General features: G+C 49.7%; 3 protein-coding genes across 5 annotated transcripts in view; 2 read left to right on the forward strand and 1 right to left on the reverse strand.

Annotated features, from left to right (window-relative positions):
- FBXO36 (F-box protein 36) overlaps window positions 1-4,669 on the forward strand; it is a 93,701-nt gene extending 89,032 nt beyond the window's left edge. Inside the window, exon 4 of one of the 2 annotated variants that reach the window (XM_055120426.1) lies at window positions 3,757-4,669. In XM_055120426.1, the coding sequence (XP_054976401.1) occupies window positions 3,757-3,945 (189 nt within the window). In that variant the 3' untranslated portion in view covers window positions 3,946-4,669. The remainder of the gene's footprint in view (window positions 1-3,756) is intronic. The other variant, XM_055120425.1, reaches the window with a different exon arrangement.
- Window positions 4,670-8,853: 4,184 nt separating this feature from the next.
- SLC16A14 (solute carrier family 16 member 14) lies at window positions 8,854-36,557 on the reverse strand. Of its 2 annotated transcripts, XM_055120423.1 has the most exons (6): window positions 36,541-36,557; window positions 29,164-29,438; window positions 24,385-24,528; window positions 16,678-17,634; window positions 13,095-13,259; window positions 8,861-10,256 (listed from the first exon to the last, which is right to left on the reverse strand). In XM_055120423.1, the coding sequence occupies exons 2-5, from the start codon at window positions 29,423-29,425 to the stop codon at window positions 13,108-13,110; spliced, it is 1,515 nt and encodes a 504-aa protein (XP_054976398.1). In that variant the 5' UTR covers window positions 29,426-29,438; window positions 36,541-36,557; the 3' UTR covers window positions 8,861-10,256; window positions 13,095-13,107. The 2 variants fall into 2 exon arrangements, with proteins under 2 accessions (XP_054976397.1, XP_054976398.1); XM_055120422.1 differs by having other exon boundaries at window positions 8,854-13,259.
- A 31,441-nt stretch (window positions 36,558-67,998) lies between these two features.
- On the forward strand, window positions 67,999-68,940 carry LOC101546026 (uncharacterized). The gene has a single exon (XM_004610859.2). It carries the CDS (start codon window positions 67,999-68,001, stop codon window positions 68,938-68,940), a length of 942 nt encoding a protein of 313 aa, XP_004610916.2.
- The last annotated feature ends 1,382 nt before the right edge of the window (window positions 68,941-70,322 follow it).

The raw sequence follows: 70,322 nt of genomic DNA on the forward strand, positions 1-70,322 counted from the left end.
TCTTGTTGCTAGGGTTTTGTTTTTGTTTTTTATTCTTTTTTGTTGGGGGAGCAACAAACCACACTTGGTACATAGGGGCTCCTCCTGGCTCTGTGCTCAGCCCCCTGGAAGTGCTCAGGACCATGTGGTTTGGGGCCACCCAAGGTGATCCCGGAGCACAGAGCCAGGAGTAAGCCCTGAGCACTGTCAGGTGTGATCCCCCCCCACATACACCAAAGGATAATTTGGGCCAGAGGGAGAGTCCAGGGGTTAAGCCTCTTGCTTCTCCTCCTCCTCTTCTTCCTCCTCCTCTTCCTCCTCCTCCTTTTCTTCTTCTTCCTCCTCCTCTTCCTCCTCCTCCTTTTCTTCTTCTTCCTCCTCCTCCTCCTCCTTCTCCTTCAGTTTTGGGGTCACACCTGGCGATGCTCAGGGGTCACTCCTGACTCTGCTCTCAGGGATCACTCCTGATGGGGCTTGGAGGAGCCTGTGGGATGCCGGGAATTGAACCCGTGTCTGCCTCATGGGAAGGCAAATGCCCTCCCCACAGTGCTAGGGCTCCGGCCCCCTCCCCTGGCTGCTGTCTGTGCACAGAGCAAGCAGGAGGTGTGGGGGATAGCGTGTGTCGAGAACGCTCCCACAGGCGTCCTTCCCTAGGGAAAGTCAGGGAGCAGGGGGCAGCGCCGGGTGAGGGGGGCTCACAGAGCTGCACTGTCGGCGGAGGGGTAAGACGGAGGGCAGGGGACGGGGGGCGGGGCCAGGGTGAAGGCCACAGCAGCGGCAGCTTGCGGGGACAAGGAGACCCGGGGCAGAGCAGAGGCGTGCTGGGGGCCAGGCAGGGAGCCCCCGTGCCCTGGTCTCACCCACAGGTGGTGGAAAACCAGGAGGCCGACTGAGCTCGCCAGGGGCGCCCTGTGCGGGGTCTAATCCTCACCCCTGCCTGGTCTCTGGAGCACAGAGCCAGGAGTAGCCCCCGAGCAAAGCGAAAACCAACCAACCAAAGTGCTCAGGAGTTCCCGAAGGCTGGACCTGGGAAGGGTGTCTGTCGGGCCGTCTCGGAGCCCGCGGGGAACTGGGCTGTTTGGCCAGCTGCCCCGCTGGACAGTAGCCTCTCCCGCCAACACAGGTTTTGTTTGTTGTGTTTTCTTTTTTTTTTCAAACTGAATCGCTGTGAGACGCAGTTACAAAGCTGTTCATGACTGGGCTTCAGTCACACAATGTTCCAACACTCGTCCCTCCACCAGTGCACGTTTCCCAGCACCAGTCTCCAGTTTCCCTCCCGTCCCCAGACCCCATCCCCCACCCCAGCCTGCCTCTATGGCAAACACTCCCCCCCTCCTTTTTGCATTACGGTTTGCACAATAGGCGCGAGAGGTCGTCATGCATATCCCTTCACCTGCTCCAGCTTCGTTCTTGTCCAGAGTGATCATTTCCAACTATCCTTGCTGCAGTGGTCACTTCTCTATCCTCACTACCCTCCCCCGTCGCTTCTGGCAAGTTTCCAACCATGGGCCAGTCCTCCTGGCCCTTGTTTTTACTGACCTTGGCTATTAAAAACAAAACAAAACAAACAAAACAAAAAAAACCCATAATAAGAGACTAAAGCTGAGAGATCTTCCTTGGAACGTTTGCGCGTGTCTGTTAAGTTCGTGCACCACCACCAGGGGGCGCTACGGCCACACTCAGCTGAGCTTTGGGTGTGGCTAACGGCCTCTGTGACCGGGCACCTGCCCAGTTGAAGGGCTCCCGGGCCGGCCCGGGAGTCTCTGATGAGGATTTTTTTTTTCTTTCTTATAGACCAACTTGCAATATAAAATAAAACTCAAACTGCAATTCTAGGATTGAATATGCTTAACAGGAGCCCCCTGGCCAACGTCTTAGCTCCCTTTTGCGAGGGTTCCCCATCACCCCTCGAACCCCTGCCCGCAACTTCAGGGCTTTCTCCCGTAATCTCTGCTGTGGAAGAAAGGAAAAAACCCCACTGTTGCCCAGTAACTGGGGTGGTGGCCCAGCGGGGCAGGCGTTTGCCTTGGACACGGCGGGGCGGGACTCAATCCAGCATGCCGGGAGGGATTCCCGAGTGCAGAGCCAGGAGTCGGCCCTGAGCACTGCTAAGCGTGGCCCCCAACCAAGCCAAGGGACACAAGAATGCGTCGGCCTGAGCCGCTTTGTGTGGGCAGTGGGACGGTCCCCACGCGGTCGTGTGGGTGCTGCAGAGCCAGGCAGATGTGTCTCCTGGTTGCATGTGGCCCCCTGCTAAGGTGGGCCTATATTTGGTGCCTACTTTTGGGGTCTGCGTCCGTGCAACCGGAGACGGGACCCGGGGCACCGCTGACAGTGGGATGAGAGGACACGAGCCTTTGGAGACGGCAGTGGCAGGCGACACTGGCTAGTGGACGGAGCACTGGCTGCCTTTCCTGTTTGGTTTTGGGGCCACACCTGGCGATGCTCGGGGGTTACTCCTGGCGCTGTGCTCAGCGCTCACTCCTGGTGGGGCCCAGAGGCCCGGATGGGGTGCCAGGACCCCACTGGGGTGAGCCGTACGCTTGGCGAGGACCTCAACACCCCCCACCCGGTGTCATCTCTGGGCCCACCATCTTTGACATATTTGTCCAGTGAGTCATTTCTGACGGCCAAGTTCAGGACACCGGTCGTCCATTTCTGTGGTGCTGAGGAATCAAATTCAAGTCTCGAGCCGCCTCCCTACTCCCCCCGCCCCCCACACTGCCAGGAGACGGTCCAGCCGATGCCAGCTTCTGTGTTAGCTGATGGCATTACCTGCTGGCGAGCCCGCTGGAAGCAAGGGTCCTTCCCAGAAGCCGCCCTTCTCCCTCTCTCCTGCAGCCTTGAGGCTTGTAATCACTTCTAAATTGCAAGTACGGGGCGAATGCGTCAGAAACGCTCTCAAGGCTGGAGAGATAGCACGGGGCTGAAGGTTCTTGCCCCGGCTGCGGGTGGGGGAGAGACTCTTGTCTCGTCCGTGACCAACCTCATTTTTCATTCCTAGCACCCCGAAAGTCCCCTGAGCACAGAGCCAGGAGCAAGCCCTGGGCACTGCTGGGTGTGATCTCAGAACTCTCGCCCCCAAATAAAAGAAATTCTCTCTTCCATTCTTGGGGTTTTTTTTTTGCTTTTTGGGTCACACCCAGCTATGCACAGGGGTTTCCTGGCTCTGCACTCAGGAATTACCCCTAGTCGTGCTCAGGGGACCCTATGGGATGCTGGGATTCGAACCCGGGTCGGCCGCGTGCAAGGCAAACGCCCTACCCGCTGTGCTATCGCTCCAGCCCCTCTCTGACTCTTTCAAAGAAAACTCCACCAGGGGCTGGAGCGGTAGCACAGTGGGGACAGCATTTGCCTTGCACGCAGCCGACCTGGGTTCGATTCCCAGCATCCCATAGGGTCCCCCGAGCACCGCCAGGAGTAATTCTTGAGTGCAAAGCCAGGAGGAACCCCTGTGCATCGCGGGGTGTGACCCCCAAAGGAAAAAAAAATAGAAAACCCCACCAGCCGTGTGCCTTGCATGCAGCCGACCCAGGTTCGATCCTCAGCGTTCCCTGTGGTTCCCTGAGCACCGTCAGGAGCGATTCCTGAGCGGAGAGCCAGGAGGGAGCTGACTCCGGGGCCCAGTGTGATGCCAGGGGCCACAGAGGCCCTGTCCCTGACGCCCCCAGCTGGACGGCGTTCCTGCAGGCTGCTGCCTCCCCTGCCCTGGCAGGAGGGGCGAGGCCTGACCCTCACCGGGCCCCCCCCTTTCCCCCTCTCCTCCCCTCCCTGTAGCTGTGCAAGAGTGAGGCGCTCTGGGAGCGGATCGTGCGGGCAGCCTGCGACCACGTGAGCCCGGACCTGCGGGCGCTGGCCGCCCAGGTGGGCTGGAGACAGACGTTCTTCACCAACAAGCTGCAGCTCCAGCGGCAGCTGCGCCGGCGGAGGCAGAGGCAGGGCGGCCACCGCAAGGGGGCGCCCTAGGGCCGGGCCCCCCAGCTCACGCACGCACACACGCACGTACCCAGCTCTGCGCACCTTCGGGGCTGAAAATCCCATTTAGAAGCCAAATAAACCTATTTCACTCAAGCGGCCGATTCCGTGGCGTCCCTGCTCGGTTGCCCTGGGTGTTCATGCGGCTCGGCCCTGGGTCTCCCCCAAGACGGTCTGTACTGGTCTCCGCCCTGGTTGCCCCCCACAGGACTCCCCGCAGCTGGGGAAGGGTCTGGGACAACCTGCATCACAGTGGAGACGTCGGTGGCGCAGAGGTTCCTGCGCCGAGCCTTCTGGCCACCTGTGGCTTGCTTATTATTTAATTTTGCATTTGCTATGAAACGGTCTACGGAGGGGCCTGGGGATAGAACAGAATGAAGGCGCGAGGCTGACCTCAGTCCCACCCCCAGCACTAAGAATGATGCTCCCGGCCCTAGGGAGCACCACCAGGGGTGATCCCGGAGTAGAGAGTCAGGAGTCAGCCCCGGGTACCGCTAGGGGGAGCCAATTCCTCCTCCCCACCACCCCCAGTGATGATATACTGAGGGCCGAGGTGGTGGGTCCGAGGTAGCAAATTTGCCTTGCATTGAGGGGCCCTGGGTCTGGGCTTGGTTCTTCAACAACGCAATTTTTTTTTTAATTTAAAAGAAGAAAATGAAAAGAAGTTAAAATTTTTATTTTAGTTTTTAATTAATTTATTTTTTTCCTTTTTGGGTCACACCCGGCGATGCACAGGGGTTACTCCTGGCTCTGCACTCAGGAATTACTCCTGGCAGTGCTCAGGGGACCATATGGATGCTGGGAATTGAACCCCGGTTGGCCGCATGCAAGGCAAATGCCCTACACGCTGTGCTATTGCTTCAGCCCCCAAATTAAAATTTTTAAAAAGAGGAGAAAGAGAGAGAAGAAGAAGAAGAAGAAGAAGAAGAAGAAGAAGAAGAAGAAGAAGAAGAAGAAGAAGAAGAAGAAGAAGAAGAAGAAGAAGAAGAAGAAGAAGAAGAAGAAGAAGAAGAAGAAGAAGAAGAAAAGAGAGAGGGGAGAGAGAGAAGGAGAGAGAGAGAGGGGAGAGACTATGTAAGCTTCTCAATTCTTCATAGTTAATTTTCACCTGGAGATAAATACCTGTGTTTTGTGAAATAAAACATACCATTTCTGTATTTGGATAAAAAAAAGAAAGAAGAACTTTCATATTTTTCAGTATCTCAATGTTTCCCTGCGGGAAAAAAATCCAACAGCAGATTTTGCAGCTTTTTTCCCATTTCAACACAGACTTCAGGTTTATGTCACTTTGACAAGCAGGAAATCTCCAACAGGAGAAATGGACTTTGCAGTAAGTTTTTTTTTTTTTTAAGCAAAGCTCGTTATCTGTTGGGGACTCCTGGAAATGTCCAGCTCTCTGGCTGGCCCAAGGCTGCAGGGACGTGTGGGGGCTCCAGGCTCGAGGAGCAGGGTGGGAGCCCCGGGAATGTCATACTCTGGGGGCTGCCGTCCGGCAGGGAGGGCGTCTGCCTCATGCCGCCTCCACAGGTGCGACCCCAGCCCCTCACCAGGCCCCTGGGCTATCCAGAGAGACCCTCTCCGAGCACTGTACCCACCCCTCCTGCGTGTCTGGGTCCTCGAGGCTCCCCCACTTTTCCTGCAAGCGTCAGCTTCTCAAGTCCCCACGCTCACACTGAACAAGGTCCTCCTCCCCTGCCCCCTCCTCTCCTCTGCCCTCCCCTCCTCCTCTCTCTCCTCTCCTCTCCCTCCTTTTCTCACTCCTCTCCCCTTCTTTTTCCCCTCCTCCCTTCTCCCCTCCTTCTTCCTCCCCTCTCCCCTCATCCCCTTCCCCTCCTGTCTGCTCCCCTTCCCTCCCCTCCCCTTTCCTCCCATCTCCTTCCCTCCTCTTCCCTCTCTTCCCCTCCCCTCCCGTCCTCTCCCCTCCCCTCCACTTCCCTTCCCTCCCCTCCTATCCTCCTCTTTCTCTCCTTTCTGGCACCTCCAGGTCTGGTTACTTAATGCATCTATTTAGTCCAGTTCCCTTTTCTTTTCTTTTCTTTTCTTTTCTTTTCTTTTCTTTTCTTTTCTTTTCTTTTCTTTTCTTTTCTTTTCTTTTCTTTTCTTTTCTTTTCTTTTCTTCTTTTCTCTTCTCTTCTCTTCTCTTCTCTTCTTTTCTTTTCTTTTCTCCCCCCTCCTCCCTCCCCCCCTCATTCCGGCCACACCCGGCAGTGCTCAGAGCTTATTATCAGCTCCGTGCTCAGGGATCAGGGAACCATTTAGAGTGCTGGGGATTGAACGTGGTTTGACCACACGCCAGGCCCCTGTTGTGTCGTGGCTCCGGGCCCCAGAGGCCATGGGGAAACTGGGGTGTGTGTGGTGATGCCCCCAGGGAGCTGTCGGAGCTTGGGTTTGCCACCTTCCCTTCCACACGCCCCCTTAAGGGTCCCGCCAGCACCATGCTCAGGGCTGGTGCCCGTGAGCTCCCTGGCAGAGACAGCCCGGACCCCTCTGCCGGTACTCTCTTGGGGGGGCACCTGGGGAGTCTGGGCTTGGGGAGTTCCGCTCCCATGCCCAGCCTGCTCCTGGACACCCGCGTGCTTCACCCAGAAGTGACCCTGGATGTTCTCGGTCAGCCGGGATCTGGGCGACGTCACGGCTCCTGTCCCCAGCCGCTGCCGGGGCTGCCGCCCTCGTCTCTGTCTCTGGCAAGGCCTGACGGTGCCGCTCCCGCCTTGGCACGCGTCCTCGAGCCTGCTCTCCTCTGGGGTGCTCAGCACCCCTGGGCTTCTGCTCCCTGGTCAGCCGTCTGTGCCACCAGAGGGGTGGGGGGTAGTTACGATAGAGGGGGCCCACTATCACAAGATTAATGGGAAATGATCATTCTGGAGAAGAACCGAGTGTTGGAAGGAGGTAGAGGGTAACATGAAACCCCTTCAGCGTCTGTATTGCAAACCATAGTGCCAAAGTGAGAGACTGAGAGAAGAGAGACAGAGAGAAGAGAGGTGCCTGCCATAGAGGCAGGCTGAGGCGGGGGTGGCTGGGGGCGGGGTTGGAGGGAAACTGGGGCCCTTGGTGGTGGGAAACAGACACTGGTGGCGGGACGGGTGCCGGAGCATCGTATGACTGAAACCCGATCATGACAGTTTTGCAATGCTCTCACGGTGAGTCTGTAAAAATTAAAATTAATTTAAGCAAAATTCACGCTCAGAAGTTGGAGCAAGGCAAGGCACGTGCGTTGCCTGCAGCTGACCCAGGTTCAGTCCCCGGTGCCCCACAGGGTTCCCTGAGCACTGCCAGGAGTGAGCCCTGACTACAGAGTCAGGGGCAAACCCTGAGCACGGCTGGGTGTAGGCCTCAAACCGAGACAAAACAAAACCCTCAAGTTCGAGTAACAGTGGACACCACTCGCCTCCTTAGTGTTCCAGAGGCCACAGGCCCTCCGGCTGACACAGTCACCCCGAAGGCCTGAGGTCTGGGCATTTTCTAGAATGTCTGGGCATTTTCTAGAGTCTTCAATGCTGGCAGAGGCTAGACCCGCGCTGTGTTTGAGAAGCCGACTGCCCCGTGCTTTTCACCGTGCCTCTGGCTACCTCAGTTACATCTGCTCTAGCGCACAGACACGGGTGCAAATCAGAACTCCACTGGCATGTCACCGGTGAGACAGGCACACACACAGACAACAGAAACAACCAGGGCTGGTGTGGATGTGGGGGCAAAGATGGGAGAGTTGATGACTGGTCCAGCCTTTTTTTTTTATTATTCTTTTTTGGCTTTTTGGGTCACCACCCATCAATAATGCACAGGGGTTACTCCAAGCTCTGCACTCAGGAATTACTCCTGGTGGTGCTCAGGGGATCATATGGGATGCTGGGAATCAAACCTGGGTCAGCTGCATACAAGGCAAACGCCCTACCCGCTGTGCTATCACTCCAGCACTCTGGTCCTGCCTTTGGGGAAAACAATATAGACACTCAAAAAATGAGGAATGATTTTCCAGATGACCCGGCCACTCCCACTTCTTGGTGTCTACTCCAAGGGCCCCCAAACTGGTCTGAAACACCACCTGTGCCCCTGGGTTCACTGCAGCACTATTCGTGATAGCCAAACTCTGGAAACAATCCTGTCTCTAAGGACAGATGAGCGGGTACAGAGGCGAGGGCATGGAGACACACGGCATCCTACTGATTTTAAGAAAAAGTGGATCTGGGGAGGACCCTGCCGAGTGAAATCAGTCAGAGAGAGAGGGACAGGCGCGGAATGGTCGGACTCAGCTATGGGACATAAAGCACCACAGCGGGGGAGGAACAAATGCCTGAAGGCAACAGAAACTGGGAACTAGCGGGGTGGAGGGAGGAACCGGGCAGGGAAGGTGGACACCGGGCCAGAGGTGTGGGGAGCCAAGTGTGCTCTTGGGATGTTTACTGCATGGAACCTGGCGCTATCACTATTGTAAGTCGCAGTGCCTAAAATTAAAAAAAAATAAAATTGTCATCCGAAAATGTCATGTGAGAATCCCTCCTTTTCCCTGAACTCCCAAGCTGCTCTCTGAGTGAGACACAGGGTCTCTACGCCCCGTTTTGCCTCCCTGGATTTAGTGTCCTTGTCTGGTGGACCCCACACACCTCCCCCAGACCCATGTAATTAAATGTTATATTTTGCCCCCTCTGGCTAATCTCTCAGATACTGATTTGATTACTTGACCAGACCAAGGACCCAAGAGGTAAGAAAAAAATTCCCTTTGTTTCCGACTGTATCAAATACCACTTCCCAGTGGCCCACTCACATAAAATTGACACTTTTAAATTGTGTACACAGCACTGTTTTGCTCTAGGGTCACAAATCTGTGCAAACAGCACTGTTTTCTAGGCCAGGATATTTCTGTCACCCCCAAAAGACACTCTGTGCCTTTGGTAGTCGCTCAGCTTCCCTTCTCTCTGAACTGGGCAATGAATAACATAACTTTCTAGCTACCTGGAAATCTACCAGTTATGGGCATTTCACACAAATGGTATCACGCAACAACCAAAAGGTCCGTGTAACTAGAAAATATCTGGCACATCTAGAAAAACACACTGAACCAATATTTTCCAAATGACAGAAACAGTGTTATAAAATCACAAATAGACAAGAGTGTCAAAATACAAGGCAGACTGCTGATTTTTAATGTAACATTTTACGAAAAGTTTATTGATATGGTGTCAGATTTCTAGGAAATAGCATTTGTCGAGATGCGGTATTACAAAAACCCACAATTATCTGTAAAGCCTATTCAAAGTTCTCCTCCCCGTTCCTTGATGTACAGTTTCAGGCTGAACTTTCTTCATCCAGGCCAGCCAGAACCATTTATCACGAAAGGCTGAATGCAGAAGCAAGTTCAAGAATCCAGCTGTGAATTAGGCCAGATCATAAATTCACAAGAATATCAAACAGGGCCAGTAACATTTTCTTTTGGGGGGTTGTGGGTGCATATGGTTACTTCTACAAAAGCGTGTTCTTTCTACTATCTGGAGCTCATTCTTGTTTTCTTGAGAAAAGTCCATACGTGTTTCTAAAATTTCTCTTTTGCTTTCCAGTTGGTGGGGGCATTTAGGTAGAGCCCATTAAAACAGAAGCTCTTTGGGTCTTTGTTGGCTTTGAGGAATGTGAAAGGGGTTTGAGAACCAAGCCCTGGAGAAGCAAAGACCTCGTGCTTGCCTGGGTTTTCCATGTGACGAGCCGTCATACCCCAGCAGTGGCCGTTCAATTGTTTGAGGGGATCTGCGGGGATGTGTCGCTTTCATGCCCTCACCGTTTGAGCGAGGCTGTTTCAAGTCACAGTTCGCTCTGGACTCGGGGCTCCTCTGCTCTTGTGGCTCCCTCCTGCATCCCCTCTGAGGACAGTTTCGACGGACGCCGGGATGGCATCCCTTGGTTGGAAAAGGACCCTGTGAGCAGAACAACTTAGCAGGAGAAGTTGCTACACACCACAGGTCCTCTCCAGATAGCTATCAGCCGGGATGTCACCAAAGGAAATGGGCCCGTGAGTCAGGACTAGTATTGGAACTGGACTGGAAGGTTTGACTCTCAGTTTTGTTGAGAGCGGGTCTCCGGTTTCAGCGCATCAGAAAATCAGCTGTCAGACAGGCTTCTCTCAAAGGCAGTCGCTCTTCTCCCCCACGGTTTGAATGCAGGAGACTCCGGAGCCTGCCTTGAAGATCATTCTGGATAGAAGTCTTAGATCGAAACAGTGTCACGGGCGCAGGGAAGAAGCCAGATGCCCCAGCGTTTCCTCTCCTGAGGCCGTTTTCTTATTTCCTTTCAAAAATGCCCGACACGCAGACAAGCTGTATAAATAAGTGAGCTCATGGGTTGTTCGCAATAGCATAATAATCAGAACATTAAGCTGTCATTTTTTTTTCTCTAGCTTTTTTTTTTTTCCCTCTTAGAAACTGATCTTGGAAACAGTGTTCTAGTTTTCCCTGGAATCTTTTTAGCAAAGAGTTACATAAATTGCAATATAATGTTCTTCCCGATTTAATTATTCCCAAAGGATGAGCATTAAAATGATGTCCAACTTTTCATGCAACAACCAGGACATCAAACATCCTTGTCCACATCTTTATTCATAAGCAGTAAAACATTTTAGAGATATAATTGCTAGGTTAAAATGCGTGTGCTGGACTTAGCGTTGGCTAATCATCAGCTTTGTTTTACGAGTTTTTTTTTCCAAGAAAAGAGAGATGTTCTACAAAAACCATCTTCAAATAGGACAACATTTATTTAGTCGTATGTAAATTTAAAATAACTTTGATATATGAGGGGGAAAACCATGAAACCATGATCTTAGACAATGAACCTTTTACAGTATACCTTGAAAGAACTGTAAAGATTATATTTTTAACAGGAAACTTCACATGTTGGCTCTCGTATTGGTAGAGTTCTCTGGCATTCTGTTGTCCACGTGGAGAGTGTAAGCAGGTTTTGACTTTCTGTCAACTTCTACAGTAAATAAATCAAACTGCACAAACAGCGTGAGTGGGTAAGTGTATGTCAGGAGAAAGAGAGCTGGATCCCTGGATAAAATTTATATTTGGGCTAGGAATGTGGCTCAATGTAAAGTGCTTTCCTGCTTGTATGCATGAGAGTTGGGTTCAATTCCTACTACCACACACACACACACACACATACACACACACACTCACATTTGTGATGCACCATCAGAAACGTGATGAGCTCTTATCAAAATGCATCAGCAATAGCACCATTCAAAATATTTAAACCTGCCTCTTGTTAATTCTGGCTTGAACACGAGAGATGCAAGAAGTAGTTTTAAAGCACTTGACGTGGTTTTCAATCTAATTCTGATTTTATGGGAAGGCTATATAGGGGGGAGAGAGAGAGAGAGAGAGAGAGAGAGAGAGAGAGAGAGAGAGAGAGAGAGAGAGAGAGCACGCCTTGCCTCAGCTTTAAGATTGCTTTTATCAAGAGAGCAGGGTTCCTTAACAGCCCAAACTGTAATGATAGCAAATAGGTTAGCGTGTTGGACCAAATGGAGTATAACATGCAATTTAGTCTCGATTACAATTTACAAGCCATCCTTGAATCATTGGCGGTAATATTGAGTGTGCCTATTAGCCACACTTTCACTTCTCCTTGTCATTAGCTGCCTTTTATTATTATTGTTACATCCGTGGTGCCCTGCCCGACACGATCGGGACATAATGGAGCTGAAACAAAGGGAGACGTGTCGATACTATCCATCATGAACAGCGAGGAAATGGTTTGATGGTATCCCAGGTTGGTGGGGGGGCGGGTGAAACCATCTGCAGTGAGATCTGGGGGGGGGGCGCCCTCCTCTGTGACTCTAGTGACTAGGACACTGCAAATTTCCCCAGGATGGTGAAGAATGACCTGTTTCCACTTGGGGTACATTTGACCACAGACGCTGTGAAAGGATTTTCTATGTGATGAGCAACACTGAGTAGAAACTTGAAGGGATTCAAAAATCTGTGCAAACCAGTAAGGCAGCCAGAGATGTTTTTTAAAAGGCAGAGGGGATTCTGGGAAGGACAGTCTGCAGTCTGGAAAAAAAATGACTTAGAAAAATAGAAGGTGCAGATAATGGAAGGGGATTTGATGGGGTGTCGTGGGTCAGGAAGCTTCTGTCTGAATGCAGTCAGTGCTCCTTAGCACAGCAGGCCACTCGCAGGCCGAGGACAGTTTGGTGACCAGCAGTCCCCAATGCCAGGCACAGGGGCACCAAGACCAAAGCTACGAGATTCCTACCCTCCCTCTCCCGTCATCTGACCGGCGAGGTCAGTATCATGCGCCACAAGTATTCTAACCACCAACATTGTTTTCAAACCAACAGAATGGTGACGGGCCATGGACCATGGTCCCAAATGAAGAGGCTGATGACAGGTTGGAATCATAGCCCTTGACTCAACGGCAATGGTAAGGACAGGCCTTGCATGAGGAAGGTCCCCAGCAACTATCTACTTGGTAAAGTTTCATCTCGAGTCACTTTCTCACTGATTGATACTGAATTAGGATTCTTTTTTATCCCCAACATTTCTCTGCTCCCCTCCCACCCAGGAAGATTAAGAAACTGTGTTCCCTCACTACAGAATTCTATCATAAAACTAGAAAGCGCATCTTTCATAGGGCAGGGGGCATGGCCTTTGAAATGAGAGCCTGCCTTTGTTTTACATGGGTAGATCAATTCGTTTCTGCCCATGACAATTCATTTCTGAAACCCAGCCACATTTTTTGGGCTTAAGACCTATTGATCTGGTAAGCTTTCCAGAAGCACTGCGATACTTGGATACTTGATTTTCCCCTTCCGTAGAAGGAGTTGGAATGAAAAAAATCTCGGTTTGAAAAAATCTTGGATACACAGGCTGTATCTAGAACCTGAGCTCTGGTGGGTGACGGGAGAGAACAGTTCCAGTAAGTGATGTCACATGCTGTCTTGGAAGGACCGCGTCATCTCTAAGACCTACATGTGGTCCTAAGTACCTTCACAACATGGCTTCTCCCTAAACGGAGAGACGGCAACGCTTCCCAGTCATGCAGACACCATGGTACTAACACATGACCACTCAGAGCTGCTTTCATAGGATGGGTCCTAGCTCCGCCCTCAGCAGCCACACGAGGTAGGTGTGAACACAGAGAATGCTCACGTGGAACGCTGCGCTAGACACGGACACCATCTGTGTACTTTTTTCTGGATTGTCGGACAATTTGAATGCACGGCTGAATGAGTAAGAAGAGTATTCCTATCAGGTACAGTAAGCCACATATGTAGAAGGAGAAGTCGTACTTCTGTGTGATGTCATAGATCCACCCTGCAAAGGAGAAGGGAAAGAGTCTATTCACAGAAATGCAGTGGATGAAGGAAAGCAAAGCAAACAACTACTACGGTTAGACAGGCTTCTGCAATAAGCAACTGATGAGTGATTTAATGCCTCAAACAGCCAAATGGCCCGTTTGGCCTAGGGGAAGGGCAGGTTCTGGAAACTGGTTCTCAGTGTCAGGCTAGTGCTGGCGGAGTTTTCCTAGTAAGACATTAGGATCCTTTTCCAGACACGAAGGGTTGGGTGGTGGGAGGGTGGGGTGCAGAGCAATAGCATAGCTGGTAGGGCATTTGCCCTAAACGTGGTCAACCTGGGCTTGATCCCCGGCATCCCAAATGGTCCCCTGAGCACCACCAGGAGTAATCCCTGAGTGCAGAGCCAGGTGTACACCCTGAGCATCACTGGGTGTGACCCAAGAGGCAAAAAAAAGAAGAAAGAAAAAAGAAAAAAAAAGGGGGGGTTGTGGGGGAGCCCTCAGGCTAACTCTTTTTATTTTTTTAAAATAATGTAGGAGTACTGCTGTTTGTTCAGCCATTGCTTAAGCTGATTGAATTGGGCATGAACTGCCATTACTTTTTTTCTTTTTAATTGTATCACCGTGAGATAGAGTTACAAGGCTTTCATGTTTGAGATTCAGCCAGACAATGACAGAACACCCATCCCTCCTCCAGTGCACATTCCCCACCCCCCACATCCCAGTCCTCACCCTGCCTCTATGACAGATAATTTCCTCAATACTCTCTCTAATTTTGGGCTTTATGTCTCTTGCCCGAGTGCTTGGCTGTCTTCCCAGGGGTCCCTAGGAGAAGATGGGCTCCAGCTTCCCTCCCCGCCCCGAGCAGACCTCACGGTGGCTGAAGACCTCTGGAATCTAGCCACAGCCATGCTCAAGGCCCCTCTCCACACGTTCGGACAAGCCTCACACCTGAAGGTACCAGCAGAGGAACCCAGGTGTGTGTAATCCCATCAACAGCCAACATCCATTGACTTAAAAGCAAGCTCCCAGAAGTGATATCTTATAACCTACTTTTCCCTCTGGGAGAAACTCGCAAGCTACTGAGAGCTTCCTGCCCACATGGGACAGCCTTGCAAGGTCCCCATGGTGTATTCATATACCAAAGCCAGTAACAAGCTGGGTCTCATTCCCCTGACCCTGAAAGAGCCTCCAGTGCGGCATCGTTGGGAAGGCCGAGTAGAGAGAGTCTTCTAAAATCTCAGGGATAGGACGAATGGAGAGGTTGCTGAGACCGCTCGAGAAATTCGACAATCAATGGGATGATGATGATGATGATGTTTTGCTCAAAATTTCCCACCACCACTTAAGCCTACCTGCCAGGGGCAGACACTAGATAATTTATTTTCCATTCTTCATTTTGAATATCATGAGAGCTCACACGGCCGCAATTGTAAATGTATGTTTCTAGATTGTAAATGGTTGAGTTCCAGAGACATCTCTGTATGGCGCTAATCCATTTTGGGATCCAACTGGGAGTCTCTGGGCCAGGGCTGTTGGTGCGCTAAGATGGCACCCGGAGGCAAATTGTGGGTGTGACAGTCAGTCTACTGGGCGGGCAGGGACCCAGAGAGGACAGCCCAGGTCCTCTGGCACCATGCGGCCCGTCAGGCTAATTCTGAGGCTGGCTTAGACTTGGAATAACATGGGGGTCCCACACTACCCTCTCCCCACAATAGAAACACAAATCTTTTCTAGAAAGAACCCCAGGACTCTTCTGAAGAGTTGTGAGGCTATATCAAAAGAGGCTGGGGGCTGGAGCAATAGCACAGCGGGTAAGGCATTTGCCTTGCATGCAGCTGACCCGGGTTCGATTCCCAGCATCCCATCCCTGAGCACCTCCAGGAGTAATTCCTGAGTGCAAAGCCAGGAGTGACCCCTGTACATCGCCAGGTGTGACCCAAAAAGAAAAAAAAAAAGAGGCTGGGGCAGAGGGAGTGACTCTCACCCACTCTGACAGACTCCGGGTTTTATAAAATTCCCAGGGATAGCTACACCTGAAACGTATCTTTATCATTTGACAAGTTATAATGATAAATTATCTTTATGCTTTATCTTTATAAACTGACCTTGTCAAAAACCTAGTTTTCAATGCGGATGAAACTGTCAGTTCTTTCAGTTAATGCTTGAATATTATAACCTAACTTACAGTATTTCCTGGCTTCTAGCATGATGATACCTGACACCAGATGGGTCCACAAATATCGAGGCAGGAGTAGCCTCAGAGTACCACTAGGTATGTCCCTGAATCCAATCACACCATCAAAAGAAAATTTAAAATCTGTCAATTAACATATTAACTATTAACTATGCTTTCTTAGGACTTTGTACAATGTATTTCAATGCCCAAGAAGTTAAAATACAGAAAAAAAAAGCCTCAGAAATCATGAAACATGACTTCTACTTTAATGAATCACTGTATCACTGTCACTGTCCTCCCGTTGTTCATCGAGTTGTTCGAGCGGGCACCAGTAACGTCCCCATTGTGAGACTCATTGTTCCTGTTTTTGCCATATCAAATACGTCACAGGGAGCTTGCCAGGCTCTGCCGTGTGGGCGAGATACTCTCGGTAGCTTGGCAGGTTCTTTGAGAGGGGTAGAGGAATTGAACCCAGGTCGGCTGCGTGCAAGGTAAACGCCCTACCCTCTGCGCTATCGCTCCAGCCCACTTTAATGAATACGCGTGAGAATCAGTCCCGTGTCATGGTCTGCACGTGGCCAACTATGTGAGGGAGGAGATTAAGCTACACACGAAATAGTACTGTCAGCGGGGCACTTGCCCTGCCTGCAGCTGACTTGAGTTCCATCCCCGGTGCCACTCATGGTCTCTGAACACCGCCAGGGGTTGACCCCTGAAGGACTAGAGCAGAGCCAGGACCTGCCCGGTGAGCAGAGCTGGGAGTACTCCTTGAGCACTTCTGGGTGTGCTCTAGTATCCAGAGTGGGGGCAGAAACAGGAGCTCACAACAGCGAGGCTAGTAACCAGCAACTTCCCCCATCTCTCGGTGGGAGAAAATCAGAGGTTGCTTGGGGGGGGGGGTGGGAGCTGCCCCTACCCTCCCAGCCGGGTGGCTCCATCCCGGACGATTAGGACCCAAACCTCTTTACGCCACACGGATGAGCGTCCTCCCCCTTGCTCAAATGTAGCGGTGAGAAACTGTAACGTAGGAAGCACGTGGGGAGCGAGCACACGATTTCTTTGTTTAGGGGCCACAGCTGGCAGATCTGGGGGCGGCTGCTGGCTGGGATCCCCGCCTTTCCCCGGCGGCAGCGGTGTGTACTTCCCCCCGCAGGTGCTCAGGGGTCCACACGATGTGGTGGGACCACACACAGAGCTCCTGCTGCGCACGGCACGCGCTCCAGCCCTTTGGCCCCGCCCCGCCCCACCCCGCTCACCTGCGAAGGGCGGCCCCAGCAAGGCCGAGATGCCGTTGGCGCAGATGATGATGCCGTAGGCGTTGGCCAGGTGCTGGGCGCCCACCAAGTCCTCGGTGACCACGGGCATGAGGGAGAAGTAGCCGCTGGAGAAGCCGATGAGCGCGCAGACGACGGCCAGGCCGGCGTAGGTGTGCATGAGCGGCAGCAGGAAGATGCTGAGCGCCAGGGTGAGGTTGGCCAGCAGGAAGACGTTCCAGGCGCTGATGGACGGCAGGTCGGCCACCAGGCCCAGCAGGACCTTGCCGAAGATGTGGACGATGGCGATGATGGACGTCAGCGGGAAGGCGTCGTTCTGCTCCGACAGCTGGTACAGGTTGACGATCTCGGGCAGGTGGATGAAGGGGATGACGAAGCTGCAGTAGGCGAACAGCGCCCAGAGGACGAAGGCCACGAACACGCGGTTGGTGAAGAGCGAGGCGGTGCCGAAGTAGCCCGCGTGCCAGTCCCGGAAGCCCCCCCGCACCCGCAGGGGCAGCTGGCCCAGGCTCTTCAGTGCCCGCAAGGCCCAGCTGTCCTCTCGGGGCCCGGCCGGCTCCTGGCCCGCGGGGGCCTCCTCCACCCCGTCCTCCTCCTCAGCTGCTCCTGCCCGAGGCCCACGGAGGGTGGGGACCGATTCTGGGGACACGGCTGGGACCCCCGGCGCCTCTCTGCCTCCGGGAGCGTCTCCCTGTCTGCCAGCCGCCAGCGGCCTCATGAGCGCCCCGCAGACGCACAGGTTGAGGGAGACGGCCCCCTGGATGAACATGGCATTGCGCCAGCCGTACTCGGCGCACAGGTGCTTCAGCAGAACCGTCATCAGGAAGGTCCCAAAGCCCGTCCCGGTGGTGCTGAGGCCCTGGGCCAGGGCTCGGCGCTTCTGGAAGTAGCGGCCCACCATGACCACAGCGGGCAGGTAGACCATGCCGCTGCCCAGGCCTGCGGGGAGGAAACACACACAGTCCAGCTCAGTGCCCGCCGTCCGCAGCGTCTCGTGGTCATTGACTCTGCAAACGGGGGGCGGGCGGGGAGGGACTGATGGTGGCACAGGTCAGCTGCCCGCCCCACCTCCCTCCCCTCACGCCTGCTGTGCCTGGAACTGCCCAAAATGCCCTGTCTGTGTTAGTGAATGGCGGCGAGAGTGAAAGGACTGAGAGGAGACTGCGGTGGTCCATGCAAGTGGCATGAAAGTACCCAGGAAATTTTGGGTATTGGAGGGCGGCTCCAGGCAGTTTCGGAGTAGGCCGGGATATTCACAAGGGAACCCGGAGGGGAAAGGGGTGAAAATGTACCATCACACAGACTGAGAGACGGGAGGAGGGGGAGGAGGCGAAGGCTGGGCACACACAAGGCTGACCCAGTTCAGACCCACACCCTCTACGGTCCCCCACACACCTCAGAGCCACGAGAAAATCCTGACCACTGCTGGGTGTGACACCCCAAAACTAGACACACACACAGACACAGACACACACACACACACACACACACACACACACACTCTGAAAGAGGTAATGCAGCAGGAAAGGTACTTGCTTTGTATAAAGCTGACCCAGGCTTTCTCCCAGACAACTCAAATGGTTCCTTGAGCCCTGCCAGGAGTGATCCCTGAGCACAGAGTCAGGAGTAGGCCCTGAGCATTGCTGGGTGTGACCTCTAAACCAACACACACACACACACAGAGCCACTGGATGTCTAAATCTCACAGTAATGATTGTTTTTCTCCTCTGATTTTCACGTGTCTCTATCTTAGACAGAAGCCTGTGATTTATAGTGGCCAAAGGCCAATGTGGTGGTAGGGGTTGGTGCTAATTATTAAATGTAAATATCTATAAACAATTACATTAATGGAATGACTATACAGTGTATGGTTACAGGGTAATGATTAGAAAAATTTGAGGGCAGTTTCCCTTGATTTTAAAACATTTAAGAGTCAGGCATGTAATATAATCTTATTAATGGCCATAGTCCAGAGACTCAAGATAAATCTCTTGGAAGAGAGCACAGAACGATATACCACAGCCATGCCGCCAGACCCCGAGCCAGGCTGTTGCATTTGGGGAAACGCGGAGGGGGATGGCTGAGGCCCCTCCCTCCCCTAAGGGACCCAATCCCGGCAGCTGAAATTAAATAATAATAAAAAAACACTGGTTGAACTCCACAAGAAGAAAACATCCAACCCCATCAGAAAATGGGGCGATGAAATAAACAGAAACTTTCTCAAGAAAGAAATCCGAATGGCTAAAAGACACATGAAAAAATGCTCCTCTATTACTAATCATCAGGGAGATGCAGATCAAAACAACAATGAGATACCATCTCACACCACAGAGACTGGCCCACATACAGAAGAACAAAAGCGACCAGTGTTGGCGCAGATGTGGGGAGAAAGGGACTCTACTTCACTGCTTGTGGGAGTGCCGACTGGTTCAGCCTTTTGAAAAACAGTATGGGTGCTTCTCAAAAAATTAGAAATTGAGCTCCCATTTGACCCAGCAATACCACTTCTGGGAATATATCCTGGAGATGCAAAATGTATAGTAAAAGTGACATCTGCACTTATATGTTCATTGCAGCACTGTTTACAATAGCCAGAATCTGGAAAAAACCCAAGAGAACAGATGACTGGTTAAAGAAACTTTGGTACATCTATATAATGGAATACTATGCAGCTGTTAGAAAAGGTGAAGTCTTGAACTTTGCTTTTAAGTGGATCAACATGGGAAGTATCATGCTAAGTGAAATGGGTCAGAAAGAGACAGACATAGAAATATTGCACTCATCTGTGGAATATGAAATAACAGAATAGGAGACTAAAACCCAAGAGCAGAAGAGATAAGGACTAGGAGGTCTGCCCCACAGCTTGGAAACTGGCCTCACATGCTGGGGGCAAAGGCAGCTCAGATAGAGAAGGGAACACCAAGTAATGGGTGCTAAGTGGGCCCACTAGGGATGGGAGATATGGGCTGAAATAGACTATAGACTGAATATGATGCCTACTTAATACCTCTATTGCAAACCACAACACCCAAAAGGAGAGAGAGAGCATAAGGGAATGCCCTGCCACAGAGGTGGGGTGGGTGAAGGTGACAGGGTGGGATTGGTGGGAGGGATGCTGGGACCATTGGTGGTGGAAAATGGTCACTGGTGGAGGGATGGGTACTCGATCATTGTATGACTGAAATGCAAGCATGAAAATTTGTAAGTCTGTAACTTTATCTCACGGTGATTCACTAATAAATTTTTTAAAAAATGTTATATGACCCTAAATAGGATTGTGACTCATAGTTTAAGAATCTGGGATCTATGAGGCTAGAGCAATAGCACAGCGGGTAGGGTGTTTGCCTCGCACATGGCCGACCTGGGTTCGATTCCCAGCATCTCATGGTCCCCTGAGCACCGCCAGAAGTAATTCCTGAGTGCAGAGCCAGGAGTAACCCCTGTGCATTGCCGGGTGAAAAAAAAGAATCTGGGATCTAATTTTTGCCCTTGTCTCCTGATATGTCAAGTACCTATTTGACTACTAACAAAGTTGCATTGTTTATTTCAAAGTTCCTAAAAATAAATAACTTGAAATCTTAAAAAAAAAAAAAAGTCAGTCATGTAGGACAATTGGTAGAGCACGGGCCTTGCAAGTCGGAGGCCCTGGGTTCAAACCCAGAACCCCTCGTGTCCATCTTAGCACAGCTCAAACCCTGGAGGGGCCTGAGCCTTGCTGGGTGTGTCTCCCCAAAAGAAAACAATGTAAAAGAAAAATTAATGAAGCGTACTCTGTAAGATATCTTAAAAACAAAAGAGTAAGAGCGGGAGCAATAAACTATGTCCAGACACACTTTCTCTGCTCCAGCCTCTCGCGTTTCTTCCTGCTTCTTCACACCCATAAATATTTGTTGGGCAAATAAGGGAATGGATGCGTTAATGAATCCAGGTGGGTGATATTAAGGGGGTCAATAAGCAGTGGACTGCCTTTTATACCATGTCATTCAAGTAAGGAAGGTAGCCATGGAAATCTCCAAGGGAGGGCCAGAGAGATCAATACTGAATGAGCTTAGCATATGCTTTGCACGGGGAAAGAGAGGGTCTGATACTTGGCACCAAATAGATCCCCCAACCACTGCTGGGAGACTCTTGAGCACTGAACCAGGAGCCCTTAGGGCTTCTGGGTGTGGACCAAACTCTACACCCCCTCTCTCCCAAATCTCTAAATGATGAGAAAGTCTTGTTCTTTAGGATCAAGTCATTGTCCCTATAACGTGACATCACCAGACCAGGATCTCGAGCCCTGGAGGGCCTGCCCAGAGATCCCATCTAGTTCCTTAATCTCAGCAGAAGGATTATTTCCTCATCTATAAATAAAAAATCGCAGTGCTAGCGATTTCTTTATGAGAAACATCTTACATCGCTCTTTTTTTTTAAAAAAAAAAAAGGTTGGTGAATTTTTTTAATTCAGTAGAATAGATATTGAGAGTGTGCCAATGTTAATTCTATTGATTTTGATCACTATGCTATGCTTTTGTAAAATATTATTTTACAAAATAAAATTCTGGCTGAATGGTTCAGAGAAACTCAGTACAATTCTTAAAACTTTAATATTAATTTATCTAAAATTATTTTAATATAGAAATTTGAACCATTGACTCAATATAGAAAATGGAGTGTTATTTTTTAAATTTTTTTTTAGTGAATCACCGTGAGGTACAGTTACGAACTTATGAACTTTTGTGTTTGCATTTCAGTCATACAGTGATCGTTTACCCATCCCTCCACCAGTGCCCATTCTCCTCCACCAGTGTTCCCAGTATCCCTCCCACCACCCACCACCCCATCCCCCACCACCCCATCCTGCCTCTGTGCAATGGAATACTATGCAGCTGTTAGAAAAGATGAAGTCATGAAATTTGCTTATAAGTGGATCAACCTAGAAAGTATTGTGTTAAGTGAAATGAGTCAGAAAGAGAGAGACAGACATAGAAAGATTGCACTCATCTGTGGAATAACAGAACAGGAGACTAACACCCAAGAGAAGTAGAGATAAGGACCAGGAGGTCTGCCCCACAGCTTGGAAACTGGCCTCACATGCTGGGGGCAAAGGCAGCTGAGATAGAGAAGGGAACACTTAGTAGAGGATGTCGGGAGGACCTATTCGGGTTGAAAGATACATGCCAAAAGTAGACTGTAGACTAAACAGGATGGCCACTCAATACCTCTATTGCAAATTACATCGCTCTTAAGAATTATTATCATGAGGGGTCAGAGCGAGAGTACAGTGGGTAGGGTGCTTGTCTTGTACAAGACAAAGTGGGTGTGATCCCTGGCATCCAGGTGGTTCCCTGACTATCCCTAGGACCAATCCCTGGATGCAGAAGCAGGAGTAAGCCCCACGCAAAGCTTGGTGTGGCCCCCAAACAAACGAGCAAACAAAAAAAAAAAAACCTAGAATTTTTTATTGTGAGCTGGAGAGATAGGATAGTGCACCTGCCTTGCACACAGCTGACTCGGTTCAGTCCCGCACACCACCTGTGGAATGAGCCCTGATCACAGTTGTATGTGCCCCCTGCCCCCCGAGACAAAAAGAGCCACGACCATGCCCTTTGATGATTCTTAGACTATGCCTCAAAGAACATGGTTATGTGTGTGGACAGATGTACATTCCAGAGAATCAGCTGGTCAAGTTACATGGTCAGCAGACATCTGTACTCACCCTCTTCCACTAGAAACATACACTTCAGCTTACAACAGAATAAAAATGAGATATGGTGATACTATCATACGAGCACTTGGCTATATGCTAAGCATCACGCCAGTTTCTTTGCTTCTTTATTTTTCTTTTGGGGTTATGCCTGGCCGTTCTCAGGTCTTACTCCTGGCTCTGCACTCAGGGATCACTCCTTGGAAGCTCAGACGACCATATGCGGGGAGCCAGGGTTTGAACCCGGGTTAGCTGTATACAAAGAACACACACCTTGCTTGCTCTGCCAATTTCCTTACACAGAGCGTCTCAGACAATCATTTCAACAGTCTACACACGAAGCGCTCTCAATCACCCCACTTTGCAGCTAAGGAACAAATAGGTTCTGTGATGCACCTTCCCCCACAAAGACATGCAGGTAAAATGTTGGGGGGGAGTGACAATTTCAAACTCTCACTTTCAGCTCTTATTCCAGCACCACTGGCAAATGTGGCATTCATGGGGGGGGGGGGTAAGGGTGCGGGGAGTCACTCTAGGTGGAAAGAAAATTGTCCTGCATGTGGTTCCTTTTTTTTTCTTTTCTTTTCTTTTTTTTTGGATCACACCCGGCGATGCACAGGGGTTACTCCTTGCTCTGAACTCAGGAATTACCCCTGATGGTGCTCAGGGGACCATATGGGATGCTGAGAATCGAACCCGGGTCGGCCGCATGCAAGGCAAATGCCCTACCCGCTGTGCTATTGCTCCAGCTCCCTGCATGTGGTTCCTTGAGTACGTTTGTGTCAGTAAGGAAGGACTTCTTGTCACCCGTGGGTATAGGAAATGGCAGCCAGAGTTGGGTCTGCAGAGTGGATATTCAAATCTCGCTGCCTGGCCCCGACCCCCACCCCGGGAGTGCCATCCTGCTGCCCTCTTGCTGTCTACCCGAGTGCGGGGCTTACTGCTGTTTCATTCAGTCCAAAGGGGCTTCGGGAGAAAATGATTAGGCGGTGATTCATGCTCTATCCCGCAGTCATTAATTAAGAGAATGTTATTTCCTTCCTACGTGGGCGAGTCATTCCACGTGGAATGATTACCTACCTTCTGAGGAGGGAGAAACTCTACTTTGAACCAGGCGATGGGAAATGGAATCCATTCCGTCCCAGGAGGGAGACAACAGCCACTGGGAGCTGGCGTGTGTAAGAGCTTTATGTTCAAAAGTGGCTCCAGGGGCTGGCTTTGTGGGGGGGGAGCGGGTATGGCTGGCACACGTGGGGCCCCGAGCACTGCTGGGTACACCCCACCCCTGCACATGGCTGGGTATAGACCCTACATGTAGATGTCTTTTAAAAATACTTTTTTTGGGGGATGTGAAGGGCATATGGGCAATACCCAACTGTGTTTAAGGCATACTCCTGGCTCTGTGCTCAGAAATCATTCCTGGCAGGACTCGAGGGACCATATGTAGTAGCAGGGATCAAACCCGCGTTGGTCGCATGCATGCAAACCTGGATTACCCATGGTATTATCTTTCCAACCCACATATGTGATACATATAATTGGATATATCATATATATTTATTATTTATACATAATATAGTATGTAGCACTATAGCACTGTTGTCCCGTTGTTCATTGATTTGCTTGAGCGGGCACCAGTAACGTCTCCATTGTGAGACTTGTTGTTACTGTTTTTGGCATTCGAATACGCCACGGGGAGCTTGCCAGGCTCTGCCAAAAGGGATTTTCTCACTAGCTTGCTGGGCTCTCCGAGAGGGACGGAGGAATTGAACCCGGGTCAGCCGCGTGCAAGGCAAACGCCCTACCCGCTGTGCTATCGCTCCAGTCCATAATATAATATAAAATTATATGTTTAAATATACCTTGGAGTCGAGGGTGGGACTGGGGTATCAAGGAAGAAAGAAAAAAACCTTAGATCAGGTCTCTTCTCCTTGGCATTCAGTTCATCGCCCAGACACCCACAGAAACACGTAGTATCACACCGCAGCCCGAGTGCTTACCCGCTGCCACTCCGAAGGTCACAAAGAGATAATGCACGCTGGCCGCGGAGGCGCTCAGCACCCATCCCAGGGCGTGCACCAGGCCCCCGACGATGGCTGTGCAGCGGCAGCCGCAGGTGCTGATGAACAAGCCGATGAAAGGTCCTGTCACGGAAGATCGAAAAGGAGTTGACGGAGGGCGTTATCTTTCCACGCGATCTCATCAGAGCCTCCGAGCAAGGCTGAGAATGAGGACAAAAGCGCTCTGAGGCGTTAAGCTGCCACACCCCTGGCCTAGCCCCTCTGTCTGGCGTGCAGAGATGCGCTCCACCGGTTCACTGGAGAGCACGGGGTGGCGGGCTTTTAAGAGAGCCTTGAAATAGACGGTTCCCTTCTCCCACCCTCAAAAATAGCCATTCACTGTCTTATTGGAAGGAGGGCTCGTGAGTGAGTGCTCTTGGAACCCGAAGCAGTGCGCGGATGCCTGTGTAAAAGCACCTGGAATCAGCTGCCAACATCTGAAAACTGAGAGAATGAAAACAGCCCAATGGCGGCCCAGAACATCTTCCCATGGTGGACCTGAGCCAGGAGTGGGCAGTAGCGGGCACGTTTAGCTGCCTCCGCCGCTTCTACTTTGCCGCAGTCACTACCCTTCCCGTTAGGCTGACGCCTGCCCCCGCATGACCCGTTCAGTCTCTCTAGGCATTGGAGTTATTTTGTTTGGGGATTGGGGAGTCACACCTAGTGGTGCTTGGGGCTGCCTCAGTACCTGGGGTCGGTGGAACCAAACCGCATGCTCCAGTCCCGCGAGGGAGCGCTCTGGGCCCACATTTAAGTTTCTGACTCCACTGAGAGGAGAGATAGTACAACAAGTAAGTGTTTGGCTCCAGATCTAGAGGGAGTACAGGGAGGGGTCCTCCGAACCCCAGGGCCCTGGGGAAACCCAGCCAGAAAGAACTGTCTCTGCTTCACGTTTACAATACTGCCAGGGGGGTTCCAACGGGCCCCTCCGGCCTGCACAGTGGCACCTGCCGTGTTTCCTGTAAGAAGTGCTGGTCACCTGACCCCCGGCTCACTTGCCCCCAGGTGAGAACTTAATTATTTAAGTCTACTGACTGGATTCTTTCTGCGGTTGTGGTTCTTGCCAACCCTCCTTCTTCTCTTCCTGATTTTTTTTTTTGAGAAGTAATTTCTGCTGCCATTGGACTTCACACTTGCCTCCTGATCAACGATTCCTTAACCACAAAGTTACCTAGAGTCTAGCAACATAATTAGTGAGATTGTGTTCATTTTAAACCTCATCTTAGTTTTCTGTCTGTTTGGGGGCCACACCCAGCAGTGCTCAGGGTGGATTCTCGGCTGTGCTCATGAAGGACTCCAGGCAGGGCTCGGGGGATCTTATGGGTTGCCAAGGATTAAACCCAGGTCAGCTGTGTGCAGGATCAAGTGCCCGACCCGCTGTACCCGCTCTCTGGTCCTCATCTTGGTTCTGTTCACTGTTGGGCTTTGGTAAGTATGCCACTATTGCTTGACATACTCAAACCTATTCTACTTAAGTGGGTCTATTGGAGATTTCATACATTTGATAAGCTTCCATGGAGGTCCCTCTGTTAGCCCAATCTCAAATAAAATTTCTCATTGAATCTTTATGAGTATATTTGGGTACAACCTTCTAATAAAGTGATATTTCATTTGCTGGGTATTTTTTTTTTTGGTAGTCGAATAATTTTGAATCAGCCTGAAAATGATAAGGACACAAACTTTGGGTGAGGGAGTAGCTCAAGTAGCAGAACACAAACCTCTGCTATTCAAAGTCGGGGTGTTACCCCCTCAACCATGTTGTGGTCCCAGCATTGCCCAGCGTAGTCCAGGGGACTCAAACTCAGCCAGGTTTAAAAAGCATTAATAAAAAAAAATTCGTTATCCCTGTTACATTATAGAAAGTAAAATTCAGTGAATAGATATCAAAGAATAAACTTAATGTAACAAATAAAATCATTATGAATATACCATGTAATATAAAATAAATACATGAGGGTCAGAGAGCTATAGTACAGGGGTCAAGGTTTAGCATTTAGCTGACCCCTCTCTCACTCCCCAGCATCCCATACGGGCCTCTGAACCCCTCCAGGAGTGACCCCGAAGCTCAGAGCCAGGTGTAAGCTCTGAAAACACCACTGGCTGTGACCCAACACTCCCCTGCAAATAAAGTAAAATAAGCATGTGCTTAATCTTATAAATTAAGACATATGCTATGTAAACTAAGCAATGTGTGCAACCACGGATACATCTGGGTATACGATGGAAACACATCTGCCCAAGGGCACTTGGAGCAGCTGAAATTCAGAAGCGGGGACTCCAAGGTCTATATAGGTCTTAGGCTTCTTTATAAAAGCTTATTTGTCTAACCTAACGACAATGTCACCACTCAAACACGAACTCATTGCTTCACTGTTCCGTGGCCTTCGGTTTTGTTTGGGGGCCATATCCGGCGATGCTCAGGGGTCACTCCTGGTGGGGCTCAGGGGATCATCTGGGATGGCCACGCGCAGGGCAAGCGTCCACCCTGCTGGATTATCTCTCCAGCCCTGTTCAGCGGCCTCGTAAGAGAGAAAAGCCCCATTTCCCGTGTGGCACAAGTGCCCAGCTCGAGCTCGCAGCTTGCGCCTGTCTGCGGCTTTCAGAAAGAATGTGGGCGCCCCAGGGGGCTGGAGCGATAGCACAGCGGGTAGGGCGTTTGCCTTGCACGTGGCCGACCTGGGTTCGATCCCCAGCATCCCGTATGATCCCCTGAGCACCGCCAGGGGTAATTCCTGAGGTGCAGAGCCAGGAGTAACCCCTGTGCATCTCTGGGTGTGACCCAAAAAGCAAAAAAAAAAGAATGTGGGCACCCCAGAAAGCCACCACGTAGAGTCTAGAGGTGCCTGAGAGCAAGGGGGACACATTAGGGCTTCCCTGATAAAAGCACTTGACTGGTAAAGGAGTCAGCCTCTAGGGACACACATGTGCACCATGGGCCGCTGTCCCTTAGAGCGTGCAGCAGGGCAAAGCAGAAACGTGTGCCCCTTCATGAGCGAGACAAAACTCCGCTCAGGAAGGAAGTCAGAGCTACGATGCTCAGAGTCCACCCCAGGACCCAACCAGTGTGGCCGGCTGGGCACCCCGGGAGGGAAGTGCAGGACAACAGAAGAAGCCCCCAATAGAAGGAGAGCCCCCCACAGAGCCTAAGGCAGTGGTGGGGGCAGGAGAAAGCAGACCCCATTCTCTGGTGAAATTTCCTGGGTGGCGGGGACAGCGGGCAGAGGGTTCACCCTCTCTGAGTCCCCGGTCACCAACGAGGGCCACGTGTCCAGGAATCTGGGTCTTGCCCACAGTTCAGAGGTGAACAACTCCTCCGAACATCCAGCTTTTTTGGCTGGACTCCTCATTGTCACTGTCCAGGGTGAGGCCCCTGGACACTACAGCTCCCTGCTTTTTGCAGGTGCTGAAGTCCAATAGGGCTACTGGGGTGCCCATCCCCAGATTCGCACTCAGGGCTCAGGCTGCAGCTTCAGAGCCAGGACTGACAGCGCCAGGGACACTCACGGGGGTGGGGGTGGGGGGCAAGAAGCAGCCTTCTGCAGCCTCTGACTCCTCTGAGGTACTTTTTTTTTTTTTTTTTTTTTGCTTTTTGGGTCACACCTGGCGATGCACAGGGGTTATTCCTGGCTCTGCACTCAGGAATTTCCCCCGGCGGTGCTCAGAGGACCATATGGGATGCTGGGATTCGAACCTGGGTTGGCCGCATGCAAGGCAGACGCTCTACCTGCTGTGCTATCGCTCCAGCCCCTCTGAGGTACTTTTGAGGGGAGGAGAAGGAAGATTTGGGTCACACCCAGTGGTGCTCCAGGCTTACACCCGACGGCGGTAGGGATCCCTCTCCCCAGGACTCAGGGGTCCATACATGGCACCGGGGACCCAAGTGGTGTCAGCCACCCTCCAGGCAGCAGCCTTAAAGCCCCCGCTCTCTCCCTTCCTTGCTTTTCCTGTAACGAACGGTCCTGGTTTGAACAAGTCAGGTGGACGGAGCCAGCTCATGAATGGCCCGTCCACCATCCCCCCACACTCCTCATTCAATTAAGACTATGTCATTCTAGAACTCGGTCAGCAGCCATCCTCGTTGCTAAGTAGACAGCCACATACACATCCTGAAAAATAACTTTGCCCTTGATTCCAATCAATAGCGCCGCCGTGCTTACTGATGTCATCCCTCAGTAAGTACTATCCAAAATCACATTGACTGAGCACCGGCCAAGATCAACAAAAACTCTGGGCTGGATTCAAGTCCTTAGTCACGACTAGCAAATCATTGGAAGAAGCATCGATGGCTTCCCCCCCACCCCACCCCAGACACCAATGCTTTTTATTTCGGGGGAGGGGGAGCTTGTTTGGACCACAGTGACGGTGCTCGGAGAACTATGTGTGGGGCTGGGGAATCGAACCAGGGTCGACCACTCACACGATAAATGCCGGATCTATCAGTATCTCTCCAGGCACGAGCACAGAGAGGTTTGGTTAACGGGACCAAGTGTTCGTTTGAACAGCAGGAGAAAGCCCTGGAGCAGGAGGGCAGCGGTGACTACACCATTCCGGGGGGACGACGGGGTGATTGGCATAGATTCCCAACACATGGGGTCGGAAAGGTCTGCGCTAAGTCACGTGTGTCCGACCGCCAGAGAAGAGTGTCCACCACCAGCCCGGCCGGCTCGCAGGAAGCATCCCGGGGTCACGCCTGGGTTTGGGGGGGGCAGGGGGACGTACCCACAATGAGGGTGATGCCCATGCTGAGGGAGCTCACCCAGGCCGTGAGGCCGCGGCTCTGGTGGAACTCCTCCAGCCACTCCCTGTTGAGGACGCCCAGCGCCATCTGGGAGCCCATGACCAGGATGTGCACGAGGAAGGAGGCGAGCACCACCATCCAGGCCCAGCCGCCGTCCACATCGGGGTGGGGGGCTTTCAGCGCCTTCTTGTCCTTGCGGTCATCTTCAAAGTCGCGCCCGATGTCTTCGTGACTCGTGTACATTCTGCAGGGTTTTCTGAAACACGGGACAGAGAACGTCAGGGAACGTGGCCCCGGAGACCAGCTCCTGCTCGGAGCAGCTCCGCCTCCCCCTGCTCGGAGCAGCTCCACCTCCCCCTGCAGGCCAGAGTCACCGCAGCGGAGCGTTGCCAGGGTTTCAGACACAGCGCTGGCATTGGGCTCGAGGACAAACCCTTTTTCTTTATTCCCCAGGGGTGAGGTTAGGGGGTAGGGGGAGTGGAGGAGGGCCACACCTAGCAGGGCTCACCGCCCACACCTGGCTCTGCACTCACGGATCGCTCCTGGCGGTGCTCAGGGGACCAGAAGGGGTGCCGGGGATGGAACCCGGGTTGGCCGTGTGCGTGGCAAGTGCCTTCCCCACTGTACTATTTTTCTGGCCCTCGAACTCGAGATTCTTTACTTTTGCACTAGACTAAGCACTTTTAGGATCAAATATCGTTTCATCTCTACAGTCACTCAGTATGTCAATATTATTTCTTTTTGTTCGTTTGTTTTTGGACCACCCAGTGATGGTCCGATGGTCCAATGTCTCTTAAGTAGGTAAGTGTATTGTGGGGGATGAGGGGGATGAGGTGGGTCCCCACACTTGCCAGGGAGGTGGGAAAAACACATAAGAGCATCTTGGAGGGTGGAGCTGTGCCCTGCAGGGGGCGCTGTGGGCCCAGCTGGGATGGACACTGGATGGGCCCCGGGCACAGCCTGCAGGCTCTCCCTTTGCTTGGCAGCTGGCAACCTGGACAGAATTTCCCATGGAGAATGACTCAAAGCTGGCCTGCTTTCTTAGGGTCACGGACTACCAGCAATTCACTCTGAGATAGTCTCAGCAACAAAACGAATCAAAAGCCCCCAAAACAAAACCCCTTGCTGGGCACCAAGGCAAGCCTATGTGTTGTTGATTTTTTCCTTTTGGGTTTTGTTTTGCTCTTTGGCCACACCTGGTGGTACTCTGGGGTTACTCCTGTCTCTACTCTTCAGGATCACTCCTGGTGATGCTCAGAGGACCATATGGGTTGCCAGGGATCAAACCCAGGTCTGCTTCATGCAAGGGAAGTGCCCTCCCCACTGTACTATTACTCCAGCCCGCATGTGTGTTTTTAATGTTAGATCTGCAAGCTTCCAGTCAGGTACTTAAAAACTCATCTTTTCGGAGCTGGAGCGATAGCACAGCGGGTAGGGTGTTTGCCTTGCACTCGGCCAACCCGGGTTCGATTCCCAGCATCCCATATGGTCCCCTGAGCACTGCCAGGGGTAATTCCTGAGTGCAGAGCCAGGAGTAACCCCTGTGCATCGTTGTGTGTGACCCAAAAAGCAAAAAAATAAAAATAAAATAAAATAAACGCATCTTTTCCTAAAAAATGCATCCTCTCTGGGGGCAAATTCAGAGAACTGCTTCTATGTTGAACGTGCATTTGCAAAGCCAGTTCCCCAGCACCCAGGGACTGTTGCTGCCCCTTCAGGACACCAAGGTGGAAAATGAGCACCATGATACCGTCCCTTCTGTCATTATCTATGCCCATGTACAACCTTAATTCTTGTGCAAATAAAATTTTTTTCAGAGTGCAAGACTGAGAGGTGAAGGTCTTTTGGTTTGGATAGTGACATTTCTGGTGGACATGTCAAAACACCAATCAAAGGCCATGCGACCAAACAAGCAAACAATGCGTGAAAGTATCAAGATCATCAAAGGAAAGTCTGAGGATTGTCCTGTGAGGCAATCAGGTGTCTGGATGGGCCTTGGGGACAGAAAAGGAAGTCAGATGACAAGAAAGAAAACCTAAATAAATCCCAGGGCTTAGTCAGTGAGAATGTATCTATGTTGGCCAGTTGACCTTAGCAGATGTGCTGTGACCCTACAGGATATTGCTATATGGGAATCTGGGGAGAAGGGGGCTGTGGGGACCGGAACTCTGGAGCATCTTTGCATCTTTCCTGGAAATCTAAATCTGTTCCTCAAAATAAAGTTTCAAAGCATCCGATCATGGTTTATCCGTGCAACACAAGTCCATCAGCCTACATTGGATTGCATGTGCTCTTTGAAGATAAGGAAAGAAGATCACATACAGGTGTGAATTACAGGGGCATTACAGAACTACAGAACACAGACCCAACACAGGCACTAATCCCTTGATGGCCTGTAACCGGAAGTGCCCTCCCCACTGTACTATCACTCCCTCCCACATGTGTGTTTTAATGTTAGATCTGCAAGCTTCCAGTCATGTACTTAAAAACTCAATCTTTTTGGGGCTAGAGTGATAGTACAGCACGTGGGGTGTTTGCCTTGCACGCGGCCGACCCTGGTTCGATTCCCAGCATCCCATATGGTCCCCTGAGCACTGCCAGGAGTAATTCCTGAGTGCAGAGCCACTATGCGTTAATAGTGCTTATCAGGGGGCCACAGAGAAAGTATGGGGTCGTTCACTTGCCTTACACACAGCCAACCGGGGTTTGATCCCTGGTATCCCATATCATTCCCCAAGCCAGTCAGGTATAATTCCTGAGTGCAGAGTCAGGAGTGTCCCCCTCCCCACCTTTCCAAACAAAAAAACCAAAAACCCTGCATATCTTAGGCCAGAGAAATAGTATAGTTAGTTGGTAGGGTGTTTGCCTTACACACAGCCAACCTGGTTTGGATTCCCAGCACGAGGTATGGTTCCCTGAACCCTACTAGGAATGATCCTTGAGCACAGAGCCAGGAGTAAGCCCTGACCCAGCCAGGTACGGCACCCCACCCCCATTCCCCCGAAATAAAAGGTGTCCTAGGCCAGAGAGATAGTGCACTAAGGCTCTTGTCTTGCATGCAGCTGGCCTGGGTTCAATCCCCAGCACCACATGGTCCCCCCCAAGCACTGCAGAGTGCAGCCCTGGAGACCCCCAAGCTCTGCCAGGCCCTCCATCTGCCGGCCCTTGCATCGGGCCACTCACTCGGTGGGTGAAGATTCCACAGTAAGGGCCCCCAGGTCTCCTGAACCACTTGGGAGATGCCCCACTGCCAAGTTAAAAAAAAAAAAAGTGTTCCTTGAGAAAAAAAAAAGACAGGAGTGAAACAACAACCACAAAAAGAGATGGAGGTTATTCTCTATGGGTTGATCACACTTGATCGCCTTAAGTGGATCATCTTAATTATCTTTGAAGTAAAATAATCCTAAATAAACACGGTGGCCTTGGGTGGGGGGGGGGTGCAGAGGCCTCTGGTGTGCTTCCCTTCAATGTCCTCGCCGAGAGTCTCCTGCCCCATCGCCGAGTGGCCATGCAGGGTCGTCCCCTCTGGAGCTCTCACCGGTGCAGGGCTGTGTGGGTCAGGAAGGCGGGCTTAGAAAGGGGTCAAAGGGCTGCCTGGCCGGGAGCCAGCAGGAGGGGACGCAGGGCTGTGGCTGACCAGTCCAGTCGGAACATTATTCTAGACTCCAGGGGACAGAGCTCGCCTCTGCTTTCCTTTGGTTATTTTTGTTTGTTTGTTACTTGCTTGTTTGGGTCCCATCCGTGGTACTCGGGGCTTGTACCTGACTTCCATGCTCAGGGGTCACTCCTGGCAGGGCTTGGGGGGACCATGCAGGGTGCAGGGGATTGGACCTGGGTCAGCTGCATATAAGGAGAGCACCTTATCTGCTGTGTTATCTGGCTCGGCTATTTTTTTTTTTTGCTTTTTGGGTCACACCCGGAGATGCACAGGGGTTACTCCTGGCTCTGCACTCAGGAATTACCCCTGGCAGTGCTCAGGGGACCATATGGGATGCTGGGAATCGAACCCGGGTCGGCCGTGTGCAAGGCAACCGCCCTCCCCGCTGTGCTATGGCTCCAGCCCCTGGCTCAGCTATGTTTAATAAGACAGAACAATGCATTATGAAGTCCATAGTGGACAAAGACTTTCTAATAATATTAATACAAAGTTTCCCCTTTGCATCCCATGAGTTGCAACCCTAAGTAAGCGGGTTTTTTTTTTCCTGTTGGGAACAAAACAGAATTATTCTGATGGGAGATGCAGTCACCACAGAACTGCTGTGACATTTCCAGTTTGTTTCTAAGCAGATGACATTGACATGTATTCAGAGGACACACGTTATCCCAGGGAAAACAGCCATGCTTGTGGAAGGGAGGTTTAACTGGGGCAAGCTGCAGAGGGCCGGGGAGGGGACACCCCGAGTTCTGGCAGGTCTCCCAGGAGGCCCCTGAAGACTCAGCAATGCAGTCATTTGTATGTGACATCTCCGTCCCGCTGCTCTGTGGGAGCACAATTCACCCACTATCCAACAATGAAACGCAAACCAGACAACACAACCATCTTACCCCTCTACCACCAAGCTTGCTTTGAAGCAGTTGCTGCAGTGAGTAGATACCAAACAGTTATTCTCTAGTGCCCGTGGGGCCCAGGGATTACCCCTGACTCTCCGTGCTCCTGGGGCTCTCGCCAAGTGAGGTGCTGGCTCAAACCAGGCTTGGGTGCACGGCATGCACTTGCTGTACTATGTCTCTGGCCAATTTTTTTTTTTTTTGCAGGGCCCAAACCCAGCAGTGCAGCATGGTTCAAAGCTGGTAAGGGTCAGGGCCCCCAGCAGTGCTTGGATCCAACTCAGGCCTTGCGGATGCTATTCCCGCAGATTCCTTGAGTATTCTCACCCCACTCTACCCTGAGTTGTGGAGTAGAAGTAAGAGAGGGTTTATTTTTTTTTGAGGGGGGAGAGATGGCTACACCTGGAGATGCTCAGGGGGTCATTACTGGCTCTGCACTCAGGAATTAACTCCTGGCTCTGCCCAGAGGACCATAGGGGATGCCGGGGATGGAGCCCAGGTGGGCCACATGCAAGACAAGTGCCCTCCCCGCTATATTATAGCTCCAGCCCCTAGGAGAGGGTTAGCAGAAGGAGGTGGAGGATGCAGATGGGGGGGGGGGTTACGGGGTCCAGGGTCACCTCTGACCTCCTGGAGAGGAAGGCGTAGGCAGGGAAGGAGGGGAGGTAAGAGCTGTCACAGGCAGGCGAGAGCGACTGGCGCGCCCACTGGAGCGCAATCAGCCATGACAATGAGGTTAAAATTCCCACAGTTCTTCCCGGGAGGACCTTCGATCTCTTTTTGGAGGGGAGGCGGGTGACACCCTCTGATGGGGGGGGCGGAATGCTCCCGCCACCGCCTCCGTGGGGCCGCTCGGGGTGATGCTCGGGGAACCCTGCGGGGGCCGGGAAGGGAACGCAAGCAGGGGCAGCCGCGCGCAGGGAAGCGCCCTGTCCCCACGGGACACCCTCTTAGGAGCAAGTCGCTTTTCAGTTTGGGGGGGGCTGGGGGGGCGGGAGCGCATCCTCCAGGGGAAGCGGAGGCGCCGCGCTGAGCACAGACCCCACGGGCATCGCCGCTGGCACTGCGCAGAGCACGGCTCGGGGCTCCTCCGGCGCGGGGCGCGCTGCTGCCCCCCACGGAATTTGGTCCAGGGGGTATTTGGGCCCTTTCAGGCGCGGGGTGCAGCGGGAAGCTCAGGAAGGGAGCGCGCTGCCGCGCACCTGGCTGTACAGGTCCAGGAGGCCAGGGGGCGCGCCGAAGCCCCCGAACCCCGCTGGGTTCACGCGGCGTTGGAGCACCGAAGTGTTCCCATGGGTCAGGAGCTGTACTGGGTGGCTGTCCACGGAGAGCCTGTCCGTTGCTATTGCCCCATTTCACAGGTGAGGAAGGCGAGGCCTGTTTGTGGAAAGGGGGTGCAAGGGGAAGCTGGGTGTCCTACACACACACACACACACACACACACAGCAGCAGCAGCAGCAGCAGCAGCAGCAGCAAAGGCGAGAGGAAAATTTTCTAATCCCCAGTAATACCCACCCCCTCACTCATCCCTGCTAATGAGACCGAATCAACTTTTCCGCGGAAACACCGGGCTAATTAACTAGCAGAGTTGCGCCCTGAAACACCACCAAAGGGCCCTGGCGGCGAGTGACCCCGGGTGCTCCCAGCCCACCCCACCACTACGTCCCGGCCCCCCACCCCCCCCCGCCTCATTTCTCTCCGTCCTCCCTGGAGGAGCCTGATCCGAACCGCGGAGTGGGGTTGCGGGGGGGCGCGGGAGGGGACGCGGCAGGCAGCTGCACGGCGGCCGGCCGGGGCAGGGGACCCCAGCCCGGGACCCCTTTCCAGTTCTTCCTACTCCCCACCCCCCACCCCCAGCTCCCTGCGCAACCCTGCGGGCTCGGAGCCGCCCGCGGCCCGGAGCAAGCGGTGTAGACGGGCGGGTGGAGTCGCGTCCCCCCCCGCGCGGGGTGGGATCGGGGACCCCAAGTGTGCAGGAGCCGCAGCCCCCGGCCCCGCTGTCCCCCTCCGCCTGGTTGGGGTCGCCAAGGGGCGGCCGGGGGTCGAGGCTGAGCGGGGGCCAGCGCGCCCCCATCCCGGAGGACTGTGCGCCCCCCGCCCGCCCCTAGACGGCCTCGCCCGAGCTCCGGGGCGCGACCACCCGCTCCCCGGCTGCCCTTCCTGAGCCCCTGGGCCGGGTCCTGGGGGTGCAGCCCCTCCCCGAGGACCTGGGAGTGCAGCCCCCCGCCGGGTCCCGCGCCCCCCGCCCCCCCCACCCCCGCACCCCCGGCCCGCGGCCGCCGGACACTCACCCGTGCGCAGCCGCCGGGCCGCGCTGTCACTCAGCGCCTGGCCGCGACCCCCAGACGCGCCGCGGTCCTCGGGGCCCCGCGCTGGGCCCGGCGTGTAGGTGGGCAGCGAGGCGGCCGGGCATCCCGGGGCGGGGGCCGGGGCCGGCTGCGCTCCCGGCCCTACTCGGCGCGTCCCTCCCCGCCGCGCCGCTGCGCCTCTCCACGCGCGACCGTTCCCATACCGGCTAATTCTGGTTTGGCAGGAAGGGGAAAAAAATTGCAGTCGCCTCACGTGCACACTCTTGCGGCTGCCGGAGTCGGTGGCCGGGGCTCCGTCCCGCCGGGTCGCCGGAGCAGAGGCCCCGCTCCCGAGGGGGCGGCAGCGAGCAGACCCCTCCCTCCTGCCCGCCCGCCCCCCACCCGTCCTGGGCCAGAGGAACGGCCCCGAACCCCTTCGGGAGCGAGCGCCGAGCGCGGAGCCAGGAGTCACCCGGCCCCGGCCCGCGTGGAAAGAAAAACAGGGGCGCTGGGAGATGCAACCTGAATCGGACCCGCGGAGTCCCGGACCCCCCGGGAGCACCGAGCATCGAGTCCCGGCTCCTTCGTCCGGTCTTTCTTCCTTCCTTCCTTCCTTCCTTCCTTCCTTCCTTCCTTCTTCCTTCCTTCCTTCCTTCCTTCCTTCCTTCCTTCCTTCCTTCCTTCCTTCCTTCCTTCCTCCCTTCCTTCCTTCCTTCCTTTCTCTCTTCCTTCCTTCCTTCCTTCCTTCCTTCCTTCCTTCCTTCCTTTCTTTCTCTTTCTCTCTCTTTCTCTCTCTTTCTCTCTCTCCTTCCTTCCTTCCTTCCTTCCTTCCTTCCTCCCTTCCTTCCTTCCTTTCTTTCTCTTTCTCTCTCTTTCTCTCTCTCTTTCTCTCTCTTTCTCTCTCTCCTTCCTTCCTTCCTTCCTTCCTTCCTTCCTTCCTTCCTTCCTTCCTTCCTTCCCTCCTTCCCTCCTTTCTCTCCTTCCTTCCTTCCTTCCTTCCTTCCTTTCTTCCTTTCTTTCTTTCTCTCTCTCTCTCTTCCTTTCTTTCTCTCTCTCTCTTTCTCTCTCCTTCCTTCCCTCCTTTCTTTCTTTCTTTCTTCCTTCCTTCCTTCCTTCCTTTTCTTTCTTCCTTCCTTTTTTCTTTCTTTCTTTCTTTTCTTTCTTCTTCCTTTCCTTTCTTCTTCCTTTCCTTTTCTCTCCTTTCCTTCTTTCTTTCCTTTTCTTTCTCTTTTCTTTCTTTCTTTCTTTCTTTCTTTCTTTCTTTCTTTTCTTTCTTTCTTTCTTTCTTTCTTTCTTTCTTTCTTTCTTTCTCTCTTTCTCTCTCTTTCTCTTCTTTCTTTCTTTCTTTCTTTCTTTCTTTCTTTCTTTCTTTTCTTTCTTTCTTTCTTCTTCTTTCTTCTTTCTTTCTTTCTTTCTTTCTTTCTTTCCATTCCTGGGCACCTGGCACCCCCTTTTCATTCCCAGGGAGAAGCGGATACTCAGGGGAGGGTGCATTGGAACGCAGTGTCTCACATTTAAAAAAAAACAAACACATTTTTTTTTAATTTAAAAACAAAATTAACCAGTAAGTACTTATAAAAGATAGACAAATGCCCTACTTCTTGGTCTGTTTCTCCAGTTTCATATATTTCAATAAAATACTGTTTTTTAAAAAAATAAATAAATAAAATAAATGAATAGTTGGCTGAGTTTTAGCATGATGTATCAACTTCATCTCAGGGAGATAGTTCCAGACTTTTCCTGTGCCCCTGACAACCCCCCACTCACCCCACAGACCAGCCAACTGGTTCATCTGCATCCCAGAAGCTCCTTCCTGGGGAGCAGAGGCTGACCGTGATTTTTTTTTTTCCTGGAAGTAATAAAACCAAGAAGCAGTTTTGTAGTCGCCAGCCCCATTGTAGCCCAGAGGATAAGGAGCGCATCCTCTGGAGATGCGAATCCTGAACTCTTTGGGGAAGGGTGAGCCTCTCTGGAGAGAACCTTCAAGAGAATCTGAAAGTTAAGTGATAAGATGATAAAAAAATAAAAAGCGTCATCAGGAGTCCCAGGCTTTTTCCTATGACAACATCCAGATAAGTTCTCTGTAAGCCAAGAACCTCAGCTCCCTACTATCAAACCAGCTTTCTAAAGGCTCTGGGGGCGCCAGCCCGCACCTCAGCTGCAGGCGTAGGTGTGTACTCTACTCCCTCCGGAAAAGCCTGTGTTCTCTTTTGATTCTTTGTTGGGGTTTTTGGGGGGGTTTTTTGGCTTTTTTTTTTTTTTGGATCACACCCAGCGATGCACAGGGGTTACTCCTGGCTCATGCATCAGGAATTACTCCTGGCGGTGCTCGGGGGACCATATGGGAAGCTGGGAATTGAACCTGGATCTGCTGCATGCAAGGCAAACACCCTACCCACTGTGCTATCGCTCCAGCCCCTCTCTTTTGATTCTTTTTTTTAATTATTTATTTTATTGAATCACCATGTGGTGGAAAGGGAAAGTTACAAAGTTCTCAGGCTTATGTCTCAGTTATACAATGCTCAAACACCCATCCCTTCACCAGTGCCCATATTCCACCACCAAAAACCCCAGTATACCTCCCACCCCCACCCCCCACCCCCGCTTGCGTAACTGATAAATTTCACTTCATTTTTTACTTCATATCTGTTTTGATTCTTTTTTTTTTTTGCTTTTTGGGTCACACCCGGTGATGCACAGGGGTCACTCCTGGCTCTGCACTCAGGAATTACCCCTGGCGGTGCCTCAGGGGACCATATGGGATGCTGGGAATCGAACCCGGGTTGGCCATGTGCAAGGCAAATGCCCTCCCCGCTGTGCTATCGCTCCAGCCCCTCTCTTTTGATTCTTAAACAACCCCGACTCCCTCCCGGTCCCTCTCTCATATTTACCTACATAAATATTTGCATATTTACTTCACTATTTATCTTCTCCTGACATTTATTTCTTTGAGGGCCGGTTCTATTCCAGGAAAACTAAGCCGCGGAGCGGACTGATGTTCCCTTTCCTGCAAAGAGCAAACCCTCCCTCCAGCCGGAGTCCATGGGAACCTGTTCCTGTGTGTGCAAAACAAATGGGCTTCAGGTACAGCTTGAGGGGGGCCTGCTGTGGCTGGTGGGAGTGAGCGTCCACAGGGTGTGGGTGTCCAGAGCTGACGTCACCATTTCTTCTCTTTCTGCCTTTGTTGAGATGCTCAGGTGTGAAGCTCATCCAGGTCAGATTGTGCCCTATTTTTCTACTTACTTATTTTTTAGGAACATTCATTGAGACACTGTGATATAGAAAGTTGTTTAAAAGAGAGTTGTTACGGGCACACAATATTCCAACACCAATCCCCCCACCAGTGTCCTCTCCCCTGAACCAATATCTCCAGGTTCTCTCCCGGCCCTCTTGGCAGGCACAGGACACATTTATTTCCTATTATCCAGTCCCCAAGTTTTAAAGGAATGGCAAATAAAATTATCAGAAAATAAATCAATTAAAGTTCCATTTGTGATGATGAATTGCTATATGCTTTTCACCTTTCTTAATCTAGTAGAGGACAACCATGTACACGGTTAGTGCCATATTCAATGTCACACGAAGTGAAGTTTCTCCTGTCCTTTAAAGTTGCTCACAGGATGCTTCTTGTAAAACTGGTTTCAAGGCTATTAATGTCCTAAACTGTTGCCTGTTCATAAATATCTGTATATTTCCTTCAAATCTGAGTGATAATCTAGCTGGTTAGAGTGTTCTGGGTGAGGTGCTTATTTCGCTGAGTTTTTGTACTGTATCCTTCCATACTCTTCTGGCTTGTAGAGTCTAATTTGATAGATCTGCTGTACATCTTAGGAGCTTTCCTTTGTATGTAAGTTCTTTTTTTTTTTTTTTTTTTGCTTTTTTGGTCACACCCGGCAATGCACAGGGGTCATTCCTGGCTCTGCACTCAGGAATTATCCTGGCGGTGCTCAGGGGACCATATGGGATGCTGAGAATTGAACCTGGGTTGGCCGCGTGCAAGGCAAATGCCCTACCTGCTGTGCTATCACTCCAGCCACTATGTAAGTTCCGTTTTTGATCCTGCTGCATTCAATACTCTGTCTCTATCTTTGGATTTTGTCATTTTGAATATAACGTGTCTTGGAGTTTTCCTAATTGAATCTATTTTCCCCGGGACCCTTCGAGCCTCTTGGATGTCAGTGCCTGTAATCCTCTGGGAAATTTTTACTGATGTTTTCTCTAACTATTGTTTATTCATCACATGTGCCTTCCTGTTCTTCGGGGACGCCAGTGAATCTTGCATTGCTCCTCTTGACTCATCCCACAGTTTCCTGGGATGTTGCTTGTTTCTTTTCAGACTGTTTCCCACATTCTGCTGCTTCCCAGTCATTTCTCCCTTCTCATCTTGGAGCGCCTTCATCTTTTGTTCAGCTGCTGTTGTTCTGCTGTTCGGAGCTTCTATTGACTTATTTTTATACCACCTACCATGTTCTTCTTTTCTTCCATTTCAACTCTCATAGTTTCTTGTGCTTTGCTGACTACCTGAGCAATCGTTTCTTTGCACTAGTTGAACTTCTTCATCATAGTGTCACCAAAGGCACTGTCTGAGGATTTGCTGGTGTTGTTTATGTCTTTGGGGCTGTTGTTTTCCCTCCTTGGGCTTGGTGGTGCTGTTCTTGTGCTGCGGAGAGTTTTTTAGTTAAGGCCCCTGGAAGATGCTGAGGAATGAAGCTGGTGGGGCAGAGAACAGAGGTCAGGAAGGAGCCGTGGAGAGGGTCCTTCAGAGGGCGCAGGTCAAGAATGGGGTCTGCTGGGACTCGCCCGGTGGGAGGAGCTCTACCCCCTATTCTGGAATAGGTCCAGTGATGCCAGCCAGAAGCAAGCCTCACAGGGATGGTGCAGCCACAAACAGGAGGTCCGATAGGAACTGTGGTGTGAGCCCTTAAGACAGCGCAGGAGATCCTACCTCGATGTTGATTGGCTGAAGGTTGCTGAAGGCCCACGTTGCTGAGAGAGTCTCTTCCAAAATGGCAATGGGGCCCGGGGTTCAGCAATAAAGGACTTGTCTTGCAGGTGAAGGCCCTGGCTTAGATCCCCAGCACCACAAACACAACCACAAAAAGACAGCTGTGAATTTGGCTGCAGGCATTGGTCATCCTCTGGGGAAAGGTGGGTGTTTCTGGAGCACGTGATGCTATTCCAAATCACTTACTCACAAATAGAAACCTCCTTCATAATTGGAATCCCTCCTTTGGAGCCCTGCAGCTGTTGGAGCCAGCTTATATCTTAGTCTAGATCCCCCCCCCCCCCCCGTGTCATTGCAACAAAGTTCACCGTTTCCTCATCAGCAGATATTCTATCTCAAAAAACCACTTCCCTCCCTCTGTTTATCCATGAGACAAGACTTCTCATCAGGTCAAGTTTTATCCCTGGATTCTAGCCTCCACCTATGCATCCAGTTCTCTTCGGTCCCTTCCTGTAGTAAGTGGCGAACCCCTTCAAGTAACCAGCAAGGAACTAGATGGACTCCTGAACTGCCCACGTGGGTAGTTTTGCGTATGGTGAATATTGAATATTCTCATGAATCATAAGTCTCCCAATGTCATTTAGAATGGTGACCCCTATTCCTCGACCCCAGTGACAGCTTATGAAATTTATTTCTCTGAAGGGGGAGGTTTTGGGGCCTGGGCTTACTCCTGGTTCTGTGCTTAGGAGTCACTCCTGGTGGAGCTCAAGGAACCATTACATGGTGCCTCGAATGAAACCAGGGCTGGCTGCACCCACTGCAAGTGCCCTAACCCCTGAGCTACCTCTCTGGCCGCTGAATCGTGTTTCTTAATAAAGCTGGAGAGCCCAGCTGACTGTCTGCTCCCCTGCAGAGCAGACATTCCTTCTGCAGACAGGAACCCCACGTCATCTCAGACCCAGCTCGGGCCTGCGGGGGTGCTGAGGGCAGACAGCTTGGGAAGGCCCCTCTTCTCTGAGCCTGGGTATGAGGCACCACCAAAGGCTCTGCGGGGCCCTGGACATCCGGGACCGCCTTCAGGGCAGCGCGGGGACCAGGGTGGATCTGACCTCGAAGGTCCTTCTCCCCAGCAGGCCGCATCCCTGGCACTGGGAGCCCTGGTGGGCCGCCTTCTGCGGCTCCCACGCCCCCTCCCCCGCCTCCACCGCCTGGCAGAAGTGAGGAACGGGGGCCGTACTCTGGGGCGCCCCGAGTGAAGGGGATGCCTTGATTGGGCTGAGACTCCTGCAGGCGCGCAGACTCTGGGCCGATAAGGCTCTTGGCTGTGAGCGTGTTTGTGGCTCCTGGAGTCGCCCTTTTAACGTCCTCCAAGAACTTTCCCTTCGCATCCGCAGCTTGGCCAACCGCTGGGTCCCACCTGCCCTCCTGGCTGAGCCCAATCACGCTTCACTTTTGACTTCAAGTGAGAGACGGGGGCGAGGGACGGGGGCGAGGGACGGGGTGCTCTCCTATCAAACTCTTGGAGGCCATCCAGTTCTTTTGCAGACACTGTGGCTTCGAAAATGGTTTTGCAGCTCCTAAAAAATTTCTTTAACTCCCTTTAATTTATTTTTAAATTTTATTTTATTTTTACAAAGTCGTTCACTAACTTCCTTTTATTTTTTTTTTAATGTTAATTTGTGCTTTGGGGGCCAAACCCAATTGTGCTCAAAATTTACTCCTGATTCTGTGCTCAGAGGTCCCTCCTGGTGATGTTCAGGGGTCCCTGTGGGGTCCCAGAGAATGGAACTGGTATTTGCTGCCTGCAAGACAAGCACCTTAATCCCCGTTTCAGTCCCTTTCAAAGTCCTCAAGTTCCCTTAAATGTGGATATTCTGTGGCCCATCAGTTCCATTTCTAGATAAATGCTCAAGAGGAATGAAAACCCATTGTCCACAAATGTTCCTAGCAGCACTATTCAGAAGTCAAAAAGTGGAACCAACTCGAATGTTTATCAACTGATGAATGGAAAAATAAAATGTGAAACAGGAAATACTGCTCCGCAATAAATATAAATGAGCCTGCAAACCCGACGGCAGGGATGGACAGTGATTTCAGAGTCAAAACTCTTACTAAGGATGAGTGGACAGTCAAATCAGCAACACATTTCTTTTCTCCTTCTCTTTTTATATTAGTCTTTCAAGTTTCTTACATTTTTCCTTTTTGATTTAAAAAAAACCAATATCTTCATGTAGGAGCATGATTTTTGTAAGAATAGAAGTTCTAAAAATACCAGTGCTTTATTTAAATTTTATTTTACTTTATTTTTTATTGAATCACTGTGAGATACTCAGTTCCAAAGCTGTTCGTGATCCGGTTTCAATCATACAATGTTCCATCACCCACCCCTCCACATTTTCTACCACCAATATCCCCCGTTTCCCTCCCACCACTCCCTTCCCCCACTCCTCCCATCCTAGCCTGCCTCTATGTCAGGGACTTTTCTTCTGTCTGTCTCTATCTCTTCCTCCTTTCTTCCTTTTGGGCATTATGGTTTGCAATACATATAAAAAAGAAAACAAAACAGTCCTAACACTAATTTGGAAATGAAATACTTTCTTACACATGCATCTTTATATCTTTAGAGAGATACTAGTTGGTTATGGGGTTCACATTGTAGTTTTGTTGGTTCAGTGTATGAATTATTTTTGACTTTTATGAAATTATTAGTAATCATTGAAGATAATGTGCGATCCCCAGTAAGCACTGCAACCAAGTGGATGACCCCTGAATATTGCAACACACCCCTACCAACAACAAAAATATGGAACTAACAAAATGGAAAGGAAGACAAGCAAGTACAACAAAATGAAAGATGACCTGTAGACTCCGACAACATATTTGTAAATCATTTATCTAAAGGGCATGTGACTTCATATTTGAAATATATAAAGAACTCATACATTGCAGAAGGGAAAAAGCAAACAATCCAATTGAAAATGGGCAGAAGAAACAAAGAAAGATCTTCCTAAAGAAGACACACGGGAGAAGTGTAAAACAGTACCCAACTCCACTCATCACCAGAGAAGTGCCACTGAAGCAAGGAGTTAGCACATCGCAGCTCAGAGATTGGTTGTCAGCCACAAGACACAGAACCACAACCTTGGGGGAGTCTGAGGAGAGACTCCTTGGACACTGTCAATACGAATTACATTGTCGTATCACTCTGAGAACCGCCTTTGAGGTTCTTCAAAATAGAAAATCTACAGGGGCCAGGAGATAACTTGAGGGCAGGGGCACATGCCCTCCACATGCAAGACCCCAAGTCCAGCCCCCAGTGCACATTGGCCCATGAGTACCTCTAGGTATAACCCGGAGGCCACTAGCATCACTAGGCCCGAGCATTGAACTATGAAGTATTGTTGGCCAAGTACTCTGGGCAGAGACACCCTAAGCCCCCTGAATAGTGCCTGGGAGGCTGATCCCTCACCCCACCTCCAAATTAAAAGTACAACTACTGTATAACCCAGTAATTCTGCTGTTGGATATTTCTCTGCATAAGACAGACCACAAGGCGGGAGTGATATTTCAGTAGGTAATGACACTTGCTTGCATGTGGTGCTCCTGGGTTCCATCCCCACCACCACAGATAGTGCCCCAGAAGCGATCCTGAGTAAACATTAAAGCCCTGAGCACCTCCAGGTGTGGCTCAAAAACCAAAAAACAGAACCAAGGAAGAAAGAAAGAAAGAAAGAAAGAAAGAAAGAAAGAAAGAAAGAAAGAAAGAAAGAAAGAAAGAAAGAAAGAAAGAAAGAAAGAAAGAAAGAAAGAAAGAAAGAAAGAAAGGGAAAGAAAAAGGAAGAAAGAAAGAAAGAAAGAAAGAAAGAAAGAAAGAAAGAAAGAAAGAAAGAAAGAAAGAAAGAAAGAAAGAAAGAAAGAAAGAAAGAAAGAAAGAAAAAGAGAGAAAGAAAGAGAGGAAGGAATGAAGGAAAAGAAAGAAAAAGAAAGAAAGAGAGAGAGGAAGAGAGAAAGAAAAAGAAAGAGTGAGAGAGGAAAGAAGGAAGGAAAAGAATGAAAGAAACAGCAAGAGAGGAAGGAAGGAAGGAAGGAAGAAAGAAGTAAGGAAGGAAGGAATGAAAGAAAAAAGGAAGAAAGAAAAAAAGAAAAGAATGAAAGAAGAAAGAAAGAAAGAAAGAAAGAAAGAAAGAAAGAAAGAAAGAAAGAAAGAAAGAAAGAAAGAAAGAAAGAAAGAAAGAAAGAAAGAAAGAAAGAAAGAAAGAAAGAAAAGAAAAGAAAAAGAATAAAAATATGACTTTGGGATGAGAGCTCTGTACAGGAGTTAAACTGCAGACTTGCATTCAGCCCGCCCAGGAATCACCTCCAGGACTGAGCCCCTGGACTCTGCCGTCTCCTGAGCATTGCTGGAGTGAGCCCTGAGTACTCGATGGATGTGGTCCCAAACTCCTCAAAACAGAAGACAAGTAACTTTTCCAAAAAGCTACCTGCACCTTTATATTTCTTACAATTTCACTGCAGCTTACTATGGCCAAGACATGCAAGTAAAGTAGGATGGCTATAAAGAAAAGGCACTGAGCACAGATAAACACACAGACGAATATAATAAGGCAATTCTCCGTTTGCAACAACCTGGACTGAGTTTGAGGGCGTTATCGGTGACATCAGTCAGGGAGGGAAATACAAACACCGTGATCTTAATTGCATGTGGAACATTAAAAACAACAACTGCAGCAGAGCCCGGAGAGATAGTGCTGGCCCCTGTTTAATTTTTAGCACAAAGCCACCTGGGTTTGATCCCTGGCCCAGTACCCTGCACATGGTCCTCTGAGACAGAGCCAAGAGTCAAACCTGAGCATTGCTGGGTGCTCCCAAACAAAACAAAGCAAAGCAAAACAAAACACAAGCTCCCAGAGACAGAGAGTCTATATACTCAGTGGCGATAGCGTTTTGCCAGAGGCTAGGGGCAAAATTGGTGAGGAGGTCAAAGGGCACACACTTAGACGAATAAGTTCTGAGAATGTGATACATGGCATGGTGTCGTATCTTAGAAGATCGTATTTCTATCTGAAAGTCGCTGAGAGCGCAGCTCTTAAACCTCCTCTGTAGCACTGTCGTCCCATTGTTCATCGATTTGCTCGATCGGGCACCAGTAACGTCTCCATTGTGAGACTTTTTTTTTTAATTTATTTATTTTTAATTAGAGAATCACCGTGAGGGTACAGTTACAGATTTATACACTTTTGTGCTTATACTTCCCTCATACAAAGTTTGGGAACCCATCCCTTCACCAGTGCCCATTCTCCACCACCCGTAAACCCAGTGTCCCTCCCACCCTCCCCAATCCCATCTCCCCCCCACCCCACCCTGCCACTGTGGCAAGGCATTCCCTTCTGTTTTCTCTCTCTAATTAGCTGTTGTGGTTTGCAATAAAGGTGTTGAGTGGCCGCTGTGCTCAGTCTCTAGCCCTCATTCAGCCCGCAACTCCCTTCCCCCACATGGCCTTCGACTACAATGTAGTTGGTGATCGCTTCTCTGAGTTGACCTTTCCCCGGAACGTGAGGCCAGCCTCGAAGCCATGGAGTCAACCTCCTGGTACTTATTTCTACAGTTCTTGGGTGTTAGTCTCCCACTCTGTTATTCTATATACCATAGATGAGTGCAATCTTTCTATGTCTGTCTCTCTCTTTCTGACTCATTTCACTCAGCATGAAACTTTTCATGCCCATCCACTTAACTACAAAATTCTTGACCTCCTTTTTTCTAACAGCTGCATAGTATTCCATTGTATAGATGTACCAAAGTTTCCTCAACCAGTCATCCGTTCTGGGGCATTCGGGTTTTTTCCAGATTCTGGCTATTGTAAACAGTGCTGCGATGAACATACATGTGCAGATGTTGTTTCGATTGTACTTTTTTGCCTCTCTGGGATATATTCCCAGCAGTGGTATTGCTGGGTCAAATGGGAATTCAATATCTAATTTTTTGAGAGTCGTCCAAATTGTTTTCCAGAAGGGCTGAACCAGTCGGCATTCCCACCAGCAGTGAAGAAGGGTCCCTTTCTCCCCACATCCTCCATTGTGAGACTTGTTGTTACTGTTTTTGGCATATCGAATATGCCACGGGGAGTTTGCCAGGCTCTGCCATGTGGGCGGGATACTCTCGGTAGCTTGCTGGGCTCTCTGAGAGGGACGGAAGAATCAAACCTGGGTCGTCTGTGTGCAAGGCAAACGCCCTACTCGCTGTGCTATTGCTCCAGCCGGTAAACCTCCTCATCACAAGGAAAGATGCAATTCTGTGCACTGATGACTGCTATCTAAATAATTGTGATCCTTTCACACTGTAGCCAGCCGTCAGTCACTGCACCAGACTGACGCCTCCAAGGCGTGCGTGTTACCTGTCAATCAGGTGACATTCAGAGAGGATTTCTCCCCTTAGCCGCCGGCAGCAATGCTGCTAGGCTCGGGGCTCCCTCATGCTCTTGATCCTGGGTCTTTCTCCCTGGTTTTCTTTTTCTCTTTTTGATTTTGGGCCACACTGGGTTATGCTCAAGGGTTACTGATGATTTCAACAGATAGGGAGAGCCAAAGGCCAGCACTGGGAAGCTGAGAACTGCGTCCTTATGAAGCCCAGGAGGCTGCCTTCTTTCTGGTTTCTGAAGCAGCAGAGCTGAGAGAAGAAGTCGAGTGGGCACAGCACTTGGCATGCCAGTTCTGGGATCAGACCTGATCCGACCGGATTCCTGCTGTCTGTGGCTGGACTCAGCCCTCCCAACCCTGTGTGATAGCAGTTCCGCACCACAGGGGCCTTGGGACAGTTGGTCCTGAATTGACAGGACCAATAAAGGGGCTTTCTTTAAAAAAAAATAAAACAAACTAACACACACAAAAAAAAAAACATTGTTCATTGTTCTGCACTCCAAGGAGGGTAGCACTCTAGCATCCTGGAAGATAAAGAGTGAGGGATGACCTAGAGATGAAAGAGATGGGTGACAGGGAACAGCAGTGGAATCTTCCGGAATTATTTAGAAAAAAAATAGCTGCATGACTTGGTAAGAGTGTGTCTTTGTCCTTGAGAGTGGCTAACTGAAGTGTCTGGAAGTCAAGAAGAGTTTCAAAGGCTTGAAAAGTCCTTCAACAATGCTGGGCTCAGGCAATACACTCTCTGGTTACTTTGCAACTGAATTTTTTTTTTTCTTTTTGGGTCACACCCGGTGATGCTCAGGGGTTAGTCCTGGCTCATGCACTCAGGAATTACTCCTGGCGGTGCTCGGGGGACCATATATGGGATGCCGGGAATCGAACCCGGGTCAGCCTCGTGCAAGGCAAACACCCTACCCGCTGTGCTATCGCTCCACCTCCAGCAACTGAATCTTTATGAGCTGATTTGCTGAGTATCAATAGTATCAAACAGTGCTGCCGTGACCTTGCGTTTGCAGGAAGTACAGGGAGTCTCACGACGTTTCCTTTTCCACTTTCCCAAGCCACTGGTTTTGGAGTTTATGGGGTCTCAGGAAATGTGGAAAAGCTATAAGGAGTTCCCTTGCCTCAGACATCCTTTCCTTTGCCTCTTTTGCTCTCAGTGTCTCTCTTGGGCCTCCCTTTGGTGCACTGGGATTGGATGTGTCTGTACCTCTCGGAGGGTCTTGGTCAGTCACCAGCCCCCATTGGCGTTTCTGTGCAGCGGGCGCTGGGCAGACAGCTCGGCTGAGGGCAGTGGGTTTGGACAGAAAAGAACGTGCCCTAATGACCTTTGAATGGTTTCCTGTGGTACGACCCCTGGCATCCCATATGGTTCCTGAACAGCTCCGAGATCTCTGAGCACAGAGCCAAGAGTAACTCCTGGGTGTCACTAGGTGTGGTTCAAGAACAACAGCAACAACAGCAAAAGCAACAAAACCCCGCCATGCCATAGGGCAGTCTCAACTGATTGTGTGAATAAGGACGGAGATGACCAGGGCAAGAGAAGAGGCGGCAGGATGGCGAAAGCCCTGACAAGCCCTCAGTTACCTGTGTTTGGGGGCTTAGGCCGCAAATGAGTGGGAAACCTTGGTTAGTCTCTAGCTGCTAAATGAGACTTTAGTGCAGTGAGGATCAGCGTGTCAGAACCGTCTGCAGAGCTCGGCAGAAAACTCTTCTCCCCTTCTCTCCCTTCCCTTCTCTCCCTTCCCTTCCCTTCCCTTCCCTTCTCTCCCTTCCCTTCCCTTCCCTTCCCTTCCCTTCCCTTCCCTTCCCTTCCCTTCCCTTCCCTTCCCTTCCCTTCCCTTCCCTTCCCTTCCCTTCCCTTCCCTTCCCTTCCCTTCCCTTCCCTTCCCTTCCCTTCCCTTCCCTTCCCTTCTCTTCCCTTCCCTTCCCTTCCCTTCCCTTCCCTTCCCTTCCCTTCCCTTCCCTTCCCTTCCCTTCCCTTCCCTTCCCTTCCCTTCCCTTCCCTTCCCTTCCCTTCCCTTCCCTTCCCTTCCCTTCCCTTCCCTTCCCCTTCCTCTTTCCTTCCCCTCCCCTTCCCTCTTCCCCCATCCCCCTCCCCTTTCCCTTCCCTTCCCTTCCCTTCCCTTCCCTTCCCTTCCCTTCCCTTCCCTTCCCTTCCCTTCCCTTCCCTTCCCTTCCCTTCCCTTCCCTTCCCTTCCCTTCTCTTCCCTTCCCTTCCCTTCCCTTCCCTTCCCTTCCCTTCCCTTCCCTTCCCTTCCCTTCCCCTTCCTCTTTCCTTCCCCTCCCCTTCCCTCTTCCCCCATCCCCCTCCCCTTTCCCTTCCCTTCCCTTCCCTTCCCTTCCCTTCCCTTCCCTTCCCTTCCCTTCCCTTCCCTTCCCTTCCCTTCCCTTCCCTTCCCTTCCCTTCCCTTCCCTTCTCTTCCCTTCCCTTCCCTTCCCTTCCCTTCCCTTCCCTTCCCTTCCCTTCCCTTCCCTTCCCTTCCCTTCCATCTTTTCTTTTCTTTGTGTTCTTTTTCCTCCTCCTCTCCCCTCCCCTTCTCCCTTCCCTCCCCTCTCCTCCCCTTCCCCTTCCCTTCCCCTCTGCTCTTCTCCCCCCTACCCCCCTCCCGCAGTTCTGAATGTGACCTTGGGTCTTGCTTCCCTTTGTGCCTGGTGTCCAGTTCCTTTCCCCGGGGTGCTGGTCTCTCTCATCCTCTCCTGCCAGTCCTCTCTGCACCCCAAGGACAGCGTGACCATGTTTTATCACCAAGCAGAGATTGTTCTCAGTTCTCCTCCCACCAGCCATCTGCTGGTTGGCTCTTTCCCACGGCACCTGTTGCTTTCTTGCGTGTGCTGTAGTCATTCATCTCTGTTCTCACGGTCCCCGGCAGACTTTCTGGGGAGAAACCAGGTCGGCATTATTCATCTTTGCAGAGCAATGTGTGATCAGGGGCTCTGAGTTTGGATTCTAACTCTCCCACGCGCTCATTGTGTGACCTTGGGCGTTCAGCTGACCATTTCTGTGCTCCATTTTCTGGTTATTCTAATACAGGCCAATGGCAGCAAACAGTGCCAGTTAACTCAAGATAGAAAAATGTACAGTCTCTTGAAGGATTCATTTTCCTTAGGATAAAGTAGGCTGATATTTGACATCTGTGCTTGCACAGAACACGGTGGTAGCTAAACTCTGGTTTGTCCTTTAAAAAAAAATTGATTTCAGGGAAGTTCGAAAAAAAAAAAAAACTACAAATCCCTCCCACCCCTTACTTCATGTGAGGTGTAGTCGCTGTGTGACCAGGGGTCACAAGCTTGAATGTGGTAAGGGACTTTGTGAAACACCTGGGATTCCAAACGATTTTTTAAAAATTTTCATAGTAACTGATTTGACTTCTGTCTCCATAGTTTTAACTTCTCTGCATTTTTTAAAAAGTGGAGATATTACTCACATACTATAAAGTTAGCCTCTTAAAGGCACTGTTGAATTACTTTTTGGTATACACTCAATAATGCGATTCAGAGACTATCGCTGGACTAGAGCTGTTAATGACTGGATTCCACGGGACGTCAAAAGACCGAGTGGCTGCCCACCAACGAGATGGTCAGACTTCTTCGTCAAAACCCTGAACAAACGGTTTGAGTCTCTTCCTGTTCCTGGAGCGAGCAGATATCATTGGGCTACACTAGCACACGACAGGAAAAAATGGAGATGTTACTGGCTCCCGCTCAAGCAAATCGAAGATCAACGGGATGACAAGTGATACAAGTGACGCACTCAATGTGCAATCATTATCCCTCTGGAAGATTTTCAGCACCTGTGCCAAGGAAAAATGACTCATGCCCATTTTCTCCTCTCTCTAGATTTTGGAAAGCACTAAGTTGATTTTTGTCTTCATGGATTTGTCCACCCTGGACTTTTTATGTAAATGAAATTATACACCTAACCCTTGTCACTTACCACAATGTGTTCAAGATTCAGACATGTAACATGTATCAAAACTTCATTCCTCTTATGGCTAAGTAATATTCTATTGTATAAATCGATTCCACATTGTCTATTCATAAGTTGATATATTCGGCTAGTATCAGTTTTTGACTACTATGCATAACTGCATAATGAATATTTGGTGTACCTGTTTCTGTGGGGACGAAGGTTTCATTGATCTTAGGCACATGTATAGCATGATTTGAAATTGAGGTGTAGTGGCAATTCCACGTTAAGCCTTTTGGGGAATTGGAGACTGTTTTCCAAAATAGTAGCATCCTTTTAGGTCCCACCAGGGCTTCCAGAGTCTTCATGTCATTTCCAGCACGAGTGATTGTCTTTTGATTATAACTCTTCCATGGGTATGAAGTTGTATACCACTGTGGCTTGATTTGTGTTTTGTAATGGCTGAAGATGATGAGCATTACTTCATGCCTTCTTGGCCGTGAGTGTGTCTTCTTTCAGAAAATGTCTCTTTGCCCCTTCAAAAATTTCTCTCTCTGGTTTCATATATTAAATTGTAAGAGTTCAAAGACAGATGTTTTAATTTTGAAAAAGAAAGTTTTGCTTGGGCTAGAGTGATAGTATAGTGGGAAGTACATTTGCCTTGGATGCGACCGACCCGGGTTTAATCCCCAGCATCCCATATGGCCCCCGAGCACCGCCAGGAGTAATTCCTGAGTGCAGAGCCAGGACTTAACCCCTGAGCATCACCAGATGTACCCAAAAAGAAAAAATAACAAAAAAAGGTTTTGTTTTATGGTTTGAGCAATTTGTGTCATATACAAGCAATATTTATCTAACAAAGGTTCAAAGATATCTCATCTCCTAAGAGTTGGTTTTATGCTCACGTGTATAATCTATTCACGTTCAATTTTGTTTATGACTCAAAGTACAGGTCAAGATTCATTTTTTAAATCTACATAAATTGTTCTTGTATTGCATGTTAAAAAGATTGTGCATTTACTATGGATTTACTTTGATATCTTTGCCAATAATTAACAAACTTTCTTATTTCTGGGTAATTAACAATATATATTTTCTTATTTCTGGAATCTGTACTGTTTCATTGGACTTTAGGTATATACATATATAAATCTCACACTTTCAATTATTATGCTTCTTATGTAAATTTTAGACATTTTTAGTGTTATTTCCCTAATGTTCTTTTATACCCAAATAGCACAGCGGTAGGGCGTTCGCCTTTCACGCAGCCGACCCATGTTTGATTCCTCTGCCCCTGTTGGAGAGCCCAGTAGCCCGGCAAGCTACCAGTGGCGTATTGGATATGCCAAAAATAGTAACGATAAGTCTCACATTGAGAGACGTTACTGGTACCCGCTCGAACAAATTGATGAACAACGGGAGGACAGTGACAGTGACAGTGACAGATACCCAAAGTTGTTTTTGAATATTCTAGATACTTTGCCTTTCCATAGGACTTTTAGAAATAGCTTGTTAATTTGTATTGTAAAAAGAATCCTAAAATGTTTGTTTGTTTGGTTTTCGTTTTTGTTTTTTTGCCACAGCCAGCTGTGCTCAGGGATGACTCCTGGCTCTGCACTCAGGGATCACTCCTGGCGGGGCTTGGGAGACCATATGGGGTGCCAGAAGTTGAACCAGGATTGATCATGTGTGGAGCAAATGCCCAACCTGCTGTATTCTCATTCTGACTCTCCTATTATGGTTTTGAACAGAATCACCCAGAATGTAGAGGTCCCTTTGGGAAGAATTAATATTTTGTCAATATCAATTTTTTTCTAACCTATAAATATATTCATGAGCGGTAGTTTTAAGGAAGGCTTATTGTGTTGCAAAGTTCCTGCATGTTTTTCTCTCCTAGCTGAAAATTAGTCTAAGTCAAAAAATGGGGCTGGAGCAATAGCACAGCGGGTAGGGCATTTGCCTTGCACGAGGCTGAGCCAGGTTCGATTCCCAGCATCCCATATGGTCCCCTGAGCTCAGCCAGGGGTAATTCCTGAGTGCAGAGCCAGAAGTAACCCCTGTGCATAGCCGGGTGTGATCCAAAAAAGAAAAAAAAATATATAGTTTCCCTCCTCTTGCCAAGATGGGTTCAAGAAAGTGGTGTGATTCAGCTGTGGCCCAGAGGCTGGAGGGAACTCCAGAACTGGATGTTCTGAGAAGGTGTCTCTGTCCTACGAAGACAAAGGAAGTAAGGCCTCTTGCCTTCTCTGGATGTTGTAATGGACCGAGGTGATGCCAGAAACATGTGGTCTCTTGAAACAGGATCCAGAGTGAAAGGAAACAGCCAACATCAGAGAAGGACAAAGCAAAAAATCAGGAAGGACCTGGGCCCCCAAGACCACACCAAACCCCCCACATAGCCAACCATTAAGTCTATACTCTGCTTCCTTCATATGCAAGAATATTCCATCTCAGTTTCTGTTATCTGTTCACTGCAGGGGAAACCATCTAATCTAGTATCTCCATTCTGCCCACAGAGCTAGAATACAGATCAGAAAAATCACAGATATTGACTTTTAAAGAATACTTTATTTTCCCATTCATTATTTAAATTTTTATATTATTTTGAAAGTTTACAAATATGTGAATTCAGTATCAATATAAGAGAACAAACAATATAAATCTGATAAATGTAAAAAGCTGTCCATTCCCTCCTCAACCTCTGAATCTAACCTGATATTCTTAGAAGGAAATAATGACTATTATTAACTTTTATGCATCCTTTTGGATTTTTCTATGCATGAAAATGATATATCTACATCTACCTACCTATTATCTTCTTTACAAAATAATTTTATTTATTTACTTTTGGGCCATAGCAATATTCATGGCTTACTCCTGGCTCTGTATTCAGAGATGAGTACTCTATATTCATCCCTGATGGGGTTCAGGGAATCATATGCAGTGCAAAGGACTGAATGTAGTTGGCTCCATGCAAAGAAATGTCCAAACCACGAATATCTCTTCTCATCATCTGTTTTTTACCCATGTCTCTCATTTGAGCATTTACTGTCCAAAAACTATGCATACTTAAAACTTAGATGAAATGTTTAAATTTAAGATTTTTTTGTTCATGCGTGTAATGAAATTATTTAAGTCTTTATTTTATGGGAAAAACATATCGAGATGCATATTAAATGGTCTGTCTCAGAATCTAGCAGAGAATCCACAAGTTTCTACAAGCTCTAAAAGAAGATAAAAATTAATACATAAAATGAAATATACTGATGACATTGAGCTGTACTCATAACATACAAGCTATAAAACAAAGCACACTGGATCTGTTAATACACATTTCTCATCTCAGCCAGTTCTGCTAGAATGAGAGAAGATTCCAGTGTATTCTTCAACTGAAGTTATAAACATTATGTGCGTTATGAGCCTTTTCTTCCATGAGACTATCTACCTGAGTCATTTAGGGTGCATTCAATTACATGTAATATAAAACTTAAACTGACTTCAACAAGCAAATTGACTGATTCATATAACTAGAAACTCTAAAAGACAGATTTTTTTGGTATCTGTTTCAGAAATGCTTTTAAACGCTGATATTTTTTCCCGTACTTAAAAAATAAAAAGGCATCTTCTGAAACATCTGCTTCAAGAAAAGCAGGTCTGTCTAGTGGCGTTAAGAACCACTCCATAAGACCCACTCCAAGAACACGCTCGCCACAACTCTGGGTGAGAACTGAAGGTTCTAGAAGTCTCCGCCCCCTGTCATTCCTCGGAGTTCCGGGCTCTCCTCTGATTGGATGGGGTGATCACGTGCAAAGGAAATCTTTGCACTGATTGGCTTGTCTTGGCCGACCCAGACACTGGCCTGAACAAGTCATGTGACTTAGTTTGGTCAAGGCAGAACCTAGGGAGAACGGGGGCGTTAATTCCAGCACAGGTGCGAGGTTGCTCCACTGAGGGTGTGGGGGGCCAGCGGAGAGGATGGTCCTGAGAGCCAGCCTGGCACAGACCAAAGGCTGAAAGGGTGGACGGCCCACAGGGCCCACAGCGCGAGCGTTCAGGGACGGCCACGTGGGGAGTCTGCCTTTCTCCTTCCTGCGTCCCTGCACTTCCATTTTTCACAACTAACAGCCAGTACTTCAATAAGTTGGAAAAAGAAACATACTCTGTCTATAGGAGAAGCGGATGCGTAACATTTGTCATGTTGATCGGCTTGATGAGTTTAACACCGGCGTTTTAAATAAACACAAAAATGACATGTTGGCAAACAGGAAATAAGAGAGTTTCCAGAAAGGCCCGGACCGTGTTTGCAGAACCCTCTAACCGCCTCTCCGGCCTCTTAGGAAACTGTGGTCACTTCTACGGCAGAATCAGAGAACTCCCGAGACGGGCTGCGCTGAAACCCTGGCCAGGCTTGGATATTGAATATTTTCTCCTATGTGAGGGTAGGGCTAATTTTTTTAATTGAGGTACTGTGATTTATGATGTTGTTAATGATGGTCTCCCATGTACATAAGCTCAACACCACACCCATCACCTGCGCACCCACTCCCTGCCCCAGATCTCAGCACCCTTCCTCCCAGCACTCCCCTCAGCTGTGCTGCTGCTGGTTCTTTTTGGTATCTTTAAGCCCAACATATGGCGGTTGAATATTTGCAAACCAATTAACGCACAGTACAGAAGGGAAGATAAAAATCATTTGGTCAGGCTAGAGCAATAGCGTAGCGGATAGGGCGTTTGCCTTGCACGGGCTGACCTAGGTTCGATTTCCAGCATCCCATATGCTGGGAATTACCCTTGAGCACTGCCAGGAGTAATTCCTGAGTGCAGAGCCAGGAGTAACCCCTGTGCATTGCCGGGTGTGACCCAAAAAGAAAAAAAAATATTTGGTCATATTAATTGATGCAAAGAAGGTTTTTGATAAGATCCAACATCTGTTTGTGATTAAAAGACATACACAAAAGAACTTTTAAAAATACGGATAGGGCTGGAGAGATAGTATGGGGAATAGGGAGTTTGTCTTGCACATGCCCGACCCGAGTTCTATTCCCGTGTTTCCGTATGATCCCCCAAGCACTGCCTGGAGTAATTCCTGAATGTAGAGCAAGGAGGAACCCCTGAGCATAGCTGGGTGTGGCCCAAAAAGCAAATAATTAAAAAAAAAAAAGGCATAGAGGACTCCTTGCTTTCTCTCAGGATGTTTTTCCTGGTTCCCTTTAAGCTGTGAGAAGTAGAGCCCTGCCCAAAAGGGGTGCTGTGTCTTTGCAATGGGATACCTCAAGCTGCCTCCGCACCTACACTTCCTTCCTGCACAGAAGGCCCTGAGGGTTGTAACAGGAAGTGGCCACCTCACAGCCCCCAGTTTCTCCAAGGTCCTGCAGCTCTTTGGACTGTGTGTCGCTGTGACAACTGAGAGCCTTCTGAAAAGCACACCCAAAGGCCCAGGGTCCAGGATGAATCTCTAGAGTCACTCAGCTCCCTTCTGTGAGGTGCTGGGTAGGGGAAATTCCTTCTAAGGTTCCTGAGGAAACGCCTCCACATCCCTGGAGAAGAGACAGTGTCAGTTCCTTGGCAGAAAAGCCCACCACTGCTCATATCCAGTAAGGTAAGGGTTGCTCATGTCCCCTCGGGTCCAGGATTCTTACTCCTTGCATTTTCTTTTCAACTATCACTGTATTATCCCTATGCTGGACTTAAAAATATTCCAAAAGGTTACTGATTACCTTTTTTTTTTCCTTTTTTCTTTTATGGGTCACACCCAATGCTCAGGGATTCCTCCTGGCTCTGCACTCAGGAATTACTCCTGGCAGTGCCCAGGGACCATATGGGATGCTGAGGATTGAACCAGGGTAGGATGTGTGCAAGGCAAACGCCCTACCTACTGTACTATCGCTCCGGCCCCTCCACTGATTACTTTTCCAGGACTAAACTATATACCTCTTGATACTTATACCAAGTGACAACTTAATCTCATGGGCAAATCTTCTCCAAGTCTTGGGATAGGATGAATCGTTTTGGTGAGGAGGGGCACCTAGAAGCAGCACATTGTGTGAGCTATCGGGATTCTTACAGCTCTAGTGCCAAGTGAAGTCCTGGGTTTATTTGTTTGTACCACATCCAGCAATGCTCAGGGAGTACTCAGTGCTTGGGGTGTTTCCTGGCTGTGCTGGGGGACCACACAGTGCTGGACATCAAACCGGGGCCTCCTTCATGCACAGGTTGCACTCAACCTATTGAGCTGTCTCCCCGGCCGTGACATCCCCAGTTTGAGTCATCTTGTATATCGCCTTACTTTTCTGTCTGGAGACTGAACTTTTGTTTAGGAAGTGGAAATTTGTGTGGCTCCATCTGGTAACCATGGAAAAGCAAATGCCCTCATGTGGTCCCCATCTAAATCACCCAGAAAGTTTTCAGTGTTTGAGATCAGAGATTTAGGAAGTTAAGACCAAGGCTAAGTTGGCAAACATATTTGCGATCAGGGCGAATGAAAGTCTGATGCACGTAAAATCAGAATTGACCAGAGAATGTGGGATATGAACTGTGAAGAACTTCCCCCTCCGACCCCCACTCCATGCGTGAAGGATGTATGTTCGAGGGCTCTCTGGATGGCTCTCTCTCACGGTCCACGTTCGGTGCTCTCGAGCTGCTGTGTATAGACAGGATCGGGATGGCTGTAGGCGATAGGCAGGCGAAGGAAGAACGAGGACCAGGCTGGTTGCTAATTAGTTACCGTTTATTAATTCTCCTCTTTCTCTCTCATCTCTCACACTCTTTTTTCCTAGCTCCTCGTTCCTCCATCCCCGCTCTCTGGATTCAGACTCTCACTACTTCTCTTGGATTCTGCTTCTCCAGCTTCTCGCTCCACTCCTATTTATATCTCTCCACCTGGTCTGGAAGCAAAAGCATCCTAAGGAAGCCCTTCCTGATTGCCCACGGGCAAAATACCACTTAAGGTGTTTTTCTCCTTTAGTTATTTTTGTATGGACACAGTAAGAGATACATTGAGGCTGTAGGGCAGCTCTCCTGGGAACATCGCCACAGACTCAGACTACAGCTCTCAGGCCAGATTAATCATTCCCAGCCCTAGCAGGGTCTAAATCTAGTTATTACTTTTTGGATCATGACATCCTGATAGCATTTGTCCATGACCTAGCTCTTAACTTATAGTTAAGCACTTTGGCCAGGCCCATCTCGATGCCAGGGTAGCACATAACTCACCGCTTGCCCTGGGTACGTCCTGTGCTTTGGGGGTGCTAGGAAGTAAAGGGCAGTTGAGGCTTAGGTTGAGAGAACAGGTGCCCAGGAAGAAAGTATCATTTAGAGTCAAATGACTCCCACATAGCAAAAGCATAGCATTTACTACTGTCTTCCTGTGCCCATACAAAAAGGACATTGCTGTGAACATATTATACAAAGAACTTAAGGAGAAGAGAAATACCATATTTACAAGTCAAAGGCGTACAAAGAAATAAGTTACAAATAAGCACAGAGGAAAGGGAGCACTGTGATGGGAACAACCCAATAAACCTAAACTACCTGAGGCTATGTTATCCTATAAGGAACCAGACATTTTGGCAGAATTTGCTGTAGCCCAGGATTCCATAGTCTCTGTGTGGACCTGAGCCCAGGAATGTGGATAGTTTAGGTGGCCAAGAAGGTGGGGAAAAGGAAACTGTTCTGTGTCTGAGCCACGGAACCAGCCTTAGACTAGCATGCCACAGCTGTGCGTGCTGGTTGAGTGTGCAGAGTGACAGTCGGGCTTTTTATGCATCACCTCCACGGCTCCCTGACTGAAGAACCATCCCCACTCCCGAGAGACCCTCCTCCTGCCGTGTTACATCCAAGCACTGAGAATCCACGTGATGACTGGGCATTCATTCTTCTTTCTGTCGTTTGTAGCATTTCCAGTTGTTTGCTCCCAGGGAGCCTTGAAAGCCACTACTCATTAGGGCCCAGCCCCAGGGCGTTCCAGTCGCTCTGTACGGCCAACTGTGCACTAATTACACGGGGTTCCTTAGACTGGAATATTTTTCATGGTTTTCCTTCTGTAGGTATCATTTACAAGCTTGCCCGGATCAGATTTGCCCCCAATTCCTATTGATGCTGCCAGTGTGTGTGTGTGTGTGTGTGTGTGTGTGTGTGTGTGTGTGTGTGTGTATGTGTGTTGCTATGGTTTTCTAGAAGGCTCTGCCTCCTGTCTTCCTCAAATCATCTGCCTAAACTATGATGGAATGATCAAAAAACATTTCCATAGGAGAAAATTGGTGCAATTTGTTCTATCTCACCATGGGGCTACTAAGTCCTTGTCCGAGGGTTTACTAAGCTTTGCTGCAAGTTAAGTCTTCTACGTTAATGTTTTTGTTAGTCGAGATTGGTTGACTTCTATGTTACATTCCCACCCAATTGGATGTGCTACTACTGGGGACATCAGTATTATAGAGTTTAGAGACCCAGAAAATCCAGAAAATCCATAATATTTAACTGGGCAGTCTTACCCGAGGCTGTGGTAGCTGGGGCAGAAGCCGGCCTGAGGTCTCAGCCCGGAATAGGTATTAGAGTAAGTCTTGCAGCTAGTTGATCTCTTCTGAGATTTATTTAGGAATCTCTGACACAAGGCTGGTAGATGAGTTTACACGGCGGCAGCAGTGGGTGAGGCTGCTGGGGATTCCGGAAGTACAGGGAGGTGGGGGAAGGTCACCCATCCTGACTCCAAGAATCCAGCCCGAGTTTGTTAAGCAAATGCATGAAGAATACTTTGCCCAGATTCTCTTTTGGGGAGAGAAGAAGACGCTTACCTCCCCTAATAAAAGGCATGTGGTTTTTCATACATGTTCTCCAATTCAAAGTCTGAGAAATTGACATATGTTTTTGCCCACTGCCTCAAATACACCAGTGTTCATTCCTGTCTCTAATCCCAAATTAATGGAGTGAATTCCTTGAGAACAGGAAACCATATCTCGATGTGTATTTAACACAGTGTAGGCGTGATTTTTAAATATACATCAGGAGACTAGAGAGCATAAAGGTTAAGGCATTTGCCTTGTACATGGAAGACCCAAGTTTGATCCCAGCATAGTGTATGGTCCCCAGACTAGTCCCAGGGCACAAAGCTAAGGGCAAACCCTGTGCATAGGCGGGTGTGGCCCTTTCCCCCCAAAAGTAAACAAAAACCCTCTAATGTATGGTAGGTTCACAATACATGTTTATTGATGAAATAAAAGAATAATTAAGTGACTGTATAAATGGAGTTACTGGCACGTAGGTACTAATTAAAATATTCTGATAAGAGTATATTATTCAAAAATGGTTTCATGATAACATTTATGAAAATTTCTAATTTAATAATTTTGGGGAGTTTGGGATTTGGAGACCACATACCCAGGGGTGCCCAGGTGCTACTCCTGGCTCTGTGCTCAGGAATGACCCGTGGTGGTGCTTGAATGACCAAATGTGGTGCCAAGTATCAAACCACATGCAAGAAAAGAATTTTAATCCCTTACTCTCTCTCTCTCTCTCTCTCTCGCTATAATAATTTTTTCACATTACCTGAAATGTAAGTTATTTTGAAACTTACAAAATATAGTATGAAATATTTGTAAGTTATTTTGAAAATGACAAAATAGAGCATGAAGTATTTCAAAAAAATTTTGAAAATTACAAAATATAGTATAAAATAATGTTTGTAAAATTAGTATTGATAACAATAACATACATCCTTTTGTGGGGGGAGGGTGCACACCTGGCAGTTCTCAGGGCTTTTCCTGGCTCTATGCTCAGGGTCCACTCTTGGCAGGCTTAGGGGATCATTTGTGGTGCCAGAGATCATATCAAGGTTGGCCGTTTTGTAAGGAAAGTACTGGACTCATAAACTATCTCTCTGGCCTTGAAGTATATATATGTACATACATATATATGTATGTATATAATAGATATTAGATTTATATGTATGTATATAATAGATGTTAGATTAAACAGATAATTACAAAGATCACTTTATAAGATAACCATAAGATAAGTAGTGAACTATCCTCTTGATCTTTAAATAGGATTAAAATTCTATGCAAATTCTAAGAGGTAAATTTAAATGTCAATCTGAAGTAACCAAGAACTGTAATAAGTTGGTATTTAAAGTGGACTTTGCCATGGGAAAATAGAAATCTGTCCCAATGTAAATAGCAGGCTTGATAGGAATGCTTATATCTCTATCAGGGGGCTTTGCAAATATTCTCACAACAGAGACAAATCAATTATATACTAATTAAGTAAACATCCAAGCTAATAATCAATTATGTGCTAAGTCAAAGTTCTCAAAGCAGGCAGAAGGTTAAGGTATTCCATGGATTTTTACTTCTAATTATAGGATTCATGTAAAACATTCCCTTGTAAGTTCTGGAGGGTGTAATTTGCACGACTTATATAATTAAGTATAAAAGCCTGAGTATAAGCACTTGCTTTGCATGCAGATGACCCTGGGGCTTCAATGCCTGACACCAATGAATCCCAAAGCACCATCGGGAGTGACTCCTGATTACAGAGCCAGGAGCAGTACCCAAGTACCCACACCCCCAGTACCACTGGGTGTCCCTCCAACTTTAACCCCCAAAAGTATTGTATGTAACAAACAAAGGTACCAAACTAGGGCCAGAGAGATGATACAGACTGCAGTACCTTAGCCTGGGTCTGCAGTCTGGGCCCACAGCAGACCCAGTGTAAAGTACTTGCCTGGCGTGCTTGTACACAGCTGACCACCAGGGGTGATCCCTGAGCCACAAGCCCCAGCTGGTGTGGCAAAAATAGCAACAGCAACAAAAAATTCCCTTATGAGAATACCCTGCCACAGAGGCAGGGGCGGTGGGGGGGAGATGGGATTGGGGGGTGGGAGGGACACTGGGTTTATTGGTGATGGAGAATGGGCACTGGTGGAGGGATGTGTTTGCGAACATTGTATGAGGGAAAAACAAGCTTGAAAATGTGTGAATCTGTATCTGTACCCTCATGGTGATTCACTAATTAAAGAATAAAATACATTTTTAAAACTTCCCTTATGAGGCTAAAGAGAGAGAGTGTGTAACAGGTAAGTGCTTGCCTTGCATGCAGCCAGCCTGGGTTCAATCCCAGCACCCTAGGTGGTCCCCTGAGCACCACCAGGAGTGATCACTGAGTGAAGAGCCAGGAATAAAGCTTGAGCACTGCTGGGTGTAACTCAAAAACAAAAGATACCAAAGAGGACCCGAGTGCGGGGAGGGTGTTTGCCACATGCAGCCAATCCGGCTTCAACCCCCGACTTCCCATATGATCCCCCAAGCATTGCCAGGAGTAATTCCTGAGTGCGGAGCCAAGAGTAACCCCTGAGCATCACTGGGTGTGACCCCCCGAAAAATAACCAAAAAAAAAATTAGATGCCAAAGAAAGATGAGTACTTAAACATGTGATGTATATTCTATACAGATTTCAAAGAAAGGAAATACCTTTCTTTTTTTATTTTTATCAGTGAAACAAATACAGAAAAGGACTGGAGAGAGAGAGAGAGTGCAGCTGCTAGGGAGGCCTTGCCTGCCTCTGACTCAGATTGGATTCCCTGCACCAAATAAGGTCCCCCCACTGAGCACAGAGCCAGGAGTAAGTAAGCCCCCAGCACCGCTGGGCGTGACTCAGAAATAAAATGAAACAAAAAACCCAAACAAATAACCATCACAGAATATAAAAAAGATTAGTTACATATAATTAATAATATGTAATCTAATTACATATAATTAAATTGCATATTGTAAATTGTATTAAATTATATGCTAATTGCATATGATTAAACCTGTAACTTAATTACACATAATTAAAAATTGTACCTTCATTTGGAGAAATGGAATTAAACCTGATTATTTACAGGAGTCCCGATACTGAATCAGAAAGAGAAAACGAAAGAGCGTCACGGAAATCTACTGATTCTCACTTTCCCAAGAGTGTACTGCTAAAACACAGGGATCAGGGCTAAAGCCCCGTGCAGTTGACCAGGTCCCCAGGGTATAAGTCTTGTCGCATAGGTTGAACCAATGGTCTCCAACAGTCCAGGACTATGGAAACACAGTGACTCTGGGAGAAGGGGCAAAAACATTGGCAAAACGCCAGACTCCCGCTTCTGGCACAGTATCGTGTCATTGAACACTGCTAAAGTCACTCACAAATGAATTCCCTTTTATCTGGCCTAATGATTGTACTAACATTAAAATAGCTTCAGCATATTTCTAAAGTAAATGGCACTAGCTGGACTCGATAGAGACCGATCGATGGAGCAGAGACAGAGTCCTCTGGGATTCTGGGGAGCGATGCTGGCCATGAATCAGGTGCTCAGAAGCAAATCAATAGCTGTTTGCTCTTGGTGGCGTGCAGGTGGCAGACTGACCTTTGGCATCTGGAGGGACGGGCTTAAGGGGGAAGGCTCTCTGTTCACCCCCAGTTTGGTAACTGTCAGGGGCTCTGGGTGTGTCAACTCGTGATGTGTTGATTTGTGAGATCTGAAGCGTTAGAACATGTCAGGGCACATTGGTGCTTGGAAGTCACCAACCACTGGAATGTGTGTTTGCGTGTTGCCGTCTTGTTTCTGGTTGGTCCCCGAGATGCACCGAATTCCACCCATGTGGAACCAGACACCGATTTTATTTTAGCTAGGGTGCCATCATTTCATATAAATTCATTAGGTGTGTCCCTAAGAATCATGAACCGTGTTATTCTTAACAATTTGACACCTTTGGAGTGCATCTTGGACCCCTTTCTCTGACATCTGCAATGACCACTGTGTTTCGTTTCTCTGCAGAGAGCTATCTAGGTGAGTCACTAAATTGGACCTCTTGGTTTGTCCAGTTATCACCGTTACGGATATAAGTTGGGTGCTGCACACTTACCATGACCTAAATGGAAGGATTTTTGTCACCATTTTTATGGAGACTCAACAGGAGCTTATTCTTGGTGTCAGGAGCCTGACACGGAGTAGATACTGGCTCTCTCTTTCTCTCCTGCCCTGTTTCTTTTCTGAGGAAAATAGTAGAGAGATCACAGGAAGCTTCGTGGACTGAAGCGATTTCTAAAACACCTCAGAAGCATGGCCAGCATCACAGCCAAAGGGGAAGAAGATATGTTTCAAGAACCTGGGCCACATTCATTGTGGGAGAGACGGTCTGGATCTGAAGCTTCTAGAAGCTTCTAGAAGGAGCCACCTCACCTTGAGCCTTGGACCAGCAGACACTGAGCACTGTTTGTTCTCAGTGGATGAGCTTTCCCCAGTGGCAGGAACCAGATCCTGACAGACACTGCGAGTGTCTGGGTCGGGAACGAGGTGGGCGTGACTCTCCCTGACTGATCCGCGGTGAGGTGCTGTGACCAGGCACAAAGGACAGGGTGGCCACGAGAACAGACCCTTCCTTTTTCCTAGAGATGCTGGGACGCTGGAGGTCTATCGTCAAGGTGCAGGCGGGGTTCCCTAGAGGCCTCCTGCTCTGGATGGGTGGGGTTTCGAGGCACCTGCGTCTCGAGGGTTGCCTCTCAGAACTACCACTGGGCAAGAGCTCACCCTCATGGCCTCCTTTTACTCTTCTTACCTTCTTAAGTGCTCGCCAGCCAGGTACAGCCGGCACTGCAGGGAGTTAGGACTGAAGCAGCCGAATACTGTGCGGGCACCTTGGGTCACAGTTCCTGCCCCTCACTGCTGCTTTTTCTCTTTTTCTTTTAGCTTTTTGGGTCTCACCGAGCGATGCTCAGGGGTTACTCCTGGCTCTGCACTCAGGAGTTACTCCTGGTGATGCTTGGGGGACCCTATGGGATGCCGGGGATTGAAGTCGGGTTGGCCACATGCAAGGCAAATGCCCTACCCGCTGTGCTATCACTCCGGCCCTGCAGCTGCTTCTCCCTCTCCGTCCCCCTCTCCCTCTCCCCCTCCCTCTCCCCCTCCCCCACCCCTCTTCATCCCCCTCCCCCTCTCCCTTCCCCTCTCCCTATCCCTCCCCCTCCCCTCTCCTCCCCCTCTCTCTCTCCCTGTCCCTGTCCCTCTCCCCCTCCCTCTCTCTCCCCCTCCCTCTTCCTCTCCCCCTCCCTCTCCCTCTCCCTCTTCCTCTCCCCCTCCCCTTCTCTCTCCCTCTCTCTCCCTCTCCCCCTCCCTCTCCCCTCCCCTCCTCATACCCCTCCCCTCTCCCTCCTCCTCCCCCTCTCCTTCCCCCTCTCCCTCTCCCCTCTCTTTATCTCCTCCTTCTTCTCCTCTTCTTTCTCTTCTCCCATTCTTTCTCTTCTCCTACTCCCCCTCCCTCCTCCACTCCACCCCCCGCTTCTCCTTTTATATTTAATGGGGTGGAGACGGGCACTAGACAGAGATCAGGGCTTACTCCTGGCTCTGTGCTCAGGGATCACTCCTGACGGGGCCTGGGGGACCGTCTGTGCTGCTGGAGATCAAACCAGTGTCAACCACACGCAAAGCCAGTGCCTTCACGCCTTTCACAAACAGAATTCAGTTCACGTATGCCACGATAGCACTGATGGGAAAAAGCAGCACAAGCAAAAGACACTTTTTTTTTCTTTCCCCAATTGAGAGGAGCTGGGTTGCAGGCAGGCTCCACTGGGACACAGCGTCTCTGGAGAGGGAACGTGAGGACCCCTCACACCTCCCGCACAGGCCAACCCTGAGGTGGGGCCCTGGCGAGGAAGGAGAGGAGTCTCCACTCCGAGTGTGGGTCTGGCTGTGGAGTTGTGACACTATGACACCGCCTTTCTGTATCACAGAGACAGAGAGAAAGAAATCCCAGGCGGGGTGCTGGGGAATCAGCCCCTGTTCCTTGGTTAGCAGACAGATGAAGGGGATGGGGTGGGCTTAGGGGCTTTCTGGTGGAAACGGGCATAGCCAGCCCTGCTTGAGATAGAGCCTGGAGGTGGCCTTTAGAAGGATACGTCTGTGGTCAGTCGAATATGTATTTGGCTTTCATTCTTTTTATTTTTATTATTTTTTATTTTTTAAAAAAATTGCCAAAACCAGTAACAAGGCTGGGTCTCATTCCCCTAACCTGAAAGAGCCTCCAATGCGGCATCGTTGGGAAGGACGAGTAGAGAGAGGCTGCTAAAGTCTCAGGGCTAGGACGAATGGGGACGTTACTGAGACTGCTTGAGAAATTTGACGATCAGTGGGATGATGGTGATGATTAATGCATTTGCTTTATGTTTTATTTATTTATTTTGCTCTTTTGGGGTCACATCCAGCGATGCTCAGGGGTTCCTCCTGGCTCTGCACTCAGGAATTACTCCTGGCAATGCTCAGGGGACCATATGGGATGCCAGGGTTTGAACTCGGGTCGGACAGGTGAGAGGCAAACGCCCTACCTGCTGTATCATGACTCCAGCCCCTTTCATTCTCTTTTTTTAAAGAGGTATAGTTATGTTTTGCTGAATCACGATAGTTTTTAAAATTTTATTTATTAAAAAAATGTTAAACGTTATTTCAACACTGGAGTTTACCAAATTGTTGATAATACAGTCGTTTTGGCATTCAATATTCCAGCACTAACCCTCCATCATTGTTTCCAGTTTCCCACTCACCCCTTCAAGCCTGCCCCCCTGGCAGGCACTAAAGATTGTATTCTATATTGCTTATTACAATGAAATGGAATTATCAAAAAATAGCTCAGTATAAAAGTTTAATAGAAGCTGTTCTATCTGACTTTGGAGTTATCAAAGTCGTTGTCTGAGGATTTCCTGAGCTCTTTGTTGCCAGCTGAGCCAGTGTACCTGGGCGTTTCCTCAGCTTGGTGTCTCTTCAGCGATTAGTTGGGAAGCGGTGAAGTTGAGCCATTTGTGTGCCGGTGGCTGTGAGGGCTCGGTGTGGCTGCCAGGGCCGCAGCAGGGTGGGAACGCGTCCCACCCCTCATCAGGGAGTGACCCTGAGTTCTCAGCCTGAAGACCCATGGGCCTGTAAGTTTCAGTGTCTTGACTTGCGTCTCTTCTGAGATTAATGATTAGCCGTGTGTGGCAGAGGCTCTCCGTATTTGACTTGGCGGTTGTCCTACTGGTGGCATTCGATATGCCAAACACAGTAACAGTAGGCCTCATTCCCCTGACCCTGAAAGAGCCTCCAATCATTGGGAAAGATGAGTAAGGAGAGGCTGCTAACATCTCAGGGCTGGGAGGAATACAGACATTACTGGTGCTCACTCGAGTAAATCGAGTTAACAACGGGAGGATAGTGATACAGCGATACAGTGATAATTCACTAGAAATAATCAAAAGATATTTCCTTGGAACAAAGCGTGTGAATGTTGTTGTATCTCACCGTGGAGCCATGAAGCCCTTGTAGAAGAGATTACTAACGTGTTCCAGGTTAAGTCTTGTGTGTTTATATGTTCTTAATCGAGATTGGCTGCCTTCTCCTTGACATCCATCCAGTGTGGTGTGCTACTCCTGGTTTATCAGTGGATTCGTGGCCAGGAGCTCCAGGAATTCCAAAACCTTGAACGGGGTGGTGCGAGAGCCACAGTACCATAAGGGGAAAAATAAGAAAGAAGAGAAACGTCACCCTTCCAGGCCTCTCCCGGAAGCCGAGAGGAGAGGCCCCACGTCAGGACTGCCTGAGGTCGTCCTCCCCACGGGACGGGGTGTAGGGAGGGTGCCCCTGTCACAGCGAGGAGCCCTCGCACACGGACTCACGACCCCTTCTCTCCCGCAGGCGCCCCTCGGGCCCGAGGACGAGCATGAACTCGTCTTCTGAGTCCTGCAACATCTCTGACTGGCTGGGGCTGGAAGCCACGGCGAAGGCCTCGGTCTACGCGGTCGTCTTCTGCTTTGCCTTGGGCCTGACCGTCCTCATCGTGGCCACCGTGGCGCAGAGCCTGACGCTGCGGCGAGAGGTCCGCTACCTGCTGCTCTGCCACCACCTGCTGTGCGTCTCGTCCTACTGCGGGCTGGGGGTGGTCTTCCAGGGCATGCGGGCCCTGCGGGCGGGCAGCCCGCTGCTGCTGTGCTGGCTGGTGTTCGGGGTGCAGCTCTGCCTGGGGGAGGGGATCCTCTTCACCCTGGCCCTCATGGCCGCCCACACCTACCTGGTCATCTGCTGGCCGCTGAGATCCCTGGCCCTCGGGAACGCGGTGAAGGCCAGGGTCCTGGCGGGGACGTGGCTGGTCATTATACTCAAGAACGTTTGCCTGTTCCTCCTGGAGGGCACCGGCGCCACCCGCAGGGCCGTTTTCAGCTCGGAACCCCTGTGCCCCGTGGTCTTCAACGGGGTGCCCGCCCGAGCCTCCGGCCTGGTCCTCCTGGTCCTCCTGCTGTCGGTCATTCTCGTGAGTTACTCGCTGATCTACCAGGAGGGGAGGCGGGCCGGCCACTTCAGCCGGTCCAACGTCAAGGCCAGGAAGACCGTCCTGATTCACCTGGCACAGATGGGCCTGCACGTCATCCCCACCCTGCTCTTCGTCGGGCTGGGCAAGGAGTGTGGCAGGTTCTACTTCGCCCTCAACCTGACGCTGTTCGGAGCCTTCGCCGTGGCCCAGTGTTGTAGCCCGCTGGTCTACGGGCTCTGGAACCGGGAACTGCAGAGCAGGTTGTGCCGCCGGAGGGACTGCCAGCCGAGGGGCGGCGCCAGGTCACGGGAGGAACAGCAAACAGCCAACTTAAACAAAACACAGCCTTTCTGAAGCAATGGACCAGCCGCTGGGGCCACGGGTGGGGGTGGGGGCTGAGCGTTAGGCAACCTCCGCGGTCTGCTTTGATTCCATTTTGAAAGTGGTGGGAGCAGCCCAGGGTGACTTGGCTGGTCCATCAACGTGGCCGCTGCTTGTACCCGACTGGCCGCGGTGAAATCATTTCGTGTCTTCCGTTCCAGAAAAGCACCCACGACCTTTTTGGTTTACCTTTTCTTTTGGAGGCGGGGGAGCTCCCTCTGGTGTTTGCGTGTCACCAGGGCTACGGCGGGTGGTTCTGTGAGAGCCTTGGGGGTCTCGTGTGTGCTGAGACATGTGCTCCGACATCTGAGCTGTCTTCCTATGTCTTTTATTCGAACCCAGGTCAGCATCTGTGGCAGCAAGATGTGGCTCAGTAGTGAGGTAGTTGGGGCTGGAGCAATAGCACAGCAGGCAGGGCGTTTGCCTTGCATGCAGCCGACTCGGATTCAGTTCCCAGCATCCCATATGGTCCCCCAAGCAGCGCCAGGAGTAACTCCGGAGTGCAGAGCCAGGAGTAACCCCTGTGCATCTCTGGGTATGACCCGAAAAGCAAATAAAATAAAATAAAATAAAATAAATAAAGTAGTTAGGTAGCTTTTGTGAATGTATTTGTTTTTAGAAATTATAGTCCACTAATGAGAAAAGAAGTTTGATTATTCCCCTTCTACTAACTAAAGGTCGGTTTGGCTAAGTATAATAAAACAACAGTGAGATAAGTGAGCTTAAAAAGCTAGAGTTGGTTTTTTTCCCCCTTAGATGAAAGAGCTCTGGAGGGACCACAGCCCTGCGTGGTCCCTGCAACCAGCGAGCTCATTCATTGCCTCTGCCCTGCCACTCAGCTACAGATTAGGGCACTGCATTACGACCCAGCGTGACTGCGGGGGCTTCTGCCACCATATTTGCAAGCCAACCAATGAAAAGAGGATGGAACAGAGAAGTTTGGGCACCTTTCTTCTGGAAATACTCTTCAGAGCTGAGTGAGAGCACTGCAGACAGGCGCTGGCAGCTGATCCATGGTTGACCTCCAGCATCCCATATGGTCCTCCCCAGTCTGCCTGGAGTGATCCCTGAGCACAGAGCCAGGAGTAAGCCCTGAACACTATTGGGCATGGCCTCCAAATCAAAATTAGAATAAATAAAATTTTATAAACTAGAAATACTGTGTATAAGCTACACAATACACTTAATCTTATATCTGACTGCCCACAGGTTAGTCACCTGGCTAATCCTAACTTTTAGGAAAAGCGGAAATAAATTTTGGGTGGGCAGAAGTATCCTGAGATAAATCATGGGGCTGTTAATACCAAGAAAAGAAAAATAAATCTTTTTTTTTGTACCTGAGCTTTCCAAAAGCA

The sequence above is a fragment of the Sorex araneus genome, chromosome X (genome assembly GCF_027595985.1).
Source record: "Sorex araneus isolate mSorAra2 chromosome X, mSorAra2.pri, whole genome shotgun sequence".
NCBI lineage: Eukaryota > Metazoa > Chordata > Mammalia > Eulipotyphla > Soricidae > Sorex > Sorex araneus.

Excerpts from the sequence above, each read along its gene's own strand:
- SLC16A14 (XM_055120422.1), bottom strand. The coding sequence starts at position 29,425 with ATGTACACGAGTCACGAAGACATCGGGCGCGACTTTGAAGATGACCGC. Across the intron at positions 17,635-24,384 it reads GACCTTCGGAGTGGCAGCGG|GCCTGGGCAGCGGCATGGTC; the intron begins GTAAGCACTCGG and ends TCCTCCCCGCAG. Across the intron at positions 13,260-16,677 it reads GCTGGGGCCGCCCTTCGCAG|GGTGGATCTATGACATCACA; the intron begins GTGAGCGGGGTG and ends TCTCCTTTGCAG.
- LOC101546026 (XM_004610859.2), top strand. The coding sequence starts at position 67,999 with ATGAACTCGTCTTCTGAGTCCTGCAACATCTCTGACTGGCTGGGGCTG.